The sequence below is a fragment of the Hyperolius riggenbachi genome, chromosome 7 (assembly GCF_040937935.1).
Source record: "Hyperolius riggenbachi isolate aHypRig1 chromosome 7, aHypRig1.pri, whole genome shotgun sequence".
Classification (NCBI taxonomy): domain Eukaryota; kingdom Metazoa; phylum Chordata; class Amphibia; order Anura; family Hyperoliidae; genus Hyperolius; species Hyperolius riggenbachi.
In genome coordinates this window covers 220,014,025-220,086,113 of record NC_090652.1, presented here as the reverse complement: position 1 = coordinate 220,086,113, position 72,089 = coordinate 220,014,025, and the positions used below count along the sequence as shown (strand labels likewise).

General features: G+C 47.2%; 1 long non-coding RNA gene across 1 annotated transcript; it reads right to left on the bottom strand.

Moving 5' to 3' along the window:
* Window positions 1–38,229: 38,229 nt before the first annotated feature.
* LOC137525769 (uncharacterized) lies at window positions 38,230–56,966 on the bottom strand. The gene is made up of 4 exons (XR_011023005.1): window positions 56,794–56,966; window positions 44,973–45,002; window positions 38,599–38,837; window positions 38,230–38,431 (listed from the first exon to the last, which is right to left on the bottom strand). It is a non-coding gene; the product is annotated as an uncharacterized lncRNA (long non-coding RNA).
* Between the last annotated feature and the right edge of the window lie 15,123 nt (window positions 56,967–72,089).

Below are 72,089 nucleotides of genomic sequence, written 5' to 3'. Positions count from 1 at the left end.
GTTCTTTTGTTCCATCTCACAGTAAGAGCGCTGAGCGCCCCCTAAAGGCCCCTAGAAGGTGTTCTTACTGTGAGCTGTAAGCAGGACAGGAAGTTTGTAGATGCAGCGGGTGGATCATGGCAACGTGAGTGTTTTATGACCCCTCAGCGGCAGCACGTGGAGAGGACGAATGGGCCACTCAGGGACCCTGGGCCTGGTCGCACTGGTGACTGCTGCGACCATGGCCCCTACACTCCTGGTCATTGTGTAGCACAAGAAAAGTAATTTTGTTGTGTTAGACAATGACAATAAAGTGCTTGAACTTGAGGGAAACCAGGGCAAAATTGAATAGTAACAATCATTTTTGTGAAGATGCAAGTCAAGGGAATCTAATTCTATAACATAGTGAAATACCGCTTCATTACTGTACAAGCTGTAGGCCTGTAATAAAAGATACACTTACTATGTAAAAATTGTTAACACGCTTCTATAGCGCTTGCGCCTCCACCGTGGACAGCAGCAGTATTGGTCCCAGATGTAAACCGGACTTGTGCTCCCAGGACAGACTTCCAGTTTTTCCAGTTTTGAGCTCAAAACTTTGGCTCTTTACACAATGAGGCACTTTATTTGGCCTAAGGAAGTGGGCAGGAACCCACGAAACACGTTGCCACTGCTATTGAAGTTCATTTTATATGAATTTGTCTCCATTGTGGTAAGCCACCTCAAACTTTATTTATGTTATTGTTTTTAATTCATTTTATCATTCTCTGGGCGCCTATTTATCCTGTTGTGCATTGGATACCCTTCCCCGGCTCAGGGTAGGGGATACCCTTGGATCCCCTTTACGGGCTCCTAGGGCCTTTTTCTCAAAAAGTGTGACTATATCCGGCTAGCCTGGACCCCGAGTGGAGTTGGGTTTGTTGATCTCCACCTGCCTGCCGTCCCTTTGTGAGTATCCTCTGTTCATATTTTTTTGTTTCTTCTATCATTTGTGATGTACTGCACCATTAGGGCTCCCGGTGTCTCTGTGTTTTTTTCATTCCAGGGTGACAGTTCAGCCTCTGCTTTGTCTGATCATGAGAGGCAGAAGCGGGGACCAGAGGCGTATCTGGATAATATGGCGCCTATGGCAAACACTGAAATTGTGTGATGGGGCTGGGTCATCACTGGGAATGCAGTGCTAGAAGTTTTTGCTGGCAGCAAGGAGAGGGTGCTGGACAAGATGGCAATTAGCTGCACCAAGTGTGGGATGCATCGGGCAGACTGCCAGGTCAGTCCTCTAGACCGCTGACAAGAATACTGTTGTAGTTGCCCAGAGCAACTAGTCAGATTTTAGCCCAGAGCAACTAGTCAGATTTTAGCCCAGAGCAACTAGTCAGATTTCAGCTGATATGCTACCACAGGTCTTTCTGTATCTTCTGGTCAACTTTGCTCCAGTTGTCTGAAAATCTGAGACCTTATAAATAGATGAATTTATACTTACTTGGGGCTTACTCCAGCCCTATGTACTCTGTAGACTCCCTCGCCATCCTCTCCGGCTGCTCCATTATTCTACATTCTTCTCCGGTACAATGTCCAGTCACCATGAGTTACAGGAGCGCAATGGCAACGTAAGCGCGCAGCCACACTAGCACAGTTCAGTGTGACTGACTGGCGGCGATTGTACACATTCCCTGGGAAGACTGTAGAATAACGGAGGGGCCAGGGAGGAGGCGAGCGAGCCTACGGAGTACATGGCGCTGGAGAAAGCCTCAGGTAGGTATAATTTAATCTATTTATAAGGTTTCAGGTGCACTTTAACCTCTTGACGACCAGCTAACGCCGATTGGCGTAAACTGGTCATCTGCGGGTTTCCATGGAAACGGCCTTTCCATGTCCGTTCACGGAGGGTGTCTCCGTGAACAGCCGGAGAGCCACCAATCGTGGCTCGCCTGCAAAATGTAAACACGCGTGGAAGAAATCCCCGCTGTTTACATCATACGGCGCTGCTGTGCAGCAGCGCCGTAAGGCAGATCGGCGATCCCAGGCCTCTGATTGGCCGGGGATCGCCGGCATATGATAGGCTGAAGCCTATCCTACAATGCGCAGGACTGCTATCTGTCCTGCGCAGCTCATAGGGGAAGGGAGAGGGAGGGAGAGGGACGGAGCGCCGAGAACTCTGTGGAGGGGTGCTTTGAAGAGCCCCCGCAAAGCGCAGCAAGCCGGCGGCGATCAGACCCCCGCAGCAGGACATCCCCCTAGTGGGGAAAAAAGGGGGTAAGTCTGATTGCCCTGGCATAATCCTGATCTGTACGTGTGAAAAGGAATACTGTGCACCTGTAACATAAACAGTTCCCAAAAAGATTTATTCCGTTCCTTTAGACATACATAATCAGCCTTGACATACTTCAAAGAGAGGTGCCAAACCTGTGGGTGCCAACGTTGTGGTGGTGTGGAGGGGAGAGGTGACCAGGGGAAAATCCGGACGGCACTACAGCCGTTTCTCGCCGCTTGGGCGCTTGCTCACATGCGTGTCCGTATGGGGATGACGCCGGAGAGCTTCCTGTATAGGACCTACAGTCCCCGCCTCCGGCGTCACCCCATTGGTTTGGAGTTGTGACAGGGAAAGGTCGGGGGTGAGGGGGCGGGATTCCGCCGTTATGCGGAAAAGAAAGTGAATCAGTGTTGCACATCCAGATAGCGCTGTGCAGTGCATCTAGAAGGGGCAGAACGCCCAGATCGTGACGTGAACAGTGTTTACAACTCCTATTGGATAAATTTAACATCATACACATCATAACAAACATAGTTATGCCATAACCCATTCAATTTGTCGAAAAATAAAAAAGGCATATCGCCGTGCTCTGTGCAAATAAGCATCTATATACACCATTAGCCTATGCGTATGTCATAAAGCTCACCTGTTTCATCCCTGCATTGTAGAAAATTATCACTTTATTTCATCCAATAAAACCCTTAAAGGGGACCCCCGAACCTGAAGAAAAACCCTCATTAAAAACCTGGAAGAGCTGGGCGGGACTCTGGAGACCATATACTTTGTGGGTTATATTTAACCCCATCTCTAACGTACCCTTATGAACAAAGGAGGAGGAGGGGAAGGACAATCACATAATTACATTTATGGAGATATTTCTTAAAGAAAAAAGGTGAACTCACGCACCCCATTATTGTGGGGACATCCTCTGTCCCCGCAAATTTTAGAAGTTAGTCGAGTAAAAGGGGGGAGAGGAGAGTGGGGGTGGAAAGAGAAGAAGAAGAAAGAAAGGGAGGGGCATTGTCCCCCTTTTATAATCCTGATCTGTGTTGCGGTCTGGAGAGCCCACGCAGCACAGATCAGACAGAAATCCCCTGGTCGTCAAGTGGTTAAGGATGGTATACAACTAGATTGATATTGCCCAACGTACAAACGCCAGATTATTAGCAGAGGCAGTTATTATCAGCTGCCTCAGCTGTCTACAATCTAGCTTGTTTACAGGCCTTTAGCAGCTCTATTGATCATTCAGCCTTTTGTAGTTGATTGTAATATCAGCTACTATGCAATTCGAACAGATTGATGGAATTGATCCATTTTTTTTGATCGATTCCATTAATCTGATTGAATTGCATAGCAGCTTTCTTTTCATTAGTGGGCCCGAAAGATATTTTCCAATCGATATTATGATCGAATTGGACGATCCATCGCCTGGAGAATCTAATTGTTAATGCCCACTTTTATGCCTGGTACACACCATGCAATTTCCCGTCAAAAAGACGTGTCGATTAGACAATTTCTGGCAGGTCCAATCTGATCTCTGATCATTTTTCTGATCGATTTACCAATCACTTCTTTACAAAATTGATCAGAAAAAAACGATCGGAAATCAGATAAGACCTGTTAGAAATTATCAATTTACCTGTCTATGTGACAGGAAATTGCATGGTGTATACCAGCCATTAGAAAGGCCCTGAAGACTTACTGCTAGGGTACGCCGAGTTCTGTCGAAGCTGCAGTTTCACTTGATATCTGTCTTATGTCTGGTACACACAATGCATGTTTTTCTGTCAGATGGATGGGAAATTTTACATCTTTCGATAATTTCTAGCATGCCCAAGCTGCTTATGATTGAGAAAGGGATTGATTTTGTGTAGTACGCATGTCAAAATCTATTCCTTCCTCTCTTCGGGAAGCAGATTAGACATGCAAGAAATTATAGATTTATGGAAATTTACTATTAATATGATGAGAAAATTGCATGGTGTGTATAAGCCCTGCTGATTTTTTAAGTTTGGCGCCAAGAAAGTTGTTACCTGGAGCAGCAGTTGTCGCTCTTGTTCACAGTGCAGCTTGTCTGCCCACATGTTGGGGAGGATTTGTCATACCCAGAGCAAGGCGAATTGGAGTAAATGTAGAGCGAAGCAGGTGGAGACATGGAGCAATTACTCTGGGCGACTAATCAGAATCTTTCATTAGGAAGTCTTCTCTTTTGCAACAGGTCTGTTCCAGTATACATGCATTCCATAACTCTGCCTTGAATCTTTTCATAATCTTGTTCATGCTATGGAATTTAATCCAGGTTTCCTTGAGGACAGGGAAGAAGCAGAGTCTGGAGCGGCGCTACACACAGCAGATACGGTGACTAGCTGTCTCCTCAATACTCTACTGCCCCCACTACGGTACTGAGGAGACATCTGGTCAACCTGGGAACGACGACTTTGAACAGTGGGAATACTGAGTTTTTTTTACTTATGGGGGGGGGGGGCACACTTTGGAACCTCTGCCTCTGTTGCTGGAGAAGCTTGTCCCAGCACTGGGTGGCAGCATCTAGCTGCTTGCTGAGGTGGGTGGGTGGGTGGCAGCATCTGGCTATGGTATGAGGGTGTGAGTATTTGGCTGGGGTGATGGGTGCCAGCATCTGACTGCTGGCTGGGGTGGGAGGTGGGTGGCAGCATCAGGCTGCTGGTTGGGGTCTATGGGTGGCAGCATCTGGCTGGGGTTGGTGGCAGAATCTGACTGCTTGCTTGGGTGGGTGGGTGGCAGCATCTGGCTGGGGTGGGTGGCAGGATCTGCCTGCTTGCGGGGGTGGGTGGCAGGGTCTGGCTGGGGTGGGTGGCAGGATCTGCCTGCTTGCGGGGGTGGGTGGGTGACAGCATCTGACTGGGGTGGCATCTGGCTGTGGTGGGTGGCAGCATCTTGCTGCTTTCTGAGGTGAGTGGGTGGCAGCAGCATCTGGCTGCTGGCTGGGGTGGGTTTTGGGTGATGATAGCATCTGGCTGCATGCTGGGGTGGGTGGGTGGCAGAATCTGGCTGTCGTGGGTGGCAGCGCCTAGCTGCTGCCTGGGTTGGGTGGCAGCATCTGGCTGGGGTGTGAGGGTGGCAGCATCTGGCTGTAGGCATCCGTGATCCTATAGGCAGGCAAGACTGTGCTGCCGGCCTGCCACCGAAGTGAGTGTACCCCATATAGAAACTACTCCTGCCAGCGGCTCTGTCTGCAGCTCCTAGATGGGGCACCCTACCTGCCCGTGCACTTCGTATGCAGGAAGTGACCAATTAGATCACTTCCGCATTCAAAGTATGTCAGCGGGTAACGTGCGCCTCTGTCTGGCTGCTGCCGATTTCAGGTCTGAGTGCAGAGGCAGCGGGTGGTGCGGGAGCCGGCACAATGCAGAGGTAGCGACCGCACCAGGGCCCTGGATCAGAGGAGCCCATTAGGGGCCTTCTTTCATCCATTTTATTAGCTTTGCATTGGTGCTATGCTGGTAATGATCACCTCTATATGTGCATTACATAGATACTGCTAAATCTTAACAAACTGTTTCCTTACTCTACATACACCTCTCTGATTCTGCAGCCGTCCTTGATAGGTTTTTGGGCTCCATGTCAATGAGTGCTTGGGGGTCACATGTAAAGCTTGCACTGGGGCCCCAAGCTCCTTAGTTACGCCACTAGTGGAATGGATGTTTCATCTGGTGCATGCAGGCGAAAAGTTCTTGCTCATTTGCCTTCCTGTTTGAACCAGGCAATTGGATTGGGGAAAGAAAAGAACAATCGGAATATCCTCAATTAAAAGAATTTGAAAGGTTGAATGAATAATAAAATTCCAGCCCACACATCTGTCAGTTTTCTTTGTAGAATCGGTCATTGTTTCATATAAACAGGTCAGGACTTGTATAACAGCATTCTAAGAAGAAACAAAGCTATCTGAAATACAAGGGATAGCCCTACTCCTTACTGCCTCTTTCAAGTTTTATCTATTTTTGTGACCTTATATAATAGTACACCTACATTCCACTGTTTCAGTCGCCAAACAGCTCTATTAATTTCTACAATAAGCATAATGACGGTATATTTGCCAAAACTATGTATCAGTTAAAAAAAATGTGTTCTATAATTATTTTGGTATCAACTAATCCTCTCCATCTATTATAAAATAATGAATAATGCTGGCAAATTTTCAACTGCACATTGAGCAATTCAAACCACTGAGTATCTCATGGACAACTTAAGCTCCCTAGCGGAGAATTTCTGTCTGGATTCATGGGTCTAAAAGCGGTACATTTTTTTTCAAGAATTTTAGGCCTTCAATTCTTGAAGAGAATCTGTACGGTCCGATTTGTACAATAAAAAGCACACCAATTGAGTCACTGTGATGTCCTGGATCCCTCTTTGCCGTTTGCGCTGCTCCCTGCTGCAATCCTGCCTTTTAATTGCCAGCTGTAGGCAGTGTTTACAAACAAAAAACATGGCTGCTAACCAGGAAGTGACGTTTGTGTGGGAAAAAAATAATATATATATATATATATATATATATATATATATATATATATATATATATATATATATATATATATATATATACACACACACACACACACATACACTAATATGTGTGTGTGTGTGTGTGTGTGTACTACAAGTTTTTATTACATAGAGAATTATCTGCACTCCAGTCTGGGATTCTCACAGTTTTTCAGCATGTGACAGGCAGCTCCCTCCTCCCTCAGCCTCACAAACTGCATCACAGACAAGCTGAAACTGAGAGCAGAGACGCTGTCTGTGAGGAATAATAAACAAAGCACACAGAGCCTGGAGGGGGAATGCAAGGGGCATGCATAACATGTTTTCATTACAACAGAGGCAGCCCGTTCCTCCCTGGGTCGACAAAGCTTGACAAAGAAAAGAAGATTAGATATATTACAGAGACAATGCCACTAGAAAAGTCTGCAGTAATCCAGACCACATTAGAACAGGTATAGGAATTTATAGGATAGAAGAAATAAGGCTGAACATTTTGTTACAGAGTCTCTTTAAGTCATAACTCACCAAAATATGACAGAATAAAGGTCTTGAAGACATCCCATGTATAATAAAAGACTAGAGCACAAAATTGTTGTAGTAATGAAATTTATGAATGAACTTAAAAATAGTGAAACTGTACAAATAAGGCAGCAAACTATACAGTATGTACATATATACCAAATACACCTCCTGCGTGAGGTATATTTTGAAACAGGGAATGGCACAGAGGGCGACATCACAATCAGGGCAATAGAAGCCTGATTGCTTTCAGACTTTTTTCCCTTTGCTATCAGTCTTAGGTGGCAGGCAGATAGTAGTCAAAATCCAGGCAGAGGTCAGTGCAGGCGGGTGGCAGAGAGTGGTCAAAATCCAGGCAGAGGTCCGTGCAGGCGGCAGGCAGAGAGTAGAAGATAATGATGGCCACACTAGTTTTATGACCTTTGTAAGATGGGCTGCCAAGCCATGAAGGGCACCAAGGAAAGGGGTGTAAACATTGGGGGGCCCCATCAAGGAGTCTCATGAATTGTAGTTACGCCACTGATTCATACCACAGTCATATGTCCATCGTAGTCTAGAGCCAATTAAAGAGACACTGAAGCAAAAAAAATTATGATATAATGAATTGGTCGTGTAGTACTTATAATTACTAGAACATTAGTAGCAAAGAAAATATTCTCATATTTTTATTTTCAATTATATAGTTTTTTTTTTTTTTTTTTTTTTTTTTTATAACATTGCATCACTCTCTAATATTTGCAGTTTACACACTACTCAGCATTCTAAATGATTTTACAGAGCAGGCTAGTGAACTTTTTGAACTGTCCTCTGCAGAAACAAAAACAATACAGTGACTGACAGTTGAGATAATAAGCTTCAGAAGAGAGAGCTCTCTGCGACTTTGAAAGTTGTGGAGCTCAATGGCTCTTTTGCATAGATAACAACTGGAGTTTCTTAACTCTTCCTGTACTGGAAACAATATTAGACTTATGTATCTGCTCCTAATGCTTTATTTCTTAGTTGTACTAAGCCAATTAAAGAGGAACTTTACCGAACAATAGTGGTAGGGAAAAAAATCAATCAATATAACGCAAAATTAGTAGTTAAAAAATAGCAGAGAGAGCGAGAAATGATTGACATTTGTTCATGTAATTCGTTTATGTTGCTTCATCTACAGTTAGGATATATATTATCAGGGCAGCCATCAGGGGGGGACAACTGACAATGCAGTGAGGGGCCCAGAGCTTCTGGGGGCCCTGGGCCCCCAAAGTGCTGGAAGGGCCGCATGTGCTGGCTGCAGGCCTGTGGCTCACTAACCAGCACACCGCGTTTCAGCACTGAGAGAAAAGTGACATCAGCGCTTGAATGTGGAGAGCAGATGAGTTAGCCTGCTACAGCCGACTTTCTATACTGGGGCACCACCTATTTCTGGCTACAGGCTACCTATACTGGGCCACCACCCTTACCTGGCTACCTATACTGGGGCTGGAACCACCTATACCTAGCTACCTATACTGGGGCGCCACCTACACCTGGCTACCTTTACTAAGGGCACCACCTGTACCTGGCTACCTATACTCGGGCACCACCTATACTTGGCTACTTATACTGGGGCACCTATAGCTTGCTACCTGTACTGGGGGCATCTGTACCTGACTAACCTATACTGGTGCACCACCCATACCAGGCTACCTATACTGGGGGCAACTATACCAGGCTACCTATATGGGGGCACCACCTATAGTTGAATACCTACACTGGGGCACCTGTATCTTTCTGGCCTATACTGGGGCACCAGCTATACCAGGATACCTATACTGAGGGCATCTACACCAGGCTACCTATACTGGGGCACCACCTATAGCTGGCTACTTATACTGGGGGAACCTATACCTGGCTACCTATAGTGGGGGCACCTATGCCTGGATACGTATACTGGGGGCACCTATACATGGCTAGGGCAGGGGGGTGAGCTGAGACAGAAAGGGACAAGAGGTAACACAGGGGGATAAAAGAGGCACAGGGGGAACAGAGGCAGACAAAAGAGGCACATTGAGAAAAGAGATGAGATGGGAACATGAGGTCACACAGAGGGACACAATAGAGGCACAAACTGAGGTGATACAGAGGGGAACAAAAGAGGCACAGGAAGAAAAGAGGGGGGACAAAAGAGAACAGATAAAGGATAAGAATGGACCTACAAGTCCCTATCTCATTTGTTAACCGGGGACTACCTGTATTTTGCTAGTATTTGGCTCCACCCACAACATGCCATGGTCACGCCCACTTTTTTGCCACATCACGCTGTGCATGCTGCTTTCTTCCGTGTCGGAGTTTCGTGCACGGACACGGGGTGGGGTGATTAGTGGGCGGGCACAGCAAACAGTGGGTGGGCCCAGGGAGGGTGGGCCCAGAGGCCTGATTATGTGTACGGGGCCCCAAAATTTCTGATGGCGGCCCTGTATATTATTACGACAGGAGATCCTGGAGGAAGAGCAGATGGGACTGGTAAAGAGAGTTTTGCTGGTTCCTGTGTTCTGTCCTGGTAGGATTTTTACATGGCAAATGAGAAACCAGCTGTCAAGTGGTATGAAACTCAAAATTATAATTTGTTTCTCTAAAACACAGCAAGAAATAAATATATCACCTAAAAAGCCTGAAATTGTATCACTTGTAAGCATACTTACACTTCACTGAGGCTAACTGATAACACTGTGGATTGGCATGGCAAATTATCAGATTGATTTAGTAATTGCTGTGCAAGTTCTGATGAAGTTCTCTACTTCCACCAAACCCCCCCCCCCCCCTCTTTCCCACGCCACAGCAGAAGCTTTTTTTGCATTATTTACTTGACTTAATACACCTCAACACAATATGATAATTTGGCAACACCAATCAATTGGCTTTAAATTGAAGTATAGTTTGAACTAACTATTCTACCAACAATATTCTCCTGTCTTCCTCTCTGGTTACCGCCTCTCACTCCCTCCTACAAGACTTCTTTTGATCCTCTCCCGTCCTCTGAAACACCCTACCTCAACACCCCTGCCACTCACCCACACTTACCATTTATAGGTGCAATCTGAAATCTCTGCTCTTCAGGCAAGCATTTTTACCATCTCATACACAGCTTCCCTTAACTTCTGTCCTATCCCTTAAGCCTTTAAGGCTCATTCACACTAGCAAATGCAAAACTTAGCTTAACTTAGTGTTATTGACTTTACAGTGATTAACGCAGTAAAATCACTGTACAATCTCATGATTTTTGATGAACTCAATTAGCCCTTTTTAGCATTCTAATCTCAATTGCTCTAGAATCCTGGAAAATGCTACATGTAGCGCATTTTACAATTGCCACTAATCGTGAATTGCCCACTATTGGCGGCAATTGCAGCAATGAAATCTGCCATATAGTTTGTATTGTGCTAGCGCTTTAAAATACTTTTAATTGTGTTTTATCTGTGATGCTGTGACATATGTCATAGCCAGGGTCGGACTGGGACACTGGGGGCCCACCAAAGAAATTTCAACCTGGGGCCTACACATCCCATGATTGCGGTGAAAAAAGGGCGTGACCATGCACCGGAAGGTGGGCGTTGTCATGATGTATTATGGACAGGGCCAAATGTACATGATCTTAGCGGCATTGTAATTCAGAGACACTGCTGCCCAGCAAAACTTTGCATAGAGTCCCCTCCTTCAATCTAAAGTAATGTCCTACTTTTCAGAGGTTGCGACCGCAGAGGTTGCGAGCGACTGCATCAGGGCCCTTGGGCCAAAGGGGCCCGAAGGGCCCTCCCTCAACTACAGTATTACCTCTCTATTGGTCCTTTGCTCATAATAATCACTTTTATAGATACTTTGAACAGTGGTAATCATTAACAAGCTATTTTCCATCCCCTTCTTGCACCTCTGACACTGTAGTTGCCATTGGCAGGTTTTGGTGCATCGTATCAATTGTTATGTATAGAGTGCTTGGGGGGCCCCATTGTAAAATTTGCATCGAGACCCACAACTCCTTAGCTACGCCACTGCTTTCAGCATGAGTGATTACATCACTGAGAAGAGAATTTTTGTGCTGCAGGCAGCAAATGGAGCTCTGTCAGACAAGGAGGGGGAGGGCCCACCAGAGACCTGGAGGCGGGGCCCACCGAGGGAAAAAACTGTACTACTGTGGCCCAGTCCGACCCTGGTCATAGCACCATCCTCACACTCCAGCCCGTGGGCCCCTGCTGTGGCCCCCGCTCTGCTAAGCTGTAATATTTGACTGAGCAGAATGTTGATCTCTGACCTTCCTTAGGAACGCCCACTCCACTCGCTGCATATGTTTCCCAATATGCACTGCACACAGCAGGCAGGAGTGCTGTGATGTGTGCAGGGCCGGCCTTAGGTTTCACAGCACCCTGAGCGAAACCTGATTTTAATGCCCCCCTTTCAGCCTCTTTGCACGTGCACACGCACACACTTTGGCCCCGCCCAACCTATCTGACCCCCATCCCCTCCCCTGGACAATCCACCACAAACAAAATGACTTTTTTTTTTTAGGCACCACCATAGGTGCCCATATAAATAGAGGCTACAGGTTGAAATCTGGCCACCCACAATGCAAAACACAGCTGCAAACAGTAGGCACTAAATTTCCACCCATATAGATGCTATTTATATGGGTCCATGACTGTTTCCCTCTGGCCCGCATCACAATTGTCAAATGCATGCATGCACACCCACATACTACACACTACACACACACACTACACACATACTACACACACACACACACACACACACACACTACACACTATACACACACTACACACTATACACACACACACACTACACACACACACACTACACACTATACACACACACTACACACTATACACACACACACACTATACACACACACTACACACACACACACTACACACTATACACACACACTACACACTATACACACACACACACTACACACTATACACACACACACTACACACTATACACACACTACACACACCCACTATACACTCGCACACACACTATACACTCACACACACACTATACACACACACACATACTACACACACACACACACACTACACACTATACATACACACACACATACTACACATACTATACACACACACTACACACTATACACACACACTATACACTATACACACTCCACACTATATACACACACACACACTCTATATACATACACACTCTATATACACACACACTCTATATATATACACACACACACACACACACACACACACACACACACACACACACACTCTATATACACACACACTTATCCTAACATCCTCTCTGGCCAAACACAGAAGAATTAATACATTTTAGCAGCGGCAGACAGGACATTTGAAAGAGACACAGAAGTTCCTAGCAGCCCTCAAGAAGATTACCTCGCCACCTCGGACTACTGTATACATCCTGCAAGCTTGACTGGGCAGGGAGGGGGGCTGATAAGGAAGCATCAGAGAGCGGGAGGTTGAAGAGTGGTATGCCTCCAGGTCCTAGTGCCCGCCGCTGCACCAGACAACAGCCTGCTCGCACACAGTTTGTCCCCTTCTCTTCCGCCTGCTTGTTAATGCATGCGGGAGGCCAGGGCGGCAGGAGCGCCCCCCTGGATGCCGGCGCCCTGAGCGATTGCTCCGGTCGCTCAGGTCAAAGGCCGGCCCTGGATGTATGTGGCCTTGTGGAGATTGAGTTAAGAACGATAGTGTACTAATATAGCTGTATTTTTACACTATTGTGTACTAATACAGTGCATATCGGGAATCATAAGCAGCGAGTAGAGTTCCTTAGGACGGGCTGAGAGGAGGGGGAACTGCCCCTTCCCCCCGCCCATAATTGATGTTCTGCTCAGTCAGATATTATGGTTGAGCAGAGTGGGGACCACAGGGGGCAATGGAGTGTAAGGATGGGGCTGTGACATATGTCTCAGCATCACAGATAAAACACAATTACAATTATGTTGAGCAAAACCCAGTTCAGGGGTACTTTAAAGGGTAACTAATCACAAAACATAAGGAATTCTAGTGCAAAACCACCCTGTTCTAGGCAGCAAATAATCCTGCTTTCATGGTCTCCTTGTCCAGATTTAGCAAGATTGTCCTGGTACCCACCCACCCCTCCCCACATAGACCGCCTCCACTGATCCAAAGAGGGAAATACATTGCTCGCAAGGGCAGGGCTCTCTCACCTTTTTGTGCCTTGGAATTTGTTACACATTTATTCATATTAATTTTGTCACTGTAATTACCAATTCTGTATTTTGTACCGATTCTGTATTTCGTATATTGGTGTACACCATTGTCTGTATTATTTTGTACCCATTGTTTGTTTCTTACTTTGTACAGGGGCATGGACTATGTTGGCACTTTATAAATCAATAATAATAATTATTATTATTATTTGGGTTTAAATAAAAAGACATATGTCCACCAAATTCAACCATTGAGTTCTACCATTCAGTCATTGAAATCCTCAAACTGATAACTAGCTGATTGTCAGCTGCCGGCTTTGATAGGCTCAATTTCTTTCTCCTCTTGGGTCAGAAATTTTACACATTAGAAGAATTTTTTAATTCATCAACAAGGTACGCTATAGTGTAATATTGACAGTGGCAATCTACAATTTCACCACTAGATGGCAGCAAAAGATATGATATTGTAATATTTAAAGAGCTCCACCAACTCATCAGAGCACCACTGCATGTGACTTCTTTCACCTGTTTCTAGGCAACATGATCATTTCTCCTGGGTCTTACCATGCAAAACTGACATAACAGTCAAATACATTGTAACATAAATATGGCATTCATTTTTTTTCTTCTCTGAGGCTGGTGCAAACCTAACCTTACGCAGCCCTGTCCTCAAATTCCGCACACAGTACAGGTTTTGTGGAAACCTTCACAGATAGATTATCCTTACTGCCGAAACATTAATTTCAAGCGGACCTGGACTCAGAACGTTCTCTCTGCTCTAAAAGATAAGCAACAGCATAATAACCTTTAAAGAAAAAAATGTATTTGTTACAGATGATACAAGAGACACAGAACATTTATATCAAGCTTTTCTCCTGGTGGACTCAAGGTGCCAGAACTGCAGCCACTAGGACGTGCCGAGACAGCCAGCTGACACAGCTGACAGATCAAGTTACAGTTGTGATTAGTCAGATGAGGGGGAATTAGACAGCCTAAACTCTCTAAATACATACAGGGGCATTTCTCTGTGTTTTCCTTCTGTCCTATGCAGGGCCGGATATACCATAAGGCACTGTAGGCACGTGCCAACAGGCGCCTGATGATGGAACGATGGCTCACTCCCCAAGTAGCCACTCCCTCCTTTAGTATGCAGAGGCCTGAGCGGAGTGAAAAGTTACTCACCTGATCCTTGGAATTCCACTGACCACATCTCCCCTTAGTCGTGGGAACCTCTAGCTATCTAATACTTTAGGTCACCTCTAGCTACATAATAATGAGGATAGCTCTGGCTACCTAATACCAAGGGACACCTGCAGCTACCTACAGTATGACGAGCAAGGGAAGTAAGGGAGAAGTGACAGCTGGGACAGCCAGCACACATGCGGTTCGGTGGTTGTCTGCAGGTTCATGGAGGGCAAAGTCTAAGGTGCCAAGACACCTGTAAATCCGGACCTGTTTAGCCGGAAGAAGTGTGTGTATCAGCGGCTGGGCAGAGGAGGAGACCAGCGGTGAGTGAGCGGCAATTGGAACGCAGGCAGGTGAGTTGCCCTCTGTACACAGCGCTTCCCCTCGGCTCACTCTGCAGTCAGACTCAGAGGGGGAAGGACGGAGGGCGGCCCACGGAGAGGAAGAGAGGGAGAGGTCGGGCTGCCCTCCTCGCGGCTGACTCCCCCCTCCATTACAGCGCCCCCACTCCTTCAGCGCTCAGGGTGGCCGCACGGGTCGCCGGGTGGCCGCACAAGCATGCTTTAGATCTCCAATTTAGGAATGCAATGTGATTTGTGTAAAATCCGTAAATCTGGAACTTTTGGCGTGTATCCAACTCCACCATGCCCCTCTACAGGTGTTAGACCCCTTGAAACATCTTTTCCATCACTTTTGTGGCCAGAATTAGTGTTTGTAGTTTTGAAAGTTCGCCTGCCCATTGAAGTCTATTGCGGGTTACGATGTTCGCCGGTTCCCAAACTTTTTTGCAAGTTCACGTTCACGGTTTGTGAACCAAAATCCGCGGGTTCGCGACATCTCTAGTGGTCAGTGTAATTAAGATTAAATGGGGCCCTAGGCAAGGTAGTAATTTTGACTCATCTTTATGGTCCTTTTGGTAATCTGTGGTGGGAGAGGGGTCAGGAAAAGTGGCAACTGGGCCTCTTGACACCTGCTAGGCTACAGGCACCTGCCTAGGCTGCCTAGTACAGGGGTCTGCAACCCGCGGCTCCGGAGCCGCATGCGGCTCTTTTTCACCTTCGCCGCGGCTCCTAGGCGGCTCTGGTGTCAGTGGCTGCGGCCCGCGTGTGACGTGTGCTGCTGCTGTTCGGCAGCCTATCAGAGAGGCCGCCGGACCAGTGCAGTGCAGGGCTTCGGGCGGCCATTTTCCCGTAGCCCTGCAGGCAGGACGTGACGTAGGAAGAGGATCGTGGGAGTTGCGCGCCACAAGGTCGGGACCGGAGGTCGGGACAGGAGGAGATCGTGACAGGAGGTCTTCTGACTAGGTGAGTAAATGGGTTTTTTTTTTCAGATCTGCTGAAGGATTTGTGCATATTGGGGTCAGATCTGCTGAAGGATTGTGCATATTGGGGTCAGATCTGCTGAAGGATTGTGCATATTGGGGTCAGATCTGCTGAAGGATTGTGCATATTGGGGTCAGATCTGCTGAAGGATTGTGCATATTGGGGTCAGATCTGCTGAAGGATTGTGCATATGGGGGTCAGATCTGCTGAAGGATTGTGTATATGGGGGTCAGATCTGCTGAAGGATTGTGCATATTGGGGTCAGATCTGCTGAAGGATTGTGCATATTGGGGTCAGATCTGCTGAAGGATTGTGCATATTGGGGTCAGATCTGCTGAAGGATTGTGCATATTGGGGTCAGATCTGCTGAAGGATTGTGCATATTGGGGTCAGATCTGCTGAAGGATTGTGCATATGGGGGTCAGATCTGCTGAAGGATTGTGCATATTGGGGTCAGATCTGCTGAAGGATTGTGCATATGGGGGTCAGACCTGCTGAAGGATTGTGCATATGGGGGTCAGATCTGCTGAAGGATTGTGCATATTGGGGTCAGATCTGCTGAAGGATTGTGCATATGGGGGTCAGATCTGCTGAAGGATTGTGCATATGGGGGTCAGATCTGCTGAAGGATTGTGCATATTGGGGTCAGATCTGCTGAAGGATTGTGCATATAGGCCCTAGTACATTATCCTGTTCTGATTTGGCTGCTATATGCACCCTCTTGGGATCTGTTACATTTCCTTAGATATGCTTCCTGAGAATTGTTGATGTTATTGAGAGTTGTATAATTTGCTTAGCACACTTGTCAGACCTGGATATGACAAGATTTTTAAGCAACTAATACAGAGCTCAATAATATCAACCGTAATCAAAAGTAATCATGTAAATATCCAACTAAATACTGCTGGGCTGTTTAAAATGATTACAATCCCATAAACAGAATATAAATGGTGATAATAATATTAATGTTTCAAAAGAAAGTGCATTACTGTAACTGTGTAAACCTATAAATATACTCAGGTTGTAGGTGGAGACACATATAAAAGAAAGCAAACAGTGACTGCATTGTTGGCATAAAAAGGAATACTGTAGTTATCAGACTAAACCAATAGCGGAATGAAGGCAGAGTGGAAGCATGATACACGATTCATGCTTGCTATTATATAAAAAGCTATGTGTCTATTATATTCTGTGATACATATTGTTCTTTGGGAACTGTGTGTGCCTTTCCCTGTCCATAATTCTAAACAATTCTACTGTGTGTTGCTGTTTGCATGATTCAGTGGCAGGGTGACAGACTATCGGAGGAACGCATGCTACGTAAGTATTGGTAAAATTGCCATGCACTGCCTGTGCACGGCAGAGTGATCTGTACACGCAGTGACGCAGATAGGCACCCAGTATAACAAATTAGAACTTTTACTGAAGAAAAACATGCATAGATATATCATGCACCACCATCTGGCAATGCAGCTTACTTAGAACAGAGAGGAACATGAAGTGAATACAGGAAATCACAATACCATAGAGATCTTCACATAATTCTACAGTCAGTGACATCTTATGGTTGCTTTACTATACCGCAGTTTAGGTAATTCTATTGATATTATGTAACGATTGGTGTCAGCAAGAACAGATTTTTCTGACTATTGGTGAACTGCAGTATCACCAATAATACAGATGCTATACCTGATTATATGGTGATCTGCAGAATCACCAATAATGCGAGTGTAGCTAGACACCGGACACTATATGTACAGATAGGTGCTTGGTGTAACAGTAATACAGATGGAAATACCCACTATGCCAGCGGAGCTGGCAGTGGTAGCACTTTATTAAAAGAGGGATAAATTCTCCAGTACGCTGGAGATGCAACCAGCAAGGAGTTCACCCGTGAAGCGGGTTGAAGTACGGTAAGAGAACGAATGCTGACCACCCGTAGAGTGGGTGATACAGACTGTATTGCAGTACTGCTGGAGTCAGCTGACGGGCCGATCAGCTGACTCCCCTTCTATTCGCATAAAGGTCCTGTCGCCTGGCGCGCGCGCGCGTAGCCCTCAGTCTGTGAGCTAGTGAAGGACCAGGCAGAACACCAGCATGTAACTGCGCGGCAGAATCAACCGGCGTGGCGGAGTCCGCCGCCTGTGACGTGAAAACCGCCGCCATACCACTCACTGCCTCAACGGCGTTTCCGCTATTCGTTACATATTACCAACAAATCCTACCAAAGTTGACCTGTTAGGAATAGTGGGGTTACCTCCGCAGCGGGAAGCAGCACGGCCGCCGCTTCCGCGTGTAACGTCACTGCGCTGCTGCCACGTCTTCACAGGCGTCTCGCGCAGCCTCCGGCAGGACAGATCTCTCAGCAGCACATCAGCTCAGGTCAGCATGCTCGCGTACGGAGCGTCAGGACCTTTATGGGCTTAGGAGGCGGGTCAGCTGACCTGCCGGTCAGCTGACATCAGGCCGCTGTATCCCACTGCTGATTGGTTGAGGTATTCTGGGCGGGACGTTTGGAATTGCCTGTCTGTACTTAAGGCTGGGGATGTCAGTGGCTCTTTGTCTGTTGTTGCTGAAACGTCGCAGTGAAAGCTCACAGACATTACTTGATAAAGGAGGTTCGCCTCCGACGGTTTTGCACTGTATGTCTGTTTGTCTTTTAATAAACTAAAAGAGCATAATACGATGATGGTGCCGGCTTGAATGTGTGCTTTGATCCGGCAGGACCCCAGGGATTTCACACTAGACTAGGACGTGTGCACCAATCATTTGAATATTACATCTATTAAAGTATACTGACGTCAGTTACGCTCTGAGCTGATCACTGGTGATCATTACAGGTCCCTTGTAATTGCTACTTAAAAAAGAAGCTATGTGGATTAAAAAGTTGGGTACTCTGGGGAGGGGGGGGTCTGAATAAGGAGTATGACTTGCTGCTGTGTTTATAAATGTGTCACTGTTAAGTTCTGTGTGTTCACATGCATCTCTCTCTTTTTCTATTCCAGGTGACTAGTGTGTGATCATTTGGTGTATGTGACTTCTGGCTCTTCTCCTATGTCCCCTGACTAATGTTCTCCTATGTCCCCTAACAGATAGTGATCTGTTGGTGCTGTGGTGGGTGAGTGTTGGGGAGACTCGATGTCCCTTCACCATTTACATGTGTATATTTGGCAATGGGAGCTCTGTTTTGGAGGTGGGGCTTGGATTACCCTATGAGTGCAGAGCGTCCTGTTGCTAAGCTACAGGTAGACGCGGCTGCCGCTGGCTGGATGCGCCGGCTGCGTCCTGTTACACTACACGTGACTGATCACGTGCTTTTGTTTTTGATATGTGAGGAGGAAGTGGACGGAGAGGCTCGTCGCGCCCGCGCCTACCCTTCTGCAGCGCTGACGGCGATGAGTGTTGCCGCATTGCTTACTCGCTGTTTGCGAGAGGGGGCGGTCATTTTCACATTACGTCCAAGGGGGGTGGAGGCAGGTCACGATTAGCATATTGAGCTGGAAGTTTCCCATTAGGTCCGCCGGCAGTCTCACGCGCCGGATTGGTTGCACGCTGGTCACCTGACCATTTGCAGAATGCTTTGCTCACTATATAAGCAGATACCGTGTCAATGTAAAAGGTGGATGACATGCTTTACAGCTTGAGAAAGGGCGGATAGCCCGAAACAGCGGAGCTGTCGCTGGTGGCTTGTTCATCATGAACTTTTAAAGATTTTTGATACTTAAAAGAGCTATTTTTATCTAAGACGGCGCTGACTCATTGGAATTTTTTCATCGACATCCAGATACAATAATTACAAGGTTTTTTTTACAGACGTGGGCTGTTCACTGTATGCTGCTGGAGCCTGGAAACAGTTAACTGTATGTTACTGGACAGGGAGGCAATTGGGGATGGGGCACAGTAATTCCTGGGGGGGGCGGGGGGGGGTGTGTGGACAATGCCCCCCATGCCCCAGTGTAGCGCCTCCTATAACTATAACAAAATGTCTTTTACTTAAATCTGTCGATTACTACTTGCCTGTCACTGGAACCTACCTATCATTGCCTGACATTTAAATCCACCATTCACTTGATGACCATTAAAATCTAAAGCTGGTGTCACAGACGGTTGCGGGGCCACAGACGCGTCCTGGAACCGCCCGTGAAGAAAAAGCGATCGCACTCGATTCTCTGCATCGATTGCGCTTCAGATCCATAGAATCTGGATTGGTTGTGTAGGGGCTACCTGTAGCAACCTGGAGTTTCTCTTCCTCCCAGCTGTCGCGGAACAGCCGTGAGAAACGGGGGCGAATTGGAAGGATCTGCGCAGTCCAATTTCTGATCGCTTTCTGGCTAAATTTGTGCAGCCATTACAGGAATCAGAAATGACATTCCTGGGGTTTTTTCTTTTTTTTTTCTCTTTCCCTCCTTCCACCAAAAGGGCCCTAGCCTGCTGCAGTGTCCCTGGCTTCAAGCTGTGCTGATGGCCCATCCATCAGGTATAGTTGATAAACACCATGACAGAAGCAATCTAGTTGAGGAAAAACCAGACACTCTGGCTCCTTTCCCCAGCAGGTCAGCCAACATGTGGCTTGCTCCCGCAGGCTTCAAAAGACCCATCACCTAGGGATGACCTGCTGTCAATCCCAGATGTAGATCATATTCCATAAACTGCTATATGTGTCATATTTTCTGTGTTGCCAGGCTGGCAGACCCTCCAAACTAGCAGAGCATGTAGGGCCCTGTCTGGCGCTGGTTCTGAGAACATTTCAGAACATTCTGAGGTAAAGACTGCCAGTTAGGCAGTTCGAAAGTGCCCTGATGATACCACAGGGGTCCCACCCCTCATGTTTGGTATCAGGCTGCTGGGTAAATCGAGGCAGACCTGAAAATATTAGTAAATCTGCCCTGACCTGTACGGTTCTGTGAGATAGAGCCCATATATGGTTAAGACATGATTTCTGGTCCCAGGACAAGGGGAGGACTCACCTCATGTTCTAAGGAGGTGTGTGGCCCCGCCCTCACTCCCTCCTACTGGATCAGGGGCATAAGAATGGCAGAGGAGACAAACTCAGTGTCCTCCATCCTGAAACATCATCCTGATCTCATCTGTGCCAGCTTGAGGATATGCTGGCATCCACCTGGTCTGAACTCTGAACTTTGATTGAAACCAAGAACTTTAAAAGTTTTCCCACTAAAGGACATCTTTCCAGGAACTAAGTATTTTTCTCCCTTCTTTTATTTTTCATACTGGCTATTACTGTCTTAATAATTGTTGATTTTAATAATTGTCTGTATATATTAATTATTTATATGGCTTTCAATAAACCGACGCTATCGTCAGCTGTTGTTCTAGCTACCCTATTATTCAGCACACACAGAACTGATCCCAGGTCTCTGAAGAGACGCTACTATTGTTTGTTGTTGGCTAGACAGAATACAGCGTGTTTTAACCGTTTTTATTTGTAGATCTAGGCTCAGACAGTCAACGGGCTCCTCTGTCCCATGGTAACAGAGGTGGTGGCAGATACCCTGAACTAGTGTTTAAAGTTGTAATTACCGTACCTCACAGGCTCCCTTCTGGTTTGTCTGCGGCCAATTCCCAATGGTTCCTGCGCATTGACTGCAACCAGAGTTCGCGCGATCCGTGCGCTGGAACCGTTTGGAAGGCCATTTGCGGTCTGATCACTGAGGGCTCCTGTGACAGTGTTTGGCAGCGGTTGGGACCTGTGTTGTGCTGAAAAGTATCTAAGATAGCGCTAGCGCTATCCAGAAATGAACTAATTCGTTGGTGTAGCTGAAAGGCAATATATTTTTTATATATACAGAGAGACTGTGTAGCCAGTACCCCTCCCCAAAAGTTTTATTTTATTTGGCATGGAAATGTCCGGGATCTACAAGAACATGTGTCTGTCAGACCTGCAAAATCTTTGCCAAGCGAGAGGCATTGACGTCGGCCGCAGGAAACAACAGGACCTGGTAACGGACTTGTTTCAATGGGATACCTAGCAACTGCGGGAGCTAGATGTGTCTGCTGAGGTAGACGCCGGCCCATCTGACCCAAGACAAGGGGAACCAGAGACTGAAGATTCTGCGCGTACAGAGGTTGAGCATCCTGCGGGCCCTATTGCAACAGTTACGCCAGAGACTGTTAGTGTGGACCCCAATCCCAGAGTTTCTGAAAGTACTCGCCCGGAACTGGCCAGTACTGGACTGTCCATGGGTGCTGACCCGGTAATGCAGCAGGCATTACGAAAGCTGATGGAGACTGACCTGGACAAGTACCTGCAGTACATGCGTGAGGAGCGCCAATATGCCGAACGCATGGCTGCAGAAGCACGAGAGGAGCGGGAGCTCCAACGACAGCATGAGCTCAACATGGCAAAAGTTCAACAGGCCAGCCGGAGTTCGCCGCCCAGCCTCCCTGCTGAAGGAGCTGCACCACCCGTAAGTGCAAAATTTAAATTTGCTAATATTGAAAAAGACACAGACATTGACTTGTTTTTGCGATCTTTTGAAAAAGCATGCCGTCAGTATCGTCTGTCCCAAGACCGAGGTGCCAGACATCTGACACCTTTGCTGTGCTACAAAGCGCTTGATGCTTTCGCAGAATTGCCTGCGGAGAAAGATAATGGGCTCGATTCACAAAGCGGTGCTAACCCAGTTAGAGACTTTAGGCATGATAACCATTGCACCACTCTGGTGAAAAGCCAGTTTAGGTGTGATAAGTTTAGGCATGATAAGTTTAGGTGTGATAAGTTTAGGCATGCTAAGTTTAGATAAGTTTAGATCGCTTGCAAAGTCCCGCACGCAAAGCAGCGCCATTAAACTTTACACGAAGTGCACAAGTCTTTGCTAGCGCAAAACTTTTGATCAGCTGTGCACTGCGGTGCTAACGCAGTTGGCGCTTAAACTTATCATGCCTAAACTTATCACACCTAAACTTATCATGCCTAAACTTATCACACCTAAACTTATCACACCTAAACTTATCATGCCTAAACTGAGTTTAGGCATGATAAAGGGCTTTCCACCAGGGTGCTAACTGTTAGCACCGCTTTGTGAATCAGGCCCAATGAGTATGCCGCTATAAAAGACGCTATCCTTACTAAGTACCAGCTGACGCCAGAAGCCTATCGCAAAAAGTTCAGGGCCTGGCAGAAAAAGTCTTCTGATTCGTACCGAGATGTGGTCAGCAGCTTGCTCACCACACTCCGCCAGTGGACTCTAGGCCTCACCAAAGGGTCTTATGGGGTCCTGGAGGACTTGATAGTCCTCGAACAATTTCTGAACATTTGCCCTGCTGATGTAAGACAGTTTGTGCTGGAGCGCAAGCCTGCATCAGCAACTGTCGCTGCAAACCTCGCTGAGACCTTTGCAACTACCCGGGTGTCTGATACACGCAGAACTGTCCCATCCAGCTGGAGAGGAGGTCAGCCCAATACCCCGGCAGACTCTCCTGCCTCTGTGAGCCGTCAGCCACAGAGGCCACCCAGCACAGCTGCTGCACCCAGGCCTGCAGCGCCTGGAGAGGTCACCTGTCACTACTGCCGCCAGCCCGGACACATGAAATTCGACTGTCCGGAGCGGAGACAGACACCACCAGCACCTGCATCATCTGTATCACCTGTACCTCACCCACAGCAGAGGCAACCCGCCAGCGAACCACAGCCTGGATCATCAGATTTTGTTCTGTTTGCCCGCGGAAAGGAAATCCGCGACCAAACCGACCAGCAGCAACTTGTTAGAGTGAACGGCAAAGTTGTCACCGGATTCCGAGACACCGGAGCTGACATCACGTTAGTTCACTCACACCTTGTGCCAAAGGAGAGCATCAGCTCCAGCCGATCCCTTGCCCTTACTGGAGTAGAGGGCACCCTTTTCCACATAGCCCACGCGAGCATGAAGCTCGACTGGGGGTTGGGAATCCAAGAAAGGGTTGTTGGGGTTATGAAGGATCTCCCAGTCCCTGTGTTGCTGGGGACTGATTTGGGCAAGCTTGTGTCCTACTACGAACCTGCCACGACCGCCTTGTCGCTCACGGAAGGAGACGGACTCTCCACCCACCACCAGGTACTTTATACACTTGGGGGAGGTGGGTTGAATGTGCCCAGTTCAAGGGTACCAGGTTCAGTAGTGCCTGCTTCAAAGGCACCTGAGTTTGAGGTACAAACTGTCTGTTGTGATGAAAATGTAACTGTACCTGAGTTTACTGTACAATCTGTCTGTAATGAAAAAATGTCTATACCTATCAATGTCATTAATGCATGCAATGATGATTTGAGTAATGCCCGTCTGTGCCCTTCTGAAGGTGTACCTGCGCTAGCAGTACCGCGCAGCTGTACTGCTCAGAACCCGAGCTCAGAACAAGTGGAGGGGGTTTCGGCCTCCTCCCCCTCCTCTGACCGCAGGGATGAGACCTTTCAGCCGCTGGCCTCGTGTGACATGAACAAGTTGGCTGAAACTGACAGCGTTCTCACAGCAGCACTACAAAGCGACCCAAGCCTGGAGGTGCTCAGGCAGCAAGCCTCTGAGTCCCTCACAGACGGGGCCGCTTTCAAGGTGTACTGGGAAGGTGGGAGACTGTACAGCGAGTCTGTACAGCCCCCTACCGGTGGATTACATGCGAATACCAAATGGCTTGTGGTCCCGAGTGCGTTCAGGGGACGTGCTGAAATCCGCACATGCTAATCCTCTGACAGGGCACTCAGGTGTCCGCAAGACACTTGCCTGTATTTGGAAACAGTTTCATTGGCCTGGGATGAACAGGGATGTAGCCAAATACTGCAAAGCATGTGCCGTCTGTCAGGAGCGGGGGAGGTCCAGGAATTCCCGCGGGGTTCCCTTAGGTCCACAGCCGCTTCGCAGGGAACCCCTGCGTGGGCTGGCTGCTGACCTACCCAAACTACTGCCCGTTGTCAGCAGTCCTGGCAGACGCCCCATCCGCAAATGCCCTGGCCGGAACGGTCCATGTCGGGTCAAGCCTGAGGGTAGCGGACCGCGACCTGTCCAGGGGAACCAAGCCGCCGGCTCCAACGGGTTTTCCCGCCGCACCGGCAACCCGAGACCCGTCAGCCAGGTTAGCGGCGCCGCCACACATCTTGCGGGTGCATGGCTAAGCCACCGACAAGAGGGGGGGCTGTCACGGACGGTTGCGGGGCCACAGACCCGTCCTGGAACCGCCCGTGAAGAAAAAGCGATCGCACTCGATTCTCTGCATTGATTGCGCTTCAGATCCATAGAATCTGGATTGGTTGTGTAGGGGCTACCTGTAGCAACCTGGAGTTTCTCTTCCTTCCAGCTGTCACGGAACAGCCATGAGAAACGGGGGCGAATTGGAAGGATCCGCGCAGTCCAATTTCTGATCGCTTTCTGGCTAAATTTGTGCAGCCATTACAGGAATCAGAAATGACATTCCTGGGGTTTTTTTCTTTTTTTTTCTCTTTCCCTCCTTCCACCAAAAGGGCCCTAGCCTGCTGCAGTGTCCCTGGCTTCAAGCTGTGCTGATGGCCCATCCATCAGGTATAGTTGATAAACACCATGACAGAAGCAATCTAGTTGAGGAAAAACCAGACACTCTGGCTCCTTTCCCCAGCAGGTCAGCCAACATGTGGCTTGCTCCTGCAGGCTTCAAAAGACCCATCACCTAGGGATGACCTGCTGTCAATCCTAGATGTAGATCATATTCCATAAACTGCTATATGTGTCATATTTTCTGTGTTGCCAGGTTGGCAGACCCTCCAAACTAACAGAGCATGTAGGGCCCTGTCTGGCGCTGGTTCTGAGAACATTTCAGAACATTCTGAGGTAAAGACTGCCAGTTAGGCAGTTCGAAAGTGCCCTGATGATACCACAGGGGTCCCACCCCTCATGTTTGGTATCAGGCTGCTGGGTAAATCGAGGCAGACCTGAAAATATTAGTAAATCTGCCCTGACCTGTACGGTTCTGTGAGATAGAGCCCATATATGGTTAAGACATGATTTCTGGTCCCAGGACAAGGGGAGGACTCATCTCATGTTCTAAGGGGGTGTGTGGCCCCGCCCTCACTCCCTCCAACTGGATCAGGGGCATAAGAATGGCAGAGGAGACAAACTCAGTGTCCTCCATCCTGAAACATCATCCTGATCTCATCTGTGCCAGCTTGAGGATATGCTGGCATCCACCTGGTCTGAACTCTGAACTTTGATTGAAACCAAGAACTTTAAAAGTTTTCCCACTAAAGGACATCTTTCCAGGAACTAAGTATTTTTCTCCCTTCTTTTATTTTTCATACTGGCTATTACTGTCTTAATAATTGTTGATTTTAATAATTGTCTGTATATATTAATTATTTATATGGCTTTCAATAAACCGACGCTATCGTCAGTTGTTGTTCTAGCTACCCTATTATTCAGCACACACAGAACTGATCCCAGGTCTCTGAAGAGACGCTACTATTGTTTGTTGTTGGCTAGACAGAATACAGCGTGTTTTAACCGTTTTTATTTGTAGATCTAGGCTCAGACAGTCAACGGGCTCCTCTGTCCCATGGTAACAAAGGTGGTGGCAGATACCCTGAACTAGTGTTTAAAGTTGTAATTACCGTTCCTCACAGGCTCCCTTCTGGTTTGTCTGCGGCCAATTCCCAACGGTTCCTGCGCATTGACTGCGACAAGAGTTTGCACGATCCGTGCGCTGGCACCGTTTGGAAGGCCATTTGTGGTCTGATCACTGAGGGCTCCTGTGACAGCTGGCCATACACTAGGCCGATTCCCCGCCAATCGACAGCAGATTCGATTACTGGGATCGAATCTGCTGTCAAATCATTAACGTTAACGCTAAATTTCGATCTATTTCGTCCCGAAATAGATCGATCCCGTCGATCGCTCCGTGCGGGAAATTACCGTAGATCGCCCGCGGGTAGGGAGCGTGTCACTAGCGGCGTTCGAGTGCCCGACGACCGATGCAATACAGCTGCAATACATTACCTGCTCTGGCCGGCGCGACTCCCCCCGGTCTCCGCTGTCTTCTTCTACGCTCTGGTCTGGTCTCCGGGTCCGGCAGGCTTCGCTTCTTCCTGTCCCGGCAGGAAGTTTAAACAGTAGAGGGCGCCGGCCGGAGAAGGTAATGTATGCGGGGGGGGGGTGGAGGTAGGGGGAGAGAAGGGCGGCAGCACCACCACCACCACAGATTGTGAATGGTTTCAGGCTGAAATCGATTCACAATCTGTTTGCAGTAAAGGCAGCCATACGATCCCTCTCTGATCAGATTTGATCAGAGAGGGATCTATCTGTTGGTCGAATCTGATGGCAAATCGACCAGTGTATGGCTACCTTAACAAACACTATGGCCCAGTGCACACCAAAACCGCTAGCAGATCCGCAATACGCTAGCGGTTTTGGGAGCTGATTTCAGAGCGATTCTAGGTATGTTTAGAGAGGTTTTCTAAACATACCTAGCGGTTTTGGGTGCGTTTTTGTGTAGCAGATTACACATAGTGTTACAGTAAAAGCTGTTACTGAACAGCTACTGTAACAAAAATGCCTGGCAAACCGCTCTGAAGTAGCGTTTTTCAGAGCGGTTTGCGTTTTTCCTATACTTTACATTGAGGACGAAACGCTTCCGAAATCCGCAAACGCGCAGCAGGAGGCGCGTTTGCGGCTTGGCAAAAACTGCAAACCGCCGGTGTGCACCATCCCATTGCAATACATTAGACAAGCGTTTTTATAGGCGGATGCGGCCGGCGGATCGCTCCAAAAACCGCTCGGTGTGCACTGGGCCTATCTGCCTGCCACTAAAATCTAACCATCCACTGGTAATATTTGTGTGTGATTGATTTGCTTGTCAATGGTGATAAAAAAGCCAGGGAAACCTGTACATGTGATGCACTAGATACAGTACATAGGTTGGGCAGGTGATGCAGGTGCTAAAGCAGTGTCACTGATAATGAGCAGCACGTAATGCACGTTGGACCTTAGTGCACACTGTATCATTTTGCTGGAACTGTGGGCCTTCTGTTGTTGATACTTTAACCCTCTAGGTAAGTAGCACTTACTTCAAATATAAGGAGAAATGCTTAAATGAAATGTATACAGTATTTGAATCCAGATTCAGACCGAAATACACAGCTTTAGAAATGCATAGTCAAAAATATACCAGATCTTTAAAGGGAACCTAAACTGAGAGGGATATGGATGTTTTCTTTTAAACAATACTGGTTGCCTGGCAGTCCTGCTGATCTCTTTAGCTGCAGTAGTGGATGAATCACAGACCTGAAACAAGCATGCAGCTAATCCAGTCTGGCTTCAGTCAGAGCACCTGATCTGCATGCTTGTTGAGGGGCTTTGACTGAAAGTATTAGAGACACAGGATCAGCCGGAAAGTCAGGCAACCGGTATTTTTTTAAAAGGAAAAATCCATATTCTTCTCAGTTTAGGTTCCCTTTAAAGGGAAACTGAAGTAAGAGGTATGCGGAGGCTGCCATATTTATTTCCTTTTAATCAATACCAGTTGCCTGGCAGCCCTGCTGGTCTATTTCTCTGCAGTAGTATCTGAATAACACCAGAAACAAGCATGCAGCTAGTCTTGTCAGATCTGACTTTAAAGTCTGAAACATCTGATCTGATGCATGCTTGCTCAGGGGCTATGGCTAATAGTATTAGAGGCAGAGGATCAGCAGGGCTGCCAGGCAACTGGTATTGCTTAAAAGGAAATAAACATGGCAGCCTCCATGTATCTCTCTCTTCAGTTCCCCTTTAAGGGACGACTGTGGTGAGAGGTATGTGGAGGCTGCCACATTTATTTACTTTAAAACAGGACCAGTTGCCAGGCAGCCCTGCTGGTCTATTTGGCTGCAGTAGTGTCTGAATAACACACCAGAAACAAGCATGCAGCTAATCTTGTCAGATAATAATGTCAGAAACACCTGATCTGATGCATGCTTGTTCAGGGTCTATGGCTAAAAGTATTAGAGACAGAAGATCAGCAGGAGAGCAAGGCAACTGGTATTGTTTAAATGGAAATAAATATGGCAACCTTCACTTACCTCTCACTACAGTTGTCCTAGATTTACGCATCTTTACCTATAATACTGCACCTCTCTTTGTTTTGTTATCTCAGTCATTTAACCATGGGAGTAGTGCTGTTAAACTGGTTTTACAGCCCATTTCACAATGTTTGATTACAAGGTGTGTCCTTGCTGCCAGTAGTGTAAGGCTGAGTCATGGTAAACGTCAGGTAACGCTACTTAGAAAACATTTCCACTGCACCTTGATACAAACAGCTAGATTTTAACGTAATGGAAATGAAGTGATGCCTGATAAAAAACTACAACACTTTTTAATGATTTATAGAGCTCCACTGTCATATACATGCAGGGTCATAAAAATATTAATATTAATAAGAAATTAATAATATATTAATAAGACATTAATCAGATAGATTCAAGGAATAGATAGAGGTGCTCATTCTTTGAACATCTTAGTCGTCCAGCACACTCTTCTACCTGAGGAACTGGTGATACCCACAAAACGTGTTGTTTTTTTTGTGTGTGTGCAATAAACTTATGACTGGCTGTTATCCACGGGCGAGGTAAGCCAATTACTCCCTCTTCTTTGAAACTTTCAATGTTTTTAGCAAATTTTATATTTACCTGGAAGCTACCATCAGTTATTAAAGGATACCCGAAGTGACATGTGACATGATGAGATAGACATGTGTATGTACAGTACCTAGCACACAAATAACTATGTGGTGTTCCTTTTTTTCTTTCTCTACCTGAAAGGTTTAAAAATCAGGTTTGTAAGCGATAGTTCCTGCCTGAGTCAGGACTGGGTCAGACTACAGTGTAAAAAAGATATAGAAATGCATTACAACATGCCAACAGTTTTCCAACAGAATAAGTGAGATTAAACAAACTAACATCCATCACATTATATCAGTCACATGAATGGCAAAAGAGAGTACACATCTGAAGGGAGAGTTGCATAGTTTGTTGGTAGTTTTATTGTTTTATAAAACTCCCCTACCATATCAGGAGTGCAACCACTTAGGAACGGTCTAGTCAAAACTGAGATGGGGGTGGGTTACTCTTGCAGACTTTGATGGTACTTGCAGGCATTGCAACCAAAATATTGTGTGCACACTTCTGTACTTATCTAATTAAATGTACTAGAATATTGCACTATTGGCCCCTTGTCTCTTTTGTTTGTGTTTTTCTGGTTCCTGGAGATTCCATCACCAACCTGGTTTATGTTTCCCCAGTGACAGATACCCTGTAACAAGATAGATCCCAGTGACAGGACTCCAGTTACAGATCTAACCTCGAAGGATGGTAAGACATTACTTTACCTGTTTTGGCCCTACTGCATTGCATCTCCTGCCCATTCATTAGGCCTATCTCTCTTGAAGAGACTGCTGTGCCCATCTTCTCCTGAATTAGTCTTCCTTGATGATTCAGAGGGGCACACTGTATAGTATTCTCCAAGAAAGATATGTGACTGCTGAATTGTCAGTGTTGGAACGGAGGGAGGTGATAATAATCTGGGTCACCTGGCTGGCATCTGCCTGTAATGTCCTACTAGTGGTAATTCAAGAGAGTTAACACTGCATAGGATAGTGGAGATGGAACAGCTGATAAATGGAAGGAGGTTGGTCTTACCCCCGTTAAGGGACAAAAAGGAGATTGAAGCTAAGCAAAACTGACCTAATGTGAATCCCAAAAATCCATATTTGGAAAATAAAATAACATTTTGCCTGTTGCATCCTTGGAGAACTGCCTAATTTATTGCATTAGACATTTGCAGACTGTTGAAGCTAAATTCACACCTTGTTGAGTTGGGTTGAATTGCGTTGTGTTGCAGCAGCTTTTTTGTGATGCAATGAATGTCACATTCATTGCATCACAAGGCAGCGCAACCAAACACAACGCAAGGCAGCGCAACCAAACACAACGCACCTAAGTGTGAATCCAGCCTTAATTGTTTTTCTTTATTGAATTACCGATATACTTTTTATATATAAAAAAAAAATCCTAATTCCCTAGAGTACCACTTACCCACTCACATCTCAGCACTGCACATCTTCTAGGTTATTTCTCACGTCTGCAGTATTTATCCTATCAAATAGACATGTATGCTGCATATTTTCATATTCACATTAACAATGTATCTATTTTGTACTTGTATTGTTGTATTTTGTGTTGTTGTACTTGTGTTGCAGTATTCTACTGTCTGTATTGTACTCTGTATAGTGCAATGAAAGAAGATGGTGCCATGTAAGTAGAATAATTATAATAATGCTCAGTCCTATTATTGCACCATAGTAAATAAGTACCCTATTATGGTGGAGTAATTATTAAGTACATTACATAACAATGATATGACACTCAGAGTCTAGTACCAAAATTTTTAGTGGAACCAGTCTTTCTAAAATAAATCCACATTGATTACTAAATGTATATGTATTTGGTAAGGTATCCAATGATCTTTTATGAGTGCATTCCAGGAGACTGAATGAGTTCTACAAGCAAAGAGAGATCTATGTGCCAAAACATCTTGAATCTAGGATTGCAGTTTATACGAGCCATAGGTCCCAGTGTGTACATTCTGATCTCTTTGGAAAAGCAAGGGGGAGGGAGCCCCAGGTGAGGGAGGGGAAGGTCTGGCCCCCCTTCACACTGCTGCGTGCCCGCTCCTCCTTCCTGCACTGCTACCTTCTCCTGCTGACCTGCCTCCCACCCCCCTTCCTCATGGCCAGCTGGCTCATAAGGTAACAGGTGCCAGCGGTGGCTGCGGGGGGAGGGGGCGGGTGGAAATTACGCTCCAGGGCCCATGCCGCCTAACACAACTGCGTCACTTGGCGTCATGGGCCAACCACCCCTTGCCTCTATGGGCACGCTGGCAGCTCCATTAACCCAGCGACTTTGCTGAAGTCGTGCATGAGCCGACCGTCTGTGTAACTGGAGCCACATTACGCCAGCCACTGTAAGCATCCTGTGCTTGCATGGCTCTTGAAAGACAGACTTTGGCTTAAGTCTTCCGGATAACGGAGCCACAAGCAGGACTATGGAGGGGACCCAGAGGACGACTAGGTACCTCACAGGTTATAAGGGCTAGTGGAAGCCCTTGGTAAATCCAGATTTTTTTTCCTTTTACCACTGTTCAGGGTCCCTTTAAATATTATATTTTAACATCAGTTTATGGAAGCTTGGTAGAAAACATGACAGAAAAGCTTGGTATTAAAGATATCCAATAATATTAGGCAGTCAGATGTGCCCCCCAATAGTATTCGGTAGCCAGAGGAGCCACCAGTATTAAGTAGCCAGAGGCACTATCAGTATTAAGTAGACAGAGGCACATCCAAGTATTAGGTAGCCAGGCATGCTTAAAGTATCCATTATGTAACAAGTAATCCCCCATTATTAAGTAGCCAGAGGCACCCCCAAGGGCCAAGTATTAGATAGCCAGCACAGAGGTGGCTTCAAGTATTAGATAGTCAGAGATGGCCCCAAGTAGTAGGTGTCTAAAGGTGCCCTCCCCTCCCCCCCTCCAGTATAGGTAGCTGGAGGTATCCCCAGTATAGGTAGTCAGATGCACCCTCAATATTAGGTAGGCCCCAGTATATGTAGCAGATGTGCCAACATCCCCCCCCCCCCCAATATAGGTAGCATATGTACCACTTCCCAGTACAGGTAGCCAAGTGTGCCCCAGTTTTTGTATAGGTAACACAATGGCAGTGGTCACAGGGGCTTTTTTACACCCCTTCTCCCACTGCAAGTATAGTGCTTCCCTCCTCCCCATGCAGAGTTGTGAGTAGTGCATTCCAGCGATAGGTTCTCTCTTCAGCCATGTATCTTGTTATGTGACCCTCCACAATGTGTCAGTGGGTCACATGAAGAGTGACATCACTGTAGCCATGGAGATGGGGTGCTGGATGCGGAGGAGAGATTCCATTGCTGCCATGGACTAGACTCTTTGGGCTCATTCACACGACAAGAGCTTTCCTAAGTGCTTTGTGATTTTAACAGCTCCTGCTAATGTTATCCTATGTGAGTGTTCTCACCTGAGCGATGAGATTTCATAAAAATCCCCCATAACATTGCATTAGCAAGAGCTTTTAAAATCTCTAGCGTTTAAAAAGCTCTTGTAGTGTGAACAAGCCATTAAAGTGGATCCGAGATGAACTTTTACACATTGCATAATTGTGTTCCTTACATATAGTTTATAGGGCATTCCTCAAGCCAAATACTTGTTTTGTTTTGTTTTAATACTATAATTCCCTATAAACTAAACAAGCCACACCCACAGCTTCTCCAGAGTGCCTTGGAGCTTGCAAGGGATTGTGGGATTTCAGTCTGGGCAGGTGAAAAAGGTGTTACTAGCTATAGATTTCAGAGGCAGGGTTTTCACAATCTAAGGGCCCTTTTCCACTACAGCGTTTGCGATTGCTTAATCGCAAAACCGCAAACCGCTAGTGATTTGTCAAATCGCTACAGTTTGCTTTTAGCATAGGAATCGCGGTAGGTCATTTCCACTACCGCGATTCGTTTTTGACCGGATCGCGATCGCGCGGCGGAGCGATTATTGCCGCGATTTTGCTATGCAGTGCATAGCATAGCAAAATCGCGGCCGCGAACGTCGGGGAATCGCCGGTAATTGCGATTCAGCAATCGCTAGCGTTCAGCGTGAACGCTAGCGATTGCTAGTGGAAAAGGGCCCTGAGAGCTGCAGTGCAGATACAAATCAGTTGCCTGTGTAATGGAGGAGATAAGAGTGGAGTTTTCACAGAATATGCAGATTAGCATGCCTAGATACAGATAAGCTTGCCTGTGTGTGTAATTGTGTAATACTGACAAGCAGAAAACATGTCTGCTCCCATTGTATCACAGGAAAAAATATTAATATACTGTTGAAGCTGTTTGAAGATAGATTTGCTGTGTAAACTATCTAAACTTTAGATAAAATATATAGACAAGTCACTTGTTATATTTAGTTTTTCATCTCGGATCCGCTTTAACTATGCTTCATTTTAAACTCTGTAGTACCAACGGGTGACTGACTGCTGCATCTCTTCCTCTCCTGTGTACTCACCTGTACTAGTCCCTGCCAATGGTGGCACGTTCCCAGGTCCGTGACCTGGTAACCACTTGCAGCAAAGCAGTCTGCTGCCCACCAGTGGTAGGGACCAATTTCCTTTGCAGGACATTGGAAAAGACCATTAGTGGTTACCTAGACACCATGCCATTTTCTGGCTTGGTTTCTAAAACAAATAATTCACTGTCCTGCTAAATAAATTCAGAGTTTTTTTATGTGGTGTACAGTGAAACCAAGCCAAAATGCTAGGATGAAAGGATCTGGATATTCTGTGCTTTAATGAACTTATATTGGGTCTGAGTTTGACCCCTGCAACATGTATTTTCAGTCAGAAGCCATGCAAACATGGTGCAGCCACCCCAGAACAGAGGTGCTGACTTAAAGGGAACTTGAAGCGAAGTATAGTTTATTTCCATTTAAACAATACCAATTGCCTGGCAGTCCTGCTGATCTTCTGCCTCTAATACTTTTAGCCATAGACCCTGAACAGGCATGCAGCAGATCAAATGTCAGGCAACTGGTATTGTTTAAAAGGAAATAAAAATGGCAGCAGAGATAAACACATTATTCTTGTGGCTGCTTGTGGGGCCTATCCATAGTGAATCATATGTTTTAGAATATATGACATGAGAAGTTTTATCACCTTGAAGTGATAGCCAAATGTTTTGAGTAGTATAATGGTGCACCTCCCCTGGATTTCTCGGATATATTTACAGTGGTGTGAAAAACTATTTGCACCCTTCCTGATTTCTTATTCTTTTGCATGTTTGTCACACTTAAATGTTTCTGCTCATCAAAAACCGTTACCTATTAATAATAAAATAACATAATTGAACACAAAATGCAGTTTTAAATGATGGTTTTTATTATTTAGTGAGAAAAAAAACTCAAAACCTACATGGCCCTGTGTGAAAAAGAAATTGCCCTATGAACCTAATAACTGGTTGGGCCACCCTTAGCAGCAATAACTGCATTCAAGCGTTTGCGATAACTTGCAATGAGTCTTTTACAGCGCTCTGGAGGACTTTTGGCCCACTCATCTTTGCAGAATTGTTGTAATTCAGCTTTATTTGAGGGTTTTCTAGCATGAACCGCCTTTTTAAGGTCATGCCACAACATCTCAATAGGATTCAGGTCAGGACTTTGACTAGGCCACTCCAAAGTCTTCATTTTGTTTTTCTTCAGCCATTCAGAGGTGGATTTGCTGGTGTGTTTTGGGTCATTGTCCTGCTGCAGCACCCAAGATCGCTTCAGCTTGAGTTGACAAACAGATGGCCGGACATTCTCCTTCAGGATTTTTTGGTAGACGGTAGAATTCATGGTTCCATCTATCACAGCAAGCCTTCCAGGTCCTGAAGCAGCAAAACAACCCCAGACCATCACACTACCACCACCATATTTTACTGTTGGTATGATGTTCTTTTGCTGAAATGCTGTGTTACTTCTATGCCAGATGTAACGGGACAGGCACCTTCCAAAAAGTTCAACTTTTGTCTCGTCGGTCCACAAGGTATTTTCCCAAAAGTCTTGGCAATCATTTAAATGTTTTTTAGCAAAATTGAGACGAGCATTGTTCTTTTTGCTTAAAAGTGGTTTGAGCCTTGGATATCTGCCATGCTGGCCGTTTTTGCCCAGTCTCTTTCTTATGGTGGAGTCGTGAACACTGACCTTAATTGAGGCAAGTGAGGCCTGCAGTTCTTTAGATGTTGTCCTGGGGTCTTTCGTGGCCTCTCGGATGAGTTTTCTCTGCACTCTTGGGGTAATTTTGGTCGGCCGGCCACTCCTGGGAAGGTTCATCACTGTTCCATGTTTTTGCCATTTGTGGATAATGGCTCTCACTGTGGTTCGCTGGAGTCCCAAAGCTTTAGAAATGGCTTTATAACCTTTACCAGACTGATAGATCTCAATTACAGTACTTTTGTTCTCATTTGTTCCTGAATTTCTTTGGATCTTGGCATGATGTCTAGCTTTTGAGGTGCTTTTGGTCTACTTCTCTGTGTCAGATAGCTCCCATTTAAGTGATTTCTTGATTGAAACAGGTGTGGCAGTAATCAGACCTGGGGGTGACTACAGAAATTGAACTCAGGTGTGATAAACCACAGTTAAGTTATTTTTAAACAAGGGGGGCAATCACTTTTTCACACAGGGCCATGTAGATTTGGAGTTTTTTTTCTCACTAAATAATAAAAACTATCATTTAAAACTGCATTTTGTGTTTTAGTTAACGGTTTTTGATGAGCAGAAACATTTAAGTGTGACAAACATGCAAAAGAATAAGAAATCAGGAAGGGGGAAAATAGTTTTTCACACCACTGTAAATATCATATATTTATTTTTTGCACTTCTAGATATTGCGTGTGTGTATAAATTCCTTTTGGTACTTATGCACTTGCACTTTATCAGCCTAAAGTTTGCACACCTCCCAACTTTTGGAGCCAGGAAAAAGGGACCCCCAAGACACGCCCCTTCCCCACCTTTAACCATGCCCTAATTTTCAAAGCCACGCCCCTACCCATACAGTTTCCGGTGGTGCATGGAGCAATTTATTGTCCAGCGCTGCGTAATATGTTGGCGCTTTATTAATACAATAAATAAATGATGGTAGGTAAGTTATATAAAGAATAATCACAGCACACAGAGTAAACAACACTACCAGAAGAGTTTTGAATATATTAAATAAGAAAATAAGGACTGAAACATGCAAAATATTAAATACTTTATATCTGGCTAAAAAATCCACGTATACATTTTTTTAACACAGTGCATAACTCTCTAGTCCCAGGATTTGAAATGCATAAAATCACACGACTATCCCTAATTAAAGATCTTGTACCACAATGTGGGTTATTAATAAGAGCAGTAGCTCAGATGATTGCAAGGAGTATGATTGGTATGTATAGGGTTTCTAGCACGCCACTGCAAGCATACAGTATATGTGTGTGCACACATATTGAAAGATAAGATATCCACCTCTCTATTCACATGTTCTGCAACCACATAGCCAGTGTAGAGATTATTATCTCTGTAAACTTCAAAAGCATTCCTTGCTGAAAGCCTGTGGATGTTTATGTTGGGCTATAGATGAAGTGTGGGGGAGGGAAGGGATGCACAGTGTGATGTGAAGCATGTATTGTAGTGTTCTCTACAGAGGCCCTGGGCAGTGAAAAAGATAATTGCAAACTCTCCTGCTCTGTGAAGAGCTAGGGACATTTGCCCAGTGCCCCAAGACACCGTGACATAGCCTCCAAAGAGGTACTGTCACTGTGAAATTGTGACAGTTGGCAGGTCTGAGTTTGGGGGATTAAAGGTTTCATAACTAAAATGATATTACTTTACCCCCATAGAGTTATTTATTGTTAATATTTTCTGGGGCAGCTGTCAATTTATTTATGTAATTAAATTTCTTTCCAATGTTATAGGGACACTTGTGGCTCTCCGTTATAGTTTTAGATGGTTTTAAGTGGATTACAATTGTCTTTTTGCGTATGTTTATATTTTTAATAAAAATATTTTTTTATGCCTTCTAAATGAGTGGGATATTTAATCTGTTAAATATGAATTGCAGCTGTACTGTTTGTCCATTTGGCCCGCCAAATACTGGGGCACATCTGGCATACTGCACCTTACCACACTATTGATGGCTGGGTTGGGCAGACATACAGATTCTTGTCAGAGCTTCTAAATACAATACAAACATTCAGCTGGAAACCTGGAGAAGCACCATCTTTTTAATGAGCAGCCCCCCAGTATAGTTAGCATGATCATGTGACCACTTCCACCCTGTGCAGAGTAGCACAAGCTCAGGAGAGAGCTCATCTCTCCAGGTTCCAGCAAAAATCTACCTTTCTGCACAGTCACTGTCTATTCCTGTAACTCGCTGGCAGGTCACGTGACAACAGACAACACTGTAGCCATGGAGATGGGGATGCCTGGAAAAGGTGAGTTCTCGTCTCTGCTTGGCTTGTGTTACTCTGCACCTCAGGGGACCTGCATGCCCGCCATGGACCCCCTTATCACCACTATCCATGACAACGGTCCCCCCTTGACTAAAGGCCCCATCAGCTGCTATGGCTGCCATGGTGATCCCTAGGACAGTGCAAGAAATGATGATGATGATCATAATAATAATTTAAAGCAAAGAAGAAGAGAGCAATGAACAATGGATTTCAAATAATCAAGCATACAACATCCCTGTTTTTATACATTTATTTGATACACGCAATTTTATTTTGCATGTTATAGCAAACGTGCATTGTATGGACATTTCATTCATTTTTTAATGCCATATAATCAATACGTGCAAATAGAATAACATTGTATATCCTCTTGGTGATAGAGAATTATTCATAACTTCATCAGAAAGGACATCAATGTATCTCCATCCAGTCCAGTGCTACAGTTAGGTAAATAAACATATTTACATTATAATCAAACATTAATATTCAGAAGAAAATCAATACAGCATTTATAATAAACAGAGGATTTCTCAATACAAACAGCTTTACACAATTCAGTGAATGTATTTTTCTGTCAACAAAACAACAGTTTTGCATTAGTCACCTGTTTGGCTTATCAATGGTGGCCATGATGCCCGTGATGTCCATGATGATGGTGCCCAAAGAGATGCAAGTGGGGGCCATGATGTCCATGGTGGTGGTGGTGATGATGATGATCATGATGAGGGGGCTCACAGTGCGGTTGTGGTGCAACATAATACACTGGAGGTGGGGGAGGTGGATATGTCCCTGGGTAGCTCATTGGTGGAGGTGGAACTTGTGGTGCTGGATAGTATGGGTTTCCTGTTAACAAAACATAATGAGTTCTAGTGTCATACAGAGAAACGTCTGAAATACAATATTGCGCTAAGGGTGAGTTAATAATGCACAATGTTGTTGCGCTGCATGTGCTGCATGTGATTGACCTATCAATACATGTGAATGCATGTGTTCACTGTTCCCATCTCTTCAATCATTATATCCTAATGGACAGCGAGGAGAGGGCCAGCGTATACTACTAAGGCTGCATGACCAACAGCTCACATGTGCAGCACCTCTAATAGCCTGTCTGCACACTTCACATTCAATTCAGATGCAAATCATATGCATAACTACTATTACTTACCATGCAAACGGGAAACTCAAGAATACGGGCTGGGAGCAGCTAACCTAGTAGTTACATACTAGCAAAATTATGAAAAGGGGGGGGGGGGGGGGGTTGCGCATCCCTAAAAACATGCTGCAATTGACTGGTTAATCGCTCAGACAGGCATGCACCACCTCTATTAGGCTGAAAATGTATGCCCTGCGTCCAAAACAAATGCTACATTTATTATACTAAGGAGGAACTTTGGCTTCCACTATAGATTGCATGCAAAGTATAATATACTGGACCAGGGCCGGGACAAGGTCCACCACCAACAGAGGCTGAGCTGCCCAAGTGCGCCCCCCCCCCCCCTCCCGATATCGCTCGGCGCTACTGCCACACACCCAATCGACCACAATGGCCTGAGATCTTGCAGCATGTCTGAGTGACATGCTTGGCTTAAAATTGTCTGTATCGTCGACTGGGCATGAACTTGGCGTCTCGATTTTCAATTCCAATTCTAATAGTCATTAGACAGCAGGAAAAATATATACTGAAACTACATTTTGCTTGACATGATCACAAACCATTATTTCAAGAGCATTTATGGCGCCTTATGCATGATATTGCCAAGACACGGTACAGTACCCATAAAGATTACAGCCTATAAGGGCCAGATTGGTGAATGCATATGACCCTCATTTGGTCACATGTCCTCAAACATACTCAGTCTGCACCTATAAATATTATACTCATTGTGCCCCTAAAACACACAAGGCAGATTCTGCTGCCGATAGATCTTTCTATAGCAACCACTCATAGTCTACGTCAGTGGTTCTCAACCTTTTCCAGGTCAAGGCACCCTTAGTGACCCTGTAATTTATTCAAGGCATCCCTTGACAAAAACAAATTACACATGTGCACGGTCACTGTATTACGCATCAAGTATGGCCCAAGAAGATGCATTACAATCACCATATTAAAGTGGACCTGAACTCCTGCATAGGACAAAAGGAAAACATAGTGAAATGAATCCTGTTTGTATTTATAGAATTTAGCCTGCCTAATTCCCCCTTATCTTATCACAAGTTGTAATTTGATCTCTCCCCTGTATCACCTGACTGCCAAGGCAGATACGCTCATTTAAAAGCACAGAATGTGAACAATATGTCTGCTTCCATCAAAGCAGGAAGTAGATACACTGCAGATTAATTGTAGGATTTGTATCAGCTGTAACAAAGAAATGTTTTTCTGTAAAGGTTGTTATGCTGTGGTTTATCTTTTAGAGCAGAGAGGAAGTTCTGATTTCAGGCCCGCTTTCCTCCTCTGGTTAAACAGCATCCCAGTTAAGCAGGCAATGCTCAGCTTTAGGCATTATCCCTACTGCTGAGCAGAATGAGAGTGTCGGGGAGCAGACTGAGGGTGCTGCAAAGCAGAATTAGAGTTTTGGGGACTGGGGAGCAGACTAAGGGTGCTGCGGAGCAGAATAAGAGTGTTGGGGAGCAGACTGAGGGTGTTGGGGAGCAGACTGAGGGTGTTGGGGAGCAGACTGAAGGTGCTGTGGAGCAGAATGAGGGTTGGGGAGCAGACTGAGGGTGCTGTGGAGCAGGATGAGTGTTAGGGAGCAGACTGAGGGCGCTGCGGAGCAGAATAAGAGTGTTGGGGAGCAGACTGAGGGTGTTGGGGAGCACAATGAGGGTGTTGGGGAGCACAATGAGGGTGTTGGGGAGCACAATGAGGGTGTTGGGGAGCACAATGAGGGTGCTGTGGAGCAGAATGAGGGTTGGGGAGCAGACTGAGGGTGCTGTGGAGCAGAATGAGGGTTGAGGAGCAGACCGAGGGTGCTGCGGAGCAGAATGAGGGTTGGGGAGCAGACTGAGGGTGCTGTGGAGCAGAATGAGAGTGTTGGGGAGCAGACTGAGGGTGTTGGGGAGCAGAGTGAGGGTCCTGCGGAGCAGAATGAGGGTGTTGGGGAGCAGAGTGAGGTTGCTTGGAAACAAAGATTGCTGGTCAGCAGAGTGGGGTGCAGGGGAGGAGAAAATAAGGGCACATTGAGGGTACTAGTGGGGAACAGAGACATACAGCAAGGCAAGCAGTGATTAGCTACAAGTGGAGGATGCAGGGAAGGACAGGCAGAGGGAAGGGATGGCAAACAGTGTGGGCTGAAAGAATGCACTCACGTTCCCTGCCTTCTCTGGTCTGGTGCACACAAGGCACGGCATCATTATCTCTCTTCTGTGTCCAAAAGCTAGCTCTACTACGCGGGGAGGTGGGGCTAGCCTGACTTCTACTTCTATTGATCTTCTCCCCCTTGCCTCTCACTGTAAAACACTTTGGAGAGGGAGAAACTCGCTTGTGAACTACACACAGGCAGCCTGCATCTAGACACAATGCAAAGCAGGACTAGCCCTGCATTAGAACTGGGACACACGTGACTGAGAGGGCAGCTTCAGCACCCCTGGGAAAGACTCACATACAGAACTGACCTTACTAACTGATTTTTAAATATTGCTGTGGGCGCCTGGTGAGTCCTGACTCTTCACTGACTCACACTGTGTGCCAGCAGCAGACGCTCAGAGGGACATCAAGGAAGGGGATTGGACTCACGCAGGGAGACACTAGCTTGCATCAGAAGAAGGGGGCAGGACTTGTGCGGGCGCTTCCTCCAACCAGCATCAGCCACAGTACGATCTGTATAGCTTGCCTGGTTAGAGAGTGGGCGTCGCCGGCATCATCACCATGGCCACGGGCACAGCACTCGGAGCTGGGAGACGAGTACAGAGACAATCTGCTCTACAGCACACCGACAGCAGGCAGGTGAAAACCGTTCCTGCGCCCCCTATGACGTCAGTGACCTGCGCCCCGAGGCACGGCCCTGTACTGGACACTTGCACCACAGTGAGGTAGATCTCCAGGCAAGTGGCCTAACCTAAATTAAAAACAATATATGTATAACCTTGGGAGCAGCTAAGCAAAAATGTGTAACTTACATTTTAATGGACAGCGAGGAGAGGGCCAGCGCATACCAAAAAGGTTGCATCTGAAATGACCAGCAGCTAAAATGTCCAGCACCTCTAATAAACTATCTGCACACTTCACATTCAATTCAGATGCAAATCATATGCATAACATCGGCCGATGTCTGTACCCCCTATGCCTGTATGCCCTTTGTCTTAATCCAATAAACCTAACTGCATGGAGTTGGTGCTGCGTCTCTAATCTACTTCCTATTTGATGCATGTTTGAAGTTCTTCAAAGTTAATATGCAGATAGCAACCCTTCCCTGGATTTGTAATTCCATAGACACCAGGTTCCAATGTGAGAATGAATGGCCTTTCAGCTGTGTGGCATAAGGTAAGGGAATCTGACTTAAGGTGGCCATACACTGGCCCGATTCGCGGCCGTTTCGCCAGCAGATTCGATCCTGGGATCGAATCTGCTGCCAATCGTTTGCGGTAAACGCACCCGCCGATCCGATTTCCTCCCGAAATTGGATCGGTCCGTCGATCGCGCCGTGCGGGAAATTACCCTCGATCGCCCGCGGGTAGGGAGCGCGTCGCTAGCGGCGGCCGATCCGATCAGGTATACATTACCTGACGCTGGCTCCCGGGCATCTTCTCCGCGCTGCACAGCGCTGTTCCGGCTCCATCCCGGCGCTTCCTGTGTCACTGCAGTGACCAGGAATTTCAAATAGAGGGCGCTCTATTTGAACTTCCTGGTCACGGAGTGACACAGGAAGCGCCGGGATGGAGCCGGAACAGAGCCGTGCAGCGCGGAGAAGATGCCCGGGAGCCAGCATCAGGTAATGTATACGGGGGGGGGGGGGGGGGGGGGGCAGGCGGCAGGAGTAGCTCAACAGATTGTGATCGGTTTTAGGCTGAAATCGATTCACAATCTGTTTGCAGTAAAGGCAGCCATACGATCCCTCTCTGATCAGATTCGATCAGATAGGGATCTGTCAGCTGGTCGATCTAATGGCAAATCGACCAGTGTATGGCTACCTTTAGGCTAGGTCCACACTAAGCCACATTGGCAGTGTGGACATGCACAGCAGATCCAATGTGAGATCTGCGGTATCTGTCCATCTTGTGTTGATATCTGTTGCCATTCTGTGTAACTAGGGATACCCTATGCTATCTCTACATGTTGGTTTTCTGTGCGATGTCCAAAATGTTGTGCAAGATTGGAAATTCATTCCACTACTGCAAAGTACAACAGTAAACATGTCTATAGTTAACTTAGGATCTGTAGGCATGTCTGTTGGTTCTGTTTGTCTATTGGTCTCGATTGCAGAAAATGTACTGATTTGTAGTGTAGTGTGAACTTACCCTGGTACAGTACATCCAAGAAGCATATGAATCTAAAATAAATGCTGTTTAGTAGAGCTATGAACAACCTAAAATTCAATAAAGCATAGTTTGCCACTGTTTTAGGGTTCAAAATTGTTTTTGGTCCTGCGGTGAAGCAGTTACCGGAACCAGGGCCAACCTTTACCCCGAGCCAGGGCCGGGCCGAGGCATAGGCTGGAGAGGCTCCAGCCTCGGGGCGCAGTGTAGGAGGGGGCGCACAATTCATTCAGCTGTCATTCCTAATTGTGTTTGAAGCAGTAATAAATAAGAAAAGGGGATACATAGCAGTGACTGCAAGCCAGATAACTAGATATTAAGGTGTTGGGGAAGTTGTGGGCCCTGTGGCATCTCTTAGTCTAATAGCAATCAGAGTGTGACAGCTCGTGTGGGAGGGATGGAGGGGCGCACTTTGGTGTCTCAGCCTTGGGTGCTGGAGGACCTTGTCCCAGCTCTGCCCCGAGCAACCTAAGCAGGGGTGGTTTTTAGGCATAGGCATTACAGGCCACTGCCGGCGCCGGGAGGGCCATTGGACCTGGGGGGCGCCATGACACTGATTAAGCCCACCACAACTGAAGCCCCACCTCCCAAATGAAGCCACACCCGTGGGTGTTTCTGTCCCCTTGTGCCTCCTTCTGTCTCCTTCTGCCACCTTCAGTCCCCCTGTGCCACCTCTGCCCCCCCCATGTGTCCCTCTGTCCCCCTGTGCCTCCTGTCTCCTTTTGTGCCTCCTTCTGTATCCCTTTGTGCCTCCTTCTGTCTCTCTTTGTTGTGCCTCCTTCTGTCTCTTTATTCCACCTTCGGTCCCCCATGGCACCTCTGCAAGATACTACTTCACTGAGCAAGAAGGGTTTCAGAAGTAAAGATGATCAATGGGATGCTAATAATTGTGACTTGCATGGAAATGACATGCAGACTGTATGCAGCTTAAAACTCGGCCAGTTAGGATTGCTTCCTCATGATTTTCATTACCTCAATTCTGAGCTCCTTACAATGTGAATGAAATCTGCAATTATTAGCATCAAACTTATTCAGAAATAGCACTGTAAATTGCAAAAGGTCAATGGACAAGGCCTAAAGGTGGCCACATACCGTACAATTAAAAGATCCAATTTTAAACCAATTTGATAATTACGATCGGTTGTCCCAAAAAATGAAAAGCTTTTTTTTATTCGTACGAGAAATCTGATGGAATTTTTCTGTTTTTATTAGATAAAAGAAGATCAGGAGTGTTGCATTCTTCTTATCAATTTTTATCAAAATTGTATAGTGTGTGGTAGATTTTCAGTTACTTGATGTACAGACCCCAGCAATTGTTTCTGAGTTTTAAATAATTTTTTTTTCATAATTGGGATAAAATTGAACATGTGTGTGGTACATTAGTCAGATTTTTGAAATGATACAGTCATAAAAATGTATTGCAATTCTGAAATTGTAATGGTAAATTGTATTGTGTGTGGCCACCGTTAGCCTATAAACAGAGATTTACATCTAAAAATCACTCACCTGGGTTTGGGTTCCACATGACTGTTTATTCTAAACAAAATAAAAAAAAAATCAGATTACAAAACTAGTATGTGCAGTATATAATACTTTAGCAGCAGAATACGTTATTGTTATTGCGTCTTCCACTGCAATACGCTGCAGTAATGTTAGCAGTTTGGAACTGTCAGTTGTCCTAAGTAACAGTGGCCATACAATCCTTCGGGCAATCAATTGTTTCCATGGTAATAGATCGGAAAATGATCGGTTGTATCCACCAACATCTGAAAAACCAGTATCTAATGTGATCAGGTTAATGGAAATTATCCGTTTTTTCAATCAATCTCATCAATCTGATCGAATTGTTTAGTGAGTTTTTAGATGGTATTGGACAATTCCCATCGACTACCGTATTGATTAGAAATTATCCTTGCCTGCGGGATTGTATCATTAGCCCTCCTGGCGGTCTGTTAAAAAGGGCTTGCTACATGATAGCCGCTGTGCAGCGGCATCCCCCCACTCTCTTAGATCGCCTCCGGTGATCAAGCCCGTCCGGAAATCCCGTTCTCAACGGGATTTCCATTAGGGCTTCCCCCATTGCCATGACGACGGGCGGGATGATGTCACCAACGTCATCGACGTTGTGACGTCAAAGGGAGTCCTGATCCACCCCTCAGCGCTGCCTGGCACTGATTGGCCAGGCAGTGCATGGGGTCGGGGGGGGCGGCGCAGTGGGTAGCGGCGATTCGGCGAGTAGTGGCGGCGATCGGTGTGCACACACAGCTAGCAAAGTGCTAGCTGCGTGTAGCAAAAAAAATAAATTATGGAAATTGGCCCAGCAGGGCCTGAGAAATCCTCCTGCGCGGCCAGGAAGGTTAATAGCCACCTTAATACAGATGCAAAGAGAGCTAGTGGCGTCTTGAGACACAGCTGTGTCGTCCTGGGTGAACATCTGGCTATGGGGAGGGAGGCTGGTTTGCACTGGGGGCATGGCTACTATGGAGGGGGCTATACTGGGGCACAGGGGTGCCTCTAGCCATTTTGTCACTCCAGGCAAGAAAACCTGTGGCGCCTACCCCCGTTTCCCCCCCAAAATAATCGTAATGTAGCCGCATTTCACCAGAAAATACACGTATTGCAGAAGCGTTTCACCAGAAAATAATCATACTGTGGCAGTGTTTCACCAGAAATTACACTTATTGTGGCAGTGTTTCACCAGAAAAATACATGTAAAGGCTGCAGCATGTCACCAGAAATACACAATGCAGGCAGCGTTTCACCAGAAAATACACACAGGCAGGGCTCCACTTTCATGAGGCACAAAGGGGAACAGAAGGAGGCACAGGGGGACTGAATAAGGCACACAGGATGACATAGGGAGGCACAGGGGGACAGAAGGAGGCATGAGGGTCAGAAGAAGTCACAAAGGAGGACAGAAGGAGGCACAAGGGAACAGAAGGAGGCACACAGGGGGACACAAGGAGGCACAATGGGCAACAAAAGGAGGCACAATGGGGGACAGAATGACACACAAAGGAGGACAGAAGGAGGTACACAGAGGGGCAGTGGGAGGTACAGGGGGACAGAAGGAGGCATGAGGGCCAGAAGGAGACACAAAAAAGGACAGAAGAAGGCACAAAGAGGGGCAGAAGGAGGCACAATGGGGGACAGATTGAGGCACAAAGGGACACAAAAGGAGGCACAGGAAGAAATAAGGAGGCACAAAGGGGGCAGAAGGAGGCACGATGGGGGACAGAAAAAAGCACAAAGGGGGCAAAGGGAGGCACAGGGAGACAGTAGGAGGCACCAGGGCCGGGCTGAGGCAGAGGCTGGAGAGGCTCCAGCCTCAGGGCGCAGTGTAGAAGGGGGCGCACAATTCATTCAGTTGTCATTCCCAATTGTGTTTGAAGCAGAAAGAAATAGGAAAAGGGGATACATGGCAGTGACTGCAAGTCAGATAACTAGAGATTAAGGTATTGGGGAGGTTGGGGGCCCTGGGGCACCTCTTAGTCTAGTAGCAATCAGTGTGTGACGACTGGGGCGGAGGGATGGAGGGGTGCACTTTGGTGTCTCAGCCTTGGGTGCTGAAGGACCTTGTCCCAGCTCTGGGAGGCACAAATGGGAAAGGAATGATGCACAAAGGGGGACAGAAGGGGGCACAAAAGGGTGACAGAAAAAGGCAGACGGGGATGTAAGGAGGCACAGGGAGACAGAAGGAGGCAGAGGGGGACAGACAAAGCCACAGGGAGACAGAATAAGGAACAAAGGGGCACAGAAGGAGGCACAGGGAGACAGAGGAAGGTGCAGGGAGCAGAGGTAGCACATGGGGACTGAAGAGGCGCATGGAGACAAAATGAGGCACAAAAGCAGACAGAAGGAGGCACATGAGGACAGAAGGAGGCAGTGTGGGACTGCAGGAGGAACAGGGGGGCAGTAGTAGCACAGGGGAACAAAGAAAGGCACAAGGGGACATAAGGAGGCTAGTGTTGGGCGAACATCTAGATGTTCGGGTTCGGGCCGAACAGGCCGAACATGGCCGCGATGTTCGGGTGTTCGACCCGAACTCCGAACATAATGGAAGTCAATGGGGACCCGAACTTTTGTGCTTTGTAAAGCCTCCTTATATGCTACATACCCCAAATTTACAGGGTATGTGCACCTTGGGAGTGGGTACAAGAGGAAAAAAAAATTTAGCAAAAAGAGCTTATAGTTTTTGAGAAAATCGATTTTAAAGTTTCAAAGGGAAAACTGTCTTTTAAATGCGGGAAATGTCTGTTTTCTTTGCACAGGTAACATGCTTTTTGTCGGCATGCAGTCATAAATGTAATACATATAAGAGGTTCCAGGAAAAGGGACCGGTAATGCTAACCCAGCAGCAGCACACGTGATGGAACAGGAGGAGGGTGGCGCAGGAGGAGAAGGCCACGCTTTGAGACACAACAACCCAGGCCTTGCATGAGGACAAGAAGCGTGCGGATAGCATGCTTTGTACCACCATGCAGTCATAAATGTAATAAAGATAAGTGGTTCAATAAACAGGGACCACGCGGCAACGCTAACCCAGCAGCAGCACACGTGATGGAACAGGAGGAGGCGCAGGAGGAGAAGGCCACGCTTTGTGAGACACAACAACCCAGGCCTTGCATGAGGACAAAAAGCGTGCGGATAGCATGCTTTGTACCGCCATGTAGTCATAAATGTAATAAAGATAAGAGGTTCAATAAACAGGGACCACGCGGCAACGCTAACCCAGCAGCAGCAGCAGCAGCAGCACACGTGATGGAACAGGAGGAGGCGCAGGAGGAGAAGGCCACGCTTTGTGAGACACAACAACCCAGGCCTTGCATGAGGACAAAAAGCGTGCGGATAGCATGCTTTGTACCGCCATGTAGTCATAAATGTAATAAAGATAAGAGGTTCAATAAACAGTGACCACGCGGCAACGGTAACCCAGCAGCAGCAGCAGCACACGTGATGGAACAGGAGGAGGCGCAGGAGGAGAAGGCCACGCTTTGTGAGACACAACAACCCAGGCCTTGCATGAGGACAAAAAGCGTGCGGATAGCATGCTTTGTACCGCCATGTAGTCATAAATGTAATAAAGATAAGAGGTTCAATAAACAGGGACCACGCGGCAACGGTAACCCAGCAGCAGCAGCAGCAGCAGCAGCACACGTGATGGAACAGGAGGAGGCGCAGGAGGAGAAGGCCACGCTTTGTGAGACACAACAACCCAGGCCTTGCATGAGGACAAAAAGCGTGCGGATAGCATGCTTTGTACCGCCATGTAGTCATAAATGTAATAAAGATAAGAGGTTCAATAAACAGGGACCACGCGGCAACGCTAACCCAGCAGCAGCAGCAGCAGCAGCACACGTGATGGAACAGGAGGAGGCGCAGGAGGAGAAGGCCACGCTTTGTGAGACACAACAACCCAGGCCTTGCATGAGGACAAAAAGCGTGCGGATAGCATGCTTTGTACCGCCATGTAGTCATAAATGTAATAAAGATAAGAGGTTCAATAAACAGGGACCACGCGGCAACGGTAACCCAGCAGCAGCAGCAGCACACGTGATGGAACAGGAGGAGGCGCAGGAGGAGAAGGCCACGCTTTGTGAGACACAACAACCCAGGCCTTGCATGAGGACAAAAAGCGTGCGGATATAGCAGCAATGCTTTTTGCCGCCATGCAGTCATAAATGTAATACAGATGAGAGGTTCAATAAACAGGGACCGGAAACGCTAAACCATCCCAGATGTTCATCGGTCATGTTACTTGGTTGGGGTCCAGGAGTGTTGCGTAGTCGTTTCCAATCCAGGATTGATTCATTTTAATTTGAGTCAGACGGTCTGCATTTTCTGTGGAGAGGCGGATACGCCGATCTGTGATGATGCCTCCGGCAGCACTGAAACAGCGTTCCGACATAACGCTGGCTGCCGGGCAAGCCAGCACCTCTATTGCGTACATTGCCAGTTCGTGCCAGGTGTCTAGCTTCATGCCCGGTTTCAGGTCCAGCGGTGCCAGCCACAAATCCGTCTGTTCCTTTATTCCCCTCCAAATTTCCTCCCCTGTGTGCTGCTTATCCCCAAGGCAGATCAGCTTCAGCAACGCTTGCTGACGCATGCCAACAGCTGTGCTGCACTGCTTCCACGATCCTACTGCTGCTGGTGCTGGGTTAGCATTTCCGGATGAGGTACAGCTTTGAGATGCGTTGGAGGAGAAGGAGTCAGAGAGGTAGGTGCTGCTGTTGTTATCCAGCTGTTTGCGGCGTGGGCAACACCCGCGCCGTAGCAGGTGAGGAATCGCTGCCAGGCTCCACAAGGTTCACCCAGTGCGCGGTAAGGGAGATGTATCGACCCTGGCCGAACGCACTCGTCCAGGTGTCAGTGGTGAGGTGAACCTTGCAGGCAACGGCATTCTTCAAGCTTCGGGTTATTTAGCTGACCACGTGCTCATGCAACTCAGGCACTGCAGAGCGCGCAAAGTGGTAGCGGCTGGGAACCACGTAACGTGGGATGGCCACTGACATCATGCCCTTGAAGCTGTTTGTCTCCACCACTCGATATGGCAGCATTTCGCAGGCCAGAAGCTTGGCTATGCTGGCTGGCTGTTACTGCCACGGCCCGGGGGTCATTTGCTGGCAATTTCCTCTTGTGCTCAAACATCTCAGAAACAGACAACTCAACCGTAGCGCTGCACACCGAAGGGCTGTTGGTTGTTGTGTTTGATGAACACTGGGAGACCTCAAGAGCACTAGTCCGGAAAGTGACAGTGTCAGCATCGTCTGATGTTTGTGAATGTTGTGAACCACGCAATGGCTGGGCTACTGCTGCTGCTGAGGCGGGTCTGGTGGTGAGTCTGGTGAACCCAAGGGAGGCAGTGTTGCTGGTGGTACCCTGTCCTGCCGCGTTTGCCCACAGAGTGGGATGTTTGGATAGAATGTGGCGGCTCATGCTGGTGGTGGAGAGGTTGTTAATACTTTTCCCCCTGCTCAGGCGGGTCTTGCACACCTTGCAAATCGCCATGGTAACATCCTCAGTGCAGTCTTCAAAGAAAGCCCAGACTTTAACTGGCTGAGGACTCGGACCTCGTGCGTGATGTGCTGGTGCTGCTTAACCCACTGCTGGACGCTTGAGAGGTCATCCAAGTAATTATCTGGTCCTGTTCTTTTGGATCTGTGAGGGTTGTTGTCCTGGACAACATGGGCAGTATTGAGTGGGTTTTCTTGGGTGCTCCCCTGTGGCCTGTACGTGAACCGTCAGGGGAAACACCTCTTCCCTTGCCCCTCCCTCTTTCACCGGATTTCTTCCTCATTTCACTTATCCTTAAAGTACACGCTGACTGGCAGCAGTACAGTGGCAGTACAGAAATGCTATACAGTGGTGGGTGAGCGGTGTACCACTATTGTCAGCAGTGACACAGAGCACAATGCTATACAGTGGCGGGTGAGCGGTGTACTACTGTTCCCAGCAGACACAGAGTGGAAGTAAACACAATGCTATATAGTGTGGCTGAGCCGTGTACACAGAGTGGCATTAAACACAATGCTATATAGTCTGCTATATAGTCACCCCGAACAGGGTGATGTTCTGCAGAACCCGAACAGTGGCAAACACTGTTCGCCCAACACTACTGGGAGGGAACGCAGATTTTAGTACCTAAACACACGATACAACATGTTTTCCGGGGTCGGACTCTGAGGCACATACAGATGGTCCCGATCATCATCCTCATCATACAACTCTTCTCCTGAGTCTGACCCACCCACCACCTCTGCCACCCCAACATCCCCAGACACAGACCCCTCATCGTCCTCAACATTAACTTGGGATGCTGGCCTGAGCCAGACCTCCTCCTCCACATCAGGCCCCATCATCTCCTCAATGGCAGCCCTCATTAATCGCTCTGGCGACGGACTGATGGACACAACGTTCTCCTCCGGGGAGGGCTGCTGCTGACCACTGGCTGCTGGGGTGGATGTTATAGCTTGCGTGGGGCGTTGGCTGTTGCTGTTGTTGGGAGTGCTGCTCACAGCGGAGGTCTCTGGGGAACTCATGTTGAGCTCATATAGTGGTTGACGGTGAGTGGAGTATTACTGATCCCAGCAATATACACACTGACTGGCAGAGTACGCAATGCTATATAGTGTGGCTGAGCGGTGTACACAGAGTGGCAGTAAACACAATGCTATATAGTCTGGCTGAGCGAGCGGTGTACTACTGTTCCCAGCAGAATCAGAGTGGCAGTAAACAATGGTATATAGTCTGGCTGAGCGGTGTACATAGAGTGTCAGTAAACAATGGTATATAGTCTGGCTGAGCGAGCGGTGTACTACTGTTCCCAGCAGAATCAGAGTGGCAGTAAACAATGGTATATAGTCTGGCTGAGCGGTGTACATAGAGTGTCAGTAAACAATGGTATATAGTCTGGCTGAGCGAGCGGTGTACTACTGTTCCCAGCAGAATCAGAGTGGCAGTAAACAATGGTATATAGTCTGGCTGAGCGGTGTACACAGAGTGTCAGTAAACAATGGTATATAGTCTGGCTGAGCGGTGTACACACAATGCTATATAGTCTGCTATATAGTGTCAGTAAACAATGGTATATAGTCTGGCTGAGCGGTGTACACAGAGTGTCAGTAAACAATGGTATATAGTCTGGCTGAGCGAGCGGTGTACTACTGTTCCCAGCAGAATCAGAGTGGCAGTAAACAATGGTATATAGTCTGGCTGAGCGGTGTACACAGAGTGTCAGTAAACAATGGTATATAGTCTGGCTGAGCGGTGTACACACAATGCTATATAGTCTGCTATATAGTGTCAGTAAACAATGGTATATAGTCTGGCTGAGCGAGCGGTGTACTACTGTTCCCAGCAGAATCAGAGTGGCAGTAAACAATGGTATATAGTCTGGCTGAGCGGTGTACACAGAGTGTCAGTAAACAATGGTATATAGTGTGGCTGAGTGGTGTACACAGAGTGTCAGTAAACAATGGTATATAGTCTGGCTGAGCGGTGTACACAGAGTGTCAGTAAACAATGGTATATAGTCTGGCTGAGCGAGCGGTGTACTACTGTTCCCAGCAGAATCAGAGTGGCAGTAAACAATGGTATATAGTCTGGCTGAGCGGTGTACACAGAGTGTCAGTAAACAATGGTATATAGTGTGGCTGAGTGGTGTACACAGAGTGTCAGTAAACAATGGTATATAGTCTGGCTGAGCGGTGTACACAGAGTGGCAGTAAACACAATGCTATATACTCTGGCTGAGCGAGCGGTGTACTACTGTTCCCAGCAGACACAGAACAGTAAACAGAATGCTATATAGTGTGGCTGAGCGAGCGGTGTACCACTATTCCCAGCAGACACAGAACAGTGAACAGAATGCTATATAGTGTGGCTGAGCGAGCGGTGTACCACTATTCCCAGCAGACACAGAACAGTAAACAGAATGCTATATAGTGTGGCTGAGCGAGCGGTGTACCACTATTCCAAGCAGACACAGAACAGTGAACAGAATGCTATATAGTGTGGCTGAGCGAGCGGTGTACCACTATTCCCAGCAGACACAGAGTGGCAGTAAACAGAATGCTATATAGTGTGGCTGAGCGAGGTACACAGAGTGGCAGTAAACAGAATGCTATATAGTGTGGCTGAGCGAGCGGTGTACCACTATTCCCAGCAGACACAGAACAGTGAACAGAATGCTATATAGTGTGGCTGAGCGAGCGGTGTACCACTATTCCCAGCAGACACAGAACAGTGAACAGAATGCTATATAGTGTGGATGAGCGAGCGGTGTACCACTATTCCCAGCAGACACAGAACAGTAAACAGAATGCTATATAGTGTGGCTGAGCGAGCGGTGTACCACTATTCCCAGCAGACACAGAACAGTGAACAGAATGCTATATAGTGTGGCTGAGCGAGCGGTGTACCACTATTCCCAGCAGACACAGAACAGTGAACAGAATGCTATATAGTGTGGCTGAGCGAGCGGTGTACTACTGTTCCCAGCAGACACAGAACAGTACACAGAATGCTATATAGTGTGGCTGAACGAGCGGTGTACTACTGTTCCCAGCAGACACAGAACAGTACACAGAATGCTATATAGTGTGGCTGAACGAGCGGTGTACCACTATTCCAAGCAGACACAGAACAGTGAACAGAATGCTATATAGTGTGGCTGAGCGAGCGGTGTACCACTATTCCCAGCAGACACAGAGTGGCAGTAAACAGAATGCTATATAGTGTGGCTGAGCGAGGTACACAGAGTGGCAGTAAACAGAATGCTATATAGTGTGGCTGTGCAAGCGGTGTACTACTATTCCCAGCAGACACAGAGTGGCAGTAAACAGAATGCTATATAGTGTGGCTGAGCGAGGTACACAGAGTGGCAGTAAACAGAATGCTGAGCGAGCGGTGTACTACTATTCCCAGCAGCGACACACAATGACTGGGGGGGACCCTGGCTAGCGTGGCTGGAGCGCGAACTACCCTGCCTGCCTACCCAAAGCTAAACCCACAGACAAATGGCGGAGATATGACGTGGTTCGGGTATTTATTTACCCGAACCACGTGACAGTTCGGCCAATCAGAGCGCGTTCGGGTCCGAACCACGTGACCCGTTCGGCCAATCACAGCGCTAGCCGAACGTTCGGGGAACGTTCGGCCATGCGCTCTTAGTTCGGCCATATGGCCGAACGGTTTGGCCGAGCACCGTCAGGTGTTCGGCCGAACTCGAACATCACCCGAACAGGGTGATGTTCTGCAGAACCCGAACAGTGGCGAACACTGTTCGCCCAACACTAAAGGAGGCACAGGGGGACAGAAGGAGGCAGAGGTGGCACAGGGGGACTGAAGGGGGCACATGAAGATAGAAGGAGGCACAAAGGGAGACAGGAGGCATAAAAGGAGACAGAAGGACAAATAGGGGGTCAGACATGGCACAAGGGACTGAAGGAGGCACAAGGAGACAGAAGGAGACACAAAAGGGACAGAAGGAGGCACAAAGGGGTGGGGGGGGGAGAATGTACAAGGTACAGAAGGACACAGTGGCAGCTGCCTGCAACTTATGCTAAGCAGATGCAGCAGAAGCAAGTAATAAAACACCTGTGGGGGCGGGGCTTAGTCAGCGGGCGTGGTTTAAGCCAGGAGGCATGGCTTAGGTCAGGGGGTGTGGCTTAATCCAGCAACATGGCGCCCCCAAGACCAATGGCACTCCAGGCAATGGCCTGTACTGCCTTTGCCTAGAGGCTCCCCTGCTGGGAGGGAGCTTATACGTGAGTCAATCACTTTTTCCTGGTTTCTGAGGGAAAGGTGAGTATCTCGGCTTAAACGCAGGTCATCTTATATGCGAGTATATACGGTATGTCAGCCTCCATATGTTTTCGCACCTCGGGTTCCCTTTAAAAGGTATTTCACTGGCTGTCTTGTAAAGTTCACAGTGAAGCCAACCAGAGGCTATATATTTTTTTCTTTGAACCCCAATAAAGAAACAAAAGTGCCCTTATGGCTAGAAAAGGAATCTTGCTGTAATCCTCAGTACTCAGAAACCCCCCTGGCACCATGGGCCATGGTAAGTTTTCAGACTGCCAAACAGCCAACCAAAATTAAGTTACAACTCACTACAATTTTAGGTTGCGTTGAATAGTCCCATTTGCAGTTCCCATAGCGTGTGGCGTAACTAAGGAGCTTTGGGCCCCAGTGAGATTTTTACATGGGGACCCAAGCACTATATTGATTTGGGGCCCAAAATCGCTACCAAGGACAGCTACCGTGTCGGAGAGGTGTAATCAGAGTAAGGAAACAGTTTGTTAAAGAGAATCTGTACTCTGAAATTCTTACAATAAAAAGCATACCATTCTATTCATTATGTGCTCCTGGTCCCCTCTGTGCTGTTTCTGCCATTCTCTGCTGCAAACCTGGCTTGTAATTGCCAGTTTTAGGCAGTGTTTACAAACAAACTAACCAGCTTCTAATAGGCTCAGCTAAGCAGAGTGTGTTAGTCACACAGAGCCTGCAGGGGGTGTGTACAGCTTCTAGCTAATCACAAGCAGCCCTGCACATTCCAGTCTGACTGCCTCAGCCTGACTGTGCCGACTATAGAGAGAAGATTAGATCATATAACAGAGATAACACAGCTACTGTGCAATTAGGAAAAGCTGCAGTAAGCCAGACCACATTAGAAAAGGCATAGGAACTTATAGCATAGAAGAAATAAAGATAAACAATTTGTTACAGAGTCTCTTTAAGGATTACCACCATTCATTGTACATATAGAGGTGTTTATTAACAGTAAAGCACCAATGAAAAGCAAATAAGATGGATAAAGAAAGGCCCCTAGTAGGCCCCTCTGATTCAGGGGCCTTGGTGCGGTAGCTACCACTACATCCCCTATTGTTACGCTATTGCCCATAGCACTGTCTATATTACATATACTGTATACACATCTCAGGACCATATGCGGTGTTCAGAGCTGGGACAAGGTCCTCCAGCACCCAAGACTGAGACACCAAAGTGCGCCCCTCCATTCCTGCCACCCCAGCCATCACACACTGATTGCTATTAGACTAAGAGGCGCCACAGGGTCCACAACCCCCCCAACACCTTAATATCTAGTTATCTGGCTTGCAGTCACTGCCATGTATCCCCTTTTCTTATTTCTTTCTGCTTCAAACACAATTAGGAATGACAGCTGAATGAATTGTGCGCCCCCCTCCTACACTGTGCCCTGAGGCTGGAGCCTCTCCAGCCTATGCCCCGGCCCGGTCCTGACGGTGTTACCTGCAGCTCTTAAACACACTTCACAGTAACATGAAGCACTGATAGCTCTATCTATAGTAACTCACAGCTCGTACTGTTTTTTTAAGATATTTATTCTTTAGATTAACATGTGGAATGTAGGATTTTCTGCTAATTAATTAATCAGTTAATGGCAAGAGTTGGCTGTTCTGATCTCTTGCCTGTACATTAACAAAGACCTATGAAAAAAAATCATATGTGCTTTCTGTGAAAAATAGTATGGATGTCCTGTAATCCTTGTTAGAGTTTTCTAGGGTGTTATTCACACCATCATGTCTCTGGTGATGTAGAGAAAAGCTGGTCACTGGTCTCTGCCTAGCATGCTGATCACCTGTGATCTAAAGGTTTGCCTTATTATTAAATCCCAACATATACGTTTAAAATAATTAACAGTCAACTGTGGTAATCTGAGAGCCATACATCATACATCAGTTTCTTACATAAAATGCAGAAAAGACAGAAAACAGATACATTTGAAACACAAATAAAGTACAGAAAGATCTGAAAGAAGTGTTTACTCCTAATACATTGTACATACCAGGCACTGGGACTTTGCAGGTAAAGAACTGAGATGTCTACGCCAACAACCTGTCTTCTGCTTTGCACAACAAATGCAAAATAAGGAAAAGGTTACACAGGTAGGCAGGGTGTGTCCGGTACTTCTAGGTGTATTACCAGTGAATCACTGTTGTTATCAGCTGACAGACGAGAATGTGGAAAGGCAGCCTGGGATAGGTTTATGAGTATGAAAAGCAATGTCATGCTGTGTGACTGTACAGTCTTGTGAGTTTCCTGGAAAAACAGCTATGACTCATACGTGTTGTGTAACCTTCTGTTTCCTAACTCATCAATATTATAGTATCGGAAATCACATCTAGCGTACTTTAATGCTGTTTAATTTATCTTATTATCATTATATATGCATGATACATGGATTAATCTGTGTGTTGTAAAATAAAAACAATTATGGCAAAAGGAGGGCCATTGTTATTTAACAGAAGGACACAATCAGCCCTGGGTGGTTTATGTCCCACTTGAACTGATCTTCTATATTTCTCTATGGGCCTGATGCAATTGGTATGCGCAGGGAGCATTACCATAGCAACACCACATTACCGTGGTAATGCACAAAGCGCTAAGATTTAACGACTGGTGCTCCACCTGCAACTTTACCGGAGTTGACTTCATTAGGCCCTATATGTGTTATTGATGTACATGTGTACAGGAAAGGCAGTTATATGTGCAGCAATCTAATCATTTGGTTGATAAACTAATGAATTAGTTATATTTTGAAGACATTTTTTACATTCCTCCAAACCATCCCAGTTTTGCCAGGACTTTCCCGGATTGGGAGGCTCTGTTTCAGGTCCCACGGCACCCCCTTCATATCTCGCGATCTTATAGAGCAGCAGTGGAAGGAGGCAGAGCGAGTGGCAGTGGAGCAATTCCCAGTCATACAGGGCTGTAATGATAGCATGAGTGATGTGGCATGATCTATACTTGAGCCACATCCCCCAGAACTCAAAACAGTCGCTTGGCATGCAGGGGATACAGTGTGTTGGAACATAAAAGGTAAGTTGTACCTTTCAGATTTTGGAGACAGTGAAAAGGGACACTAAAGGTGCCCATGCACGCGGTACAATAAAAACTTTCAATGTTTCCATTTATTCAACCAAAACGATCGAATCAAATGAAAGTTTAAAATAATCCTTTTTTTTTTCGAACAAGAAAAAAAGAATCGATTATCCCATTTTTTCAATAAAAATCCGATCAGACATGATGGAAAAATCTTTATATTTCATCTAACGGAATATTTGAACAAATTATCTAATCGAGGCACCTATTCCTGGCTACCTACTGGAGGAACCTATCTGGCTAACCTATACTGGAGCACCTATACCTGGCTGACGTATACTGGGGTACCTATACCTAGCAGGCCTATACTGGGGACACCTATACCTGGTTGATCTATACTAGGGGCAACTATACCTGTCTGACCTATACTGAGGGAAACTATTCCTGGCTGACCTAGACTGGGGCAACTATGCCTGGCTACCTGCATTGGTGGCAACTATGGCTGGCTCAACTATAGTGAGGGCACCTATACCTTGCAGACCTATACTGGGGGCAATTATATGTGGCTACGTACTGGAGGCATCTACCTGGCTAACCTGTACTGGGGCAACTATACCTGACTGATCTATACTGGGGGTAACTATATCTGGCAGACCTATACTGGAGACACCTATACCTGGTTGATCTATACTGGGGGCAATTATACCTGTCTGACCTATACAGAGGGAAACTATTCCTGGCTGACCTAGACTGGGGAAACTATGCCTGGCTACCTACATTGGGGGCAACTATGCCTGACTGAACTATACTGGGGACAACTATGCCTGGCTTACCTATACTATGGGCAATTATGCCTATCTACCTATATTGGGGGCACCTATGCCTGGCTACCTATACTGGGGGCAAGTATGACTGGCTGGCCTATACTGGGGGCACCTATGCTAGGCTACCTATACTGGGGTCAACTATACCTGGCTGAATTATACTGGGGGTATCTATACATGGGTGACCTATACTGGGGTCACCTATAACTGGCTTACCTATACTGGGAGCAACTATAACTGGGTGACCTATAGTGGGGGCAACTATACCTGGCTTACTATACTGGGGGCACCTATGCCTGTTGCCTCGAGTTTGCCTCAGGCAGCAAAAGTCTAGAACTGGCCCTGCACTTAAAGGAATACTTAAGTCTAAAAGAAAAAATATTTTAACTTACCTGGGGCTTCTTCCAGCCCCCTTGACTTATACTGTGCCCATGATGTCCTCCTGATCCCCTCCAGCCAGCTGCGGTGACCCCCGCAAAGCTGGCTGGACGCATGCACAGCCCCGAGCTGTGCACACCCTGATTGTGCTCCAGTGGCCGGGAGCGTTCTGCACATGCACAGTAGCGATTTACACATACAGCGATTGGGCAGACCACCCCCGGTCATGGGACCACGATCAGGGTACGTACGGCTCAGGGCCACACATGCACAGTAGCCACTGACTGGTGGTGACTGTCCAGCTTTGTTGAGGTCACCACAGCTGGCCAGAGGGGATCAGGAGGACATTGTGGGCACAGTACGAGTCCAGGGGGCTGGAGGAAGCCCCATGCAAGTTAAAATCACTTTTTTTTTTAGGCTTTAAGCCATATTATTTTAAGCCATACCCCTGCCACACCCCTAACCACACCCCACATTCTATAAAAAAAATGTATAAGACAAATATGTTGTTTTATAATACAAACCACACTGGTCCTTACATATTAACATTTGAAAATAAGAAATATACCAATGTAAATGGTTGGGATAAAATTTAGAGTCAATTAAACACACTTGTCAGTTGAAAAATACAAATATTTGCATAAATCTGTACATCAGTCCTGAAAGAGGAACAAATGGGGAAGAAAGAGGGTCAGGGGGACAGGGTTCCCACAGAGGGACTGTCCCTCCAAAAGAAGGACAGTTAGGAGCTATGCAAGTACAAATAATTCTTATCGTGTATTCAAACTTGCTCAATTCTGTATGACTGTACGGGATGCTAAGTTAAAGCTAAAGCCATGGATGTAAACACCTAATATTTATTAATAAACCACGTTTTTTTTTTGTTTTACCAGTGCAACTGGATTGACAAGTTCCTACTGACAGCAGCTAATGATGTAAACAGAGTACACCTCAGTGGATGTCACAGTTCTAAGTTATATGGTAATTACGGTAGCTAACAGGGATATAACAGGAAATACTGTCCTTGTAAAGACAGTTGCATTTGATGTCCATTTAACCTGGGACTTAACTCCCCAAATGACATTTCATCCAGACACAGTCAAAATTGCAGAATGGTGGTCATATCATATGCATGATATTCTCATCAACCCATTCTATATTTTAAATTATTTCAACTAAAACATTTCAAAATTGTAACTTTAGACTGAAAATAAAGAGATTGGTCATAAAGGAAAATGTTCTGTAAAAGTTGCACCCTCACCTTGCAGTGCTGAGTCTCTGGTTCGAATCCCAGCCATGGCACTAGCTGCAAGGAGTTTGTATGTTCTTCCTATGTCTGTGAGGGTCTCCTCCAGGCACCCCACTTTCCTCCCACATGACAATAACATACAGATAAGTGAATTACCGTAGGTTTCACTTAAATTGGCCCTAGACTACAATGGACATATGCCTATGGTAGGGGTTAGATTGTGAGCCTCTATGAGGGACAGTTAGTGACATGACAATATACTCTGAAAAGCGCTGTGGAAAATGTGGGCGCTATATAAATGCTAAATAATAATAATACAGTCAGGGTTTTGAAATTAAAAAGTAAAAAGTGAAATTGGTACTTTTATTGTCACCTTTAGAGCAGATGTTAGAAAATATCCTCCTTACAAGTGCTCTAGTGGAACTCATCCTCTCATGGCTCCATCCTTACTAGTGTTGAGCAAATCTAAACAATTTTGTTTCACTTAGAATTTAGCAAAATGTTGCAAACATTCTTAAAATGTGCAAGCAGCAGGAGGAGTAGGTAGATGCAGCTATTGTAGTGGCGTAGTAGCTGGTGGCAATGGCAGAAGATATAGTTGTGCGTGGACCCTGGTGGTAGTGGGTACAACAGACAGGAGAAGCAGGAGGAGTAGGTAGATACAGCTATTGTAGTGGCGTAGTAGCTGGTGGCAGTGGCAGTAGATATAGTTCTGTGTGGACCCTGGAGGTAGTGGGTACCACAGACAGCAGCAGCAGGAGGAGTAGGTAGATGCAGCTATTGTAGTGGCGTAATAGCTGGTGGCAGTGGCAGAAGATATAGCTCTGTGTGGACCCTGGTGGTGGTTGGTACCACAGCCAGGAGCAGCAGGAGGAGTAGGTAGATGCAGCTATTGTAGTGGTGTAGTAGCTGGTGGCAGTGGCAGAAGATATAGTTCTGTGTGGACCCTGGTGGTGGTGGGTACCACAGACTGTAGCAGTAGGAGGAGTAGGTAGATGCAGCTATTGTAGTGGCGTAGTAGCTGGTGGCAGTGGTAGAAGATATAGTTCTGCATGGACCCTGGTGGTGGTGGGTACCACAGACAGGAGCAGCAGGATGAGTAGGTAGATGCACCCTGGCGGTGAAAGCAGCACAGGCAGCAGGAGACAGGAGGTGGAGAATGAGTGTAACGTGTGGCAGGCAGCATAGATAGACCACCATGGCGCCTAGTGTTGGTACCATGGCACAGTTAAAACATTACAAATGAGAGGTTCCAGGAAGCGGTCATACTGCTGCTGCAGTTGGGGCCTCCCCACAACTTGGACAGCACAGTTTTCATCCCAGACACCTCCAAAAAATGACACAGCAATTGAGTTTAGATAGACCATGGCACCTAGTGTGTTGGTACCACGGCTGTTAAAAAAATTTGAACCAGGTTTATTAGTCATGGAGCCAGGAGGTTGTAATGGTAAAGGGTGGTAATGCAGGCATAGTGATTTCCAGCTACTTCATGTCCCCCTCAACAACAAAAACAGGGGCCAGGAATTCACCAACCACCCAAGCCTGTTTTTTTTTGAGAAACGTCAGTCTGTCCACAGACTGGGGGGACAGACGAGAGTGCTTCTCGGTCACCACGCCACCGGCCGCACTGAAGCACCTCTCGGACAGCACACTGAAAGGGGGGCAAATATCCAGGTGCTTGACCCAGTAATCCAAGGAGTCCACAGGGGTGTCGCTGTCAAGCCCGCTGTAGGACCCCATGTATTCTGCCACCATCCGGGTCAGGTGCTGGTTCTGGCTTGGATAGCCAGATGCTGCTGCAGGCACCTCCTCAGTCAGCAGCTGTACCGGCGTGGCGTAGAGTGCCTTTGTGAGAGACAGCAGGTTTGTTGGGCGCCTGCTGCTGCTGGACGCATGCACCTGCTACTGTGCTGGCTGGACTTTGACAGCGGGGGGTGGAAGTCTGGGGGAAGGCTTCCTCCAAGCGCCGAACCAGGGACTGCTGCAAGACCCTCATTCACCACTGCAGCTGCATTTGGCTGTGCACCCTCATCTTCAAGGTCAGGGACCTCCAACTCCTCCAACTCCAAGTCCTCAACCTCCTCCTCCTGATGCACAGAGGTGGACTGTGAAGGTTGCTGCTGCTGCTCCTGCTGAATCAAGGCTGCCTCTCCCACTTCCAGCAGAGCAGAGGGCCTTGTCCAGCATGCACACCAGGGGCACCCACTCACACAGCGATGCACGGTCCCAGCTGACCATGTTGGTAGCCTCCAGGAAGGGTGCTAGCAGCAAGCACACCAGCTGCATTTTTACCCACTCAGCATTGAGGATGATGTCCGGGAGGTGGGTTGTGCCGGTCCCGAACACGGTGGCATCCGCGGTGGCTTTAACCAGGTATCGGTTGACAGCCTGCCTCTGTTTAACCAGACGTTCCAACATGGCAAGGGTGAAATTCCACCGTGTTAGAACGTCTATGATCGGATGGTGTTGTGGCAGGTTCAGCTCCTTCTGCACGCCTTCCAGGGATGCTGAGGCACCACCCGAGCGGCGGAAATGACCAACCGTTTTCCTATCCGCTTTCAAAAGTGTGTCCATCCCCTGGTAAGTGCTCAGAAATTTCTGCTCCACCAGGTTCAGGACGTGGGCCAGACAGGGGATGTGGGTGAGGTCTCCCTGGTACATGGCAGCAACAAGGTTGGCCCCTTTGTAGGACACCACCGCTCAGACTCTCAGGCCTCTGGGGGTCAGCCAACTCCTCTCCTGCTCTAGTTTGGCCAGGATGTGGTCTGCTGACCATCTCCAGCAGTGCTTAGCAGTGGCGGGCCTTCACACTGCTGCTGAGGTGGGGGTGTTTGGCAGCAGGTTTGCCGGAGGATGGAACCGGCTCAGAGGAACCTGCTGCACTTCCCCTGACCCTGCTGCGGGGTGGCACCACCCACTGGATTACTGCTGTGCCCGATGCTGCTGTCCCCTCCTCACCCCCTTCCACCAAACTGACCCAGTGTGCCGTGAACGACAGATAGCGGCTTGTCCTGAACCTGCTGCACCAGGAGTCCATGGTCACATGGATCCGCTCACCCACCACATGATCCAGCCCACGCTCCACGTTGGCCATCGCAAAGCGGTGCAGTGCTGGGATGGCCGTGTGTGAAAAGTAGTGCCGGCTGGGTATTGGCCAATCCGGCGCTGCGCTCTACAGGAGTGCACGCATGTCGCTCCCCTCCTGCACAAACAAGTATGGGAGGAGCTGGGAGGACATGGCCCGTGCAAGCAGGCCTTTCAGCTGGCGGATGCGACGGCTGCCGGGAGGCTGAGCCCTGACCACAAAGGACTTGCTCAAAAGGGTCTGTTGGCGTTTTTTGGTTGCACGGAAAGAGGAGGAGGGAGCGGAGAAGACCACTGAGGAGGACTGGCTGCCTGAACAGGCCTCAGTGTCAGCAGGAGTGGACCTGGCAAAGGGGGTTCTGGTGGTGATTTTGGTCGGAACACTGCCAGCACCAGCGTCCTTCAGCCTCTTGAACTCCTCACGCTCTTGATAATGTTTCTTGGCCAGATGGGTGATAAAGCTGGAGGTGCCGTAGTTGGAGGGTTTACAACCTCTGCTCAGCTTCATCTTGCACATGTTGCAAGTCACAAACTGGCTGTCCACTGATGACAGATAAAAAAACTGCCAGATTGGGGATGGGAATTTTCCTTTACGCCCTGAATGGGCTGCTGCTGCCTTTTTTTCTCCCTGCAGTGGTTGGGGCCTGGGGTTGAGTAGTGCGGTTGGTCATAGCGGCAGTAAATAAAGCAGGAGGCTGTGGGTCCCGCATTCCACGCCCACTGCTGCTGCCAATGTCAGCGATGCTGATCCTCCGTGCCAGACCCACCGACGCATCTTCCTCCTCAGACTCCGAGCCAACATCCCCCTCCTGTGGATGGTAGTCATGGTCCTTCATTTCGTCATTATTATCAGCATCATACTCCCCCTCTTCAAACAATTGCTGGGATGTTGATGACCCCCCAAACTCCTCTTCTGCGGACACATCAGGCAAGGACCCCTCCCCAACAATCACCGTCACCATCTGTGACTCCTCAACATACCCCAGTGTGCCCAGAATGTCCTCCTCAAAGTCAGTGGTAACAGCCCTGATTGCGCTTGCGGTGTCTGGACTAAATAATGCGCTGACGGAGGGTAGGCTGCCTGCTGGGGTCGACATGATGACTGACGAGTCTCCATGCACTGCTGGGTGGCTGCTGCTCCTGCGAACAGGAGTGGTAGTGGGGGTGGTGCTCTCTGTTGTAGAGCTGGTGGTGGTGGTGGCCCGCTCATCCACCATCAGCTGCATCACAGGCTCCACGTCTTTCTCCTCCAATTTGCGGCGCCGACCCTGCTGAAAAATTGCCACTACACGGCACTGCTGCGCCTCTGCAGCGTGACTCCCCCTAACAGCTGGGCGCCCAGTGCGTCCATGGCCAGTGGCTAGCGGCGGAATGGATACTGAAGCGGCAGAACTGCTGACGGTGCCAGCAACGTTCCCTCTCTTCTTAGCCTTCCCCCCGGCTGCCAGTGCCAGCAGACATAGTGCAAGTTTGTGTGATGATGATGTCACCAGATGGATGTGGGGTACTTGCACTTTAATGAAATCGGTGTTGGACTTTGCTGTCTGTCACTCCGTGCTGATTCATCAGAGTAGAAGAAGACAGTGTGCACACCAACGGTCTATCTGTCACACACACTAACACTCAGCAGCGCAGCAGAAATGCAGTAATCTATTCTGTAGTAGTTAGCTAACACAGACACTACTACTCTAACATAGAGTGACCATATTTTTGTGGGTCCAACCTGGGACGGGGGGGGGGGTGGGAAAAGGGGAATGTTCTGAGGGGACCCCTTTTCCCATCTTCAGCCGCACTGCCTGGTCTATTTCCGTTACTCCTTGGGCTAAGTATCTTCCTTGCGCTATTCCTCTCATGCACTTTAGATATAGGCTGCTCCGTGACATATACATTGTTTATTTATTTATTTGCAGCCGTTGTTCGTCAAATTCACTTGTGTTTGCATTGCACTTTACAGCATATGGTAAAATGTTTTTTGTATGCATCTTTACACTGTTCACTTTTTGCACTTTACTGAACCCGGGTTCAACCATTGTTGGGCTCTTATTGATGCCCACCAAGGTATATTTATTCATCTAATATTTTTATTCAAGACCTGATCTATACACATATGTTTTGTAGTGGTTCATATACACACTATTGAGGAAGACACACATATATATATATGTACTATTTCAGTGTATACGTCATTCATTTGGCAGGATTGTTTGCAGCTGTTCAGCATGGGAATATGTGGTCTGTTTTTAGTGTTTTTATTCATTTGAATATTCAATTAATGTCCTATATAAATGTTGTAATCATGTACCAATAAATTTTTGTTTATTCTTGAGTGGTGCTGTTGCATTGGGCTTTCTTTTTCTTTCCCCTAAAAAATTGCTGTTTTGGGCCCTAGCACACTCATTTATAATATATATTGCCCAGTGTTGCGGACATTATCTTTCTTCCAATGCGGGCAAACATGTCAGTACAAAATAAACGCAATGCGGGCAACATGTCAGTACAAAATAAACGCACTGCGGGCAAACATTTCACCAGAAAAGAAACGCACTGCGGCCAAACATTTCACCAGAAAAGAAACGCACTGCGGGCAAACATTTCACCAGAAAAGAAACGCACTGCGGCCAAACATTTCACCAGAAAAGAAACGCAATGCGGGCAAACATTTCGCCAGAAAAGAAACGCACTGCGGGCAAACATTTCGCCAGAAAAGAAACAATGCGGGCAAACATTTCACCTGGAAAAGAAACAATGCGGGCAAACATTTCACCAGAAAAGAAACAATGCGGGCAAACATTTCACCTGGAAAAGAAACAATGCGGGCAAACATTTCACCAGAAAAGAAACAATGCGGGCAAACATTTCACCTGGAAAAGAAACAATGCGGGCAAACATTTCACCAGAAAAGAAACAATGCGGGCAAACATTTCACCTGGAAAAGAAACAATGCGGGCAAACATTTCACCTGGAAAAGAAAGCATTTACTCACCTGGCAGAAGTGTCCGGCCTCTGGCGCGCTGCTCCGTCCCGGGACCGTCTTCCTCCTCCTGCTCTTCTCTCCCGCGCTGACAGGGCTACGGCAAGATGGCGCCCGAAGCCCTGTACTAGTGACACAAATAGGTCTCCAGTACAGGGCTTCGGCAGCCATCTTGCCGTAGCCCTGCTCGCCTGCCGGTGTCGGAAACAGACACCGGAAGAGGAGGCTGGAGCGGGGCTGCGGGCAATGAACTGGCACGGCGTCTATAGACGCCGCTGCCAGTTCATTGAGGAGAGAGTGGCCAGAGTCCCGAGGCCGGGACGTCCCGCTGCTGAAAGCGGGACGTTTCCCGGGACCTCATTAAGCCTGGGACAGCGGACCCCGAATCCGGGACGTGTCCCGGGCAATCCGGGACGTCTGGTCACTCTATCTAACAACTACTAGCACCGCAGTACTAAATAAATACACAATACACAGTAATCCTTTCTATTTTCCTAACCTATTACTGTAGCTAAGGCTAATATAGCACAGGCCTGGCCTGTGTGCACAACAGCACACACAGACACAGACACCTAACTAGCAGAGCTGCTGCAGCAAAGGGACTGTCACACACACACACACACACACACACACACACACACACACACACACACACACACACACACACACACACACACACACACACACACACACACACACACACACACACACACACACACACACACACACACACACACACACACACACACACACACACACACACACACACACACACACACGCACACACTAACTAAAATCAAAATACAAGCTAGCTAACTAAACAACAATAACAGAGTATATAGTACAGATGTTTATGTGCAAAAATGCTAGGTGTTCTCACAGTAGAAAGCACTTGTTTAGCCAAACAGCACTGGAGATGTCTTTCAGTGAGCAGTCACAAGCAAGGACAATTTTTTCATCATGGCCGCCGCTTTATATACAGGAGGGGCTGGCCAGAGTTTCCCTCTGTGATTGGTTGCTAGGGCTTCTGCTGGGAGCCCTCTGATTGGCTCAGTAACATCATGGACGTCATCCCCATGGTTACAGTATCCGGATTCGGATATACGACCGGATATGCGAATTCCTATCCGGATACCGCTGCAAATCCGGATACCGCATTCCGGATTTGCCCAACTATCCGGAATCCGAATCCGAGTCGGATAGTGGAAAAAGTTCGGATTATCTGAGTACAGCGCTGCTGCAGATCGCAGTGCTGTACAATGTAGTTAGATGTCTAACGGTCTCCCAAACGGCCATCGCTGCTTGGAGACTGAAGGCGGAGCTCTGCTCTGCCTACAAACAGGAGATGTGCGCGCAGCCTGCGCACGATCTCCTGCGCTGCGAGCCCCAAGGACCTTACACTGATCGCCATCAGGCGGTCCTGGGGCTGCCGCCGCAGACGCACCCATCGGCGTGACATGGTCGGCAAGCAGTTAAATATATCATATAGAAGACACACACACAGTGATATTTGAGAAGTGAAATGAAGTTTATTGGATTTACAGAAAGTGCGCAATAATTGTTTACACAAAATTAGGCAGGTGCATAAAATTTGGGCACTGTTGCCATTTTATTGATCCCAAAACCTTTAGAACTAATTATTGGAACTCAAATTTGCTTGGTATGCTCATTGACCCCTGACCTACACACACAGGTGAATCCAATTATGAGAAAGCGTATTTAACCACTTTACCCCCAGCGGTACGAATTTCTCCGCCCCTTTTTTCCCTCCTAAAAAACCAGGGACGGAGAAATCCGTACCTTCCGCGCTACCGCCGCTGTCCGCGCTCCCGCCGCTCGTGCGCGCGCACCCGCCGCTCGTGCACGCCGCCGCCCGCTCGCCCGGAGATCAATGAACGGGAAAATCCATTCCCGTTCGTTGATCTAGCCCCCGCAATGATCTGCTGCTTCTTTCAGAAACAGCGAGATCATTGTGCGTCTCCCAGCCTCCTACTGCTTCCTGTAAGCGTCCTTCCGGACGCTTACAGGTCGCATGTAAACAAACACTCTGTGGCCATCTTGTGGCCAAATAGTAAACTACACCCTAAAAGCATTTTACTAGGGGTGGGACGACGAATCCGGCGAATCCACGAATCCCTCGAATATTAGGAAATATTCGAGATTCGTGGATTCGAATCCCGACGCCATTTTCCACTATACGAATCCGCCGAATCCCGACGCCGCATCGCCGCGCATCCGCCGCTCGCACTCGTCCTCCTCCGACCCCCCCGCGCCTCCTCCGCTCGCCCCCCCTGCCCGCATCCACTCACCTATCCATAGCGGAGCGCAGAGCGGCAGACCTCTCGCTGACTTCCTGGTTCCCCCTAGTGACCGGCTCTTACAATGACGTCATTAGTAAGAGCCGGTCCGGCCACTAGAGGGAATAGGGAAGTAACGAAGAGGTCTGCCGCTCTGCGCTCCACGGGAAAGGTGAGTAGATTATGCAGGGGTGAGCGAAGGAGGCACAGGGGACGGAGGGGGCCGTGGGGGGGTTGGCGGGGGAGGGGGGTTCTATCTACCTACCTACCACTATCCCTACCTACCTACAGGCCGCTATACCTACCTACCTACAGGCCCCTATACCTACCTAAAGGCCCCCAATACGCACCTACCTGCCTACCTAAAGGCCCCTATACCTACCTAAAGGCCCCTATACCTACCTAAAGGCCCCTATACCTACCTACCTAAAGGCCCCTATACCTACCTACCTACCTACCTACCTAATGGCCCCTATACCTACCTACCTACAGGCCACTATACCTACCTACAGGCCTCAATACCTACCTACCTACCTACCCACCTACCTACAGGCCCCCTATACATACCTACCTACCTAAAGGCACCTATACCTACCTAGCTACCGGACACTATACCTACCTACAGGCAACTATACCTACCTACAGGCCACTATACCTACCTACCTACCTACCTACCTACCGGCCACTATCCTTACCTACCTACAGGCTGCAATACCTACCTACCTACCTACCTACCTACAGGCTGCTATACCTACCTACCTACCTACAGGCCACTATACCTACCTACCTACCTACCGGCCACTATCCTTACCTACCTACAGGCTGCTATACCTACCTACCTACCTACCTACCTACAGGCCGCTATACCCACCTACCTAAAGGCCCCCTATACCTACCTAAAGGCCCCCTATACGTACCTACCTACCTATCTAAAGGCCCCTATACCTACCTACCTACCTAAAGGCCCCTATACCTACCTACAGGCCACTATACCTACCTACAGGCCTCAATACCTACCTACCTACCTACCTACAGGCCCCCTATACGTACCTACCTACCTAAAGGCACCTATACCTGCCTACCTACATACTTACCTATACTTAAGGCCCTATACCCTGCTACCTATACTGAAGGTCCCTTTACCTACCTACCTACCTAAAGGCCCCTATACCTACCTACCTACATACCTACCTACCTATACTTAAGGCCCTATACCCTGCTACCTATACTGAAGGTCCCTTTACCTACCTACCTACACTGAAGGCACATGTACCTTACTACCTATACTGAAGGCCCCTATACCTAGCTACCTACCTATACTGAAGGCACATATACCCTGCTACCTATACTGAAGGCACATATACCCTGCTACCTATACTGAAGGCCCCTATACCTAGTTACCTACCAATACTGAAAGCACATGTACTGTGCTATCTATACTGAAGGCCCCTATACCTTGCTACCGATAGTGAAGGCACATGTACCCTGCTACCTATACTGAAGGCCCATATACCCTGCTACCTATACGGAAGGCCCATGTACCCTGCTACCTATACTGAAGGCCCATATACCCTGCTACCTATACTGAAGGCCCATATACCCTGCTACCTATACTGAAGGCCCATATACCCTGCTACCTATACTGAAGGCCCATATACCCTGCTACCTATACTGAAGGCCCATATACCCTGCTACCTATACTGAAGGCCCATATACCCTGCTACCTATACTGAAGGCCCATAAACCCTGCTACCTATACTGAAGGCCCCTATACCTTGCTACCTATACTGAAAGCTACCAATATTGAAGGCACCCATACCTAGCTAGCTATACTGAAGGCACCTTTACCTCGCTACCTATGCCTGGGTACCTATACTGCGGGCAACTATACCACGGATCGCACAATTTTTATGTGCAGGATTCGTTAGATTCGGGATTCGAAAGGTTCGAGATATTCGAGAACCTTTTTAGATTCGGATCCGGATTCGGATTCGAAGAAATTGTGGATTCGTCCCATCCCTACATTTTACATATACAAACATTACATTTACACAATAAATTAACTCATTACCTCCCACACTCCCCAATTTTTTTTTTTTTTTTGTAATTTAAAAAAAAAAAAATACAATAAAAAAAAAAAAACATAAATAGTTACCTTAGGGACTGAACTTTTTAAATATTTATGTCAAGAGGGTATAACACTGTTACTTTATAAACTGCGGGCTTGTAATTAGGGATGGATGCAAAACTGAAAAAAATGCACCTTTATTTCCAAATAAAATATTGTCGCCAAACATTGTGATAGGGACATAATTTAAATGGTTTTATAACCGGGACAAATGGGTTAATACATTTCATGGGTTTTAATTACAGTAGCATGCTTTATTTAAAAACTATAATGGCCGAAAACTGAAAAATAATAATTTTTTCCCACATTTTTTCCTATTTCCCCATTAAAACACATTTAGAATAAAATAATTCTTGGCATAATGTCCCACCTAAAGAAAGCCTAATTGGTGGCAAAAAAAACAAGATATAGTTCATTTCATTGGGATAAGTAATAATAAAGTTATAGACGAATGAATGGAAGGAGCGCTGAAAGGTGAAAATTGCTCTGGTGGTCAGGGGGTAAAACCCCTCAGTGGTGAAGTGGTTAAGGGGGTCAATTGTAAGTTTCCCTCCTCTTTTATTTTTCTCTGAAGAGTAGAAACAACTCTCAAAACAACTCTCAAATTACCTGAAGACAAAGATTGTTCACCATCATGGTTTAGGGTAAGGATACAGAAAGCTGTCTCAGATATCTCAGCTGTCTGTTTCCACAGTTAGGAACATATTGAGGAAATGGAAGACCACAGGCTCAGTTCAAGTTAAGATTCGAAGTGGCAGACCAAGAAGAATCTCGGATAAACAGAAGTGACGAATGGTGAGAACAGTCAGAGTCAACCCACAGACCAGCACCAAAGACCTACAACATTATCTTGCTGCAGATGGAGTCACTGTGCATCGTTCAACCATTGGGTGCACTTTACACAAGGTGATGCTGTATGCAAGAGTGATGCAGGGAAAGCCTTTTCTCTACCCACAGCACAAACAGAGCCGCTTTAGGTATGCTAAAGCACATTTGGACAAGCCAGCTTTGTTTTGGAATAATGTGCTGTGGACTGATGATGATGAAACTAAAATTGAGTTATTTGGGCATAACAAGGGGCATTATGCATGGAGGAAAAACAACACAGCATTCCAAGAAAAACACCTGCTACCTACAGTAAAATATGGTGGTGGTTCCATCATGCTTTGGGGCAGGGGAGGACTGGGACCTTTTGGCCTGGGGGGAAAATGCAACCCAGAGGCCCTTGAGGGGGGGGGGGGTAACGACAGATGACAAAAATGGGCGTGACCATGTCATGCTGTGGGTGGAGTCAACTGCATGACATGTCAGTATGGAACAAAAATCTC